At 44.1% G+C, this 72,089-nt stretch overlaps 2 protein-coding genes across 2 annotated transcripts; one reads left to right on the top strand and one right to left on the bottom strand.

Annotated features, from left to right (window-relative positions):
• Positions 1-19,732: 19,732 nt before the first annotated feature.
• marcksa (myristoylated alanine-rich protein kinase C substrate a) lies at positions 19,733-24,675 on the top strand. The gene is made up of 2 exons (XM_061747069.1): positions 19,733-20,129; positions 23,520-24,675. Exons 1-2 carry the CDS (start codon positions 20,034-20,036, stop codon positions 24,327-24,329), a joined length of 906 nt encoding a protein of 301 aa, XP_061603053.1. The 5' UTR covers positions 19,733-20,033; the 3' UTR covers positions 24,330-24,675.
• A 25,221-nt stretch (positions 24,676-49,896) lies between these two features.
• LOC133464863 (heparan sulfate glucosamine 3-O-sulfotransferase 5-like) lies at positions 49,897-71,074 on the bottom strand. Its single transcript, XM_061747052.1, is given in 4 exon segments — positions 49,897-51,239; positions 51,242-51,435; positions 68,402-68,543; positions 71,034-71,074. Coding segments are annotated over 3 exon segments (1,035 nt in total). The 5' UTR covers positions 68,509-68,543; positions 71,034-71,074; the 3' UTR covers positions 49,897-50,505.
• Positions 71,075-72,089: the final 1,015 nt, after the last annotated feature.

Raw genomic sequence — 72,089 nt, 5'->3', positions numbered from 1 at the left:
CATTTATTCACACATTTTTTGCTGTTCTAAATTACCTTAACCGTTGTGCTGTCTTCGGGTCAAGGAAGGAGGAAGGGAAGAACGGAGGAAAGAAGGAAGGAAGAATGAAAAGAAGGAAAGAAAGAAGGAAGGAAGGGAGAAAAGAAGGATGGAAGGATGGGAGAAAAGGAAGGGAGAAAAGAGGGAAGGGAGGAAAGAAGGAAGGAAGGAAGGAAGGAAGGAAGGAAGGAAGGAAGGAAGGAAGGAAGGAAGGAAGGAAGGAAGGAAGGAAGGAAGGAAGGAAGGAAGGAAGGAAGGAAGGAAGGAAGGAAGGAAGGAAGGAAGGAAGGAAGGAAGGAGAATTAGGTCATTTTGACCCAAAGACAGTACAAGGGTTACGGTATTTGTTAAAATGTTTTTAATTCTGTTAACAACTTGACAAAGGGCAAATAGGCTGCTTTATGACAATGTTTATTCAACCTTCCACAAAAAAAAGCTTTTGACCAGAATGTAACATTCCTTCATAAATACAAACACAATGTAGTCCCAACTTTACACTTGTAAAGACTAACTTAAAGGAGCTTGAGGCCGGATTGTGGCAAGATTTATGAAAAAAATCTGTATACATTTTAAGTTTTCTAGTAATAATGTCAGATGAAGCGTTCCAAACCCAAAACAATGAGCCCTCTAGTGTATCTCTCCTTTGCCTTGAACAGGCTGTGTGCTGCAAAATGTGCTGCAATTCGGTCCCGAATTTCCCGCGCTGGGCTGCGGATGTGACGTCACAATAACGCTGCATGTGCGTTCTCCCCGTTCTCCCGTGCCGGCTTCACTGTTGGCTGCAGTACCCCCAACGGCCGTCGTGGTGAAGGGTGGCGCTAGAGAGTCTCCTTTCTTAAAAGGAGCCTCAAGCTCCTTTAAGATTCCTTGTTTTTTTAAGCAGCTCACATGCCACATGCATCATAAACATTGTACAAGAAGTGCATTGGTCAGTTACATTTTACATGTGATTATGTCTAACCTCATATGGAGGAAAATAAAAGGCTCAAAAAATATCCCCTTCCCCTAAGTGGGATCAAAACTTGTCCAGGCGCCTTTTTTGCAAGCTGCTATCCAGCTTTGTCTGATTTTGACGCTCGCTGCATCAGCCGTGTGTTTGGCCAACACAGTCTCACTCCGGAGGCGTCGGATTCCGACGAATGGTCAAGAGCCATTGGCGCCATCTACTGACGCAAAAGGTACCCTTCTGCGTCTCTTTCAGACGCAAGTAGGCTCCAATTGACTCCAATGTAATCCCGTCTGCGGCTATATCTGACGCTCAGAGCAGCTGATGACCGCGTCCTCATTCCTCTTTTAAAATGCAAATACTTCAATTTAAAAATGTTTATCCCACAATCTCTGTTCAGTGAGTATCATGCATGGTTTATCAGTTATTAAGAAGCATTTTTCCACTTTGACCAGAGTGAAATGCGGATGGAATTGGGCACCAACAAACGACAGCAGCCTTTTTGAAAAATATATTTTTAGTTTAATGCATTGCATGCATGCGTTTATAATTCCCATATATTCTGTGGCTGTAGCCTACTAGTTGTCTGACATTTTTGGGAGATGTATATATATTTTAAAAACTTAAATAGGGGACTAGTAGCCGTCGTCTCGCTTTATATCCTCCCCCCACCTTTCCGCTACCCCCAATGCTTACGCTGCGGCACTACTTGACGCCCAGGGCAAGTAATCACCAAATCACCATGACGACCAAACACTACACTCCCGACTCCTCTCACATAAAAACGTACCCTGCCTACTTGTTCCAAAGTACAAAAACGTACGAAAGACTCGTTCCGTCTTGGAAGCCTGAATTATGGTCCCCATGGAATGAGGCATTATTTAGTCCCATAGGTAGGCTAGTGGGGGGCTATTAACCTGCTAGAAGTTACCGGCCATTTGTTTCACTTATGGATAACTGAAACAAATGGTTTGAGTAGCCCAGTAATGATTTGTACGCTTGGTAAGTCTCAGCCAATCACGGGGATGGTTGTTAGTAGGTAGGGACCCCGGATCATGCCAGCCAATCAGAATCCTGGAAAAACATCAACAAATGACACGTGTAACTTCAGGTTAAGGCTGAATTATGGTCCCCCGTTACACCAACGCAGAGCCTACGGCGTAGGGTACGCGGAGACGCACACCGTACGGCGCGCATCGCCGCGTACCCTACGCCGTAGGCTCTGCGTCGATTTAACGCGGGACCATAAATCAGGCTTCCAAGACGGAACGAGTCTTTCGTTTGGAGTGACAGAAAAGTGGAGTTACTTTTAAGTGTGACTTTAGAATATTAAATGTATTATTATTATTATTAATATAGGGAATTAGAGGGAATTCCCAGAGGGGGTTCCCGAATCTTGAAAGTCCGTGACTTGGTCGCAAAAGGAATAGTCAGAAAAATGTATTTATACAATTCAAGGGCTATTATTGTAATCCCTCTACGTTTTTGTACTTTGGAACAAGTAGGCAGGGTACGTTTTTATGTGAGAGGAGTCGGGAGTGTAGTGTTTGGTCGTCATGGTGATTTGGTGATTACTTGCCCTGGGCGTCAAGTAGTGCCGCAGCGTAAGCGTCCTTGTGGGACGCATCGGGGGTTGCGGAAAGGTGGGGGGAGGATATAAAGCGAGACGACGGCTACTAGTCCCCTATTTAAGTTTTTAAAATATATATACATCTCTGTTACGGCCCCCAGCCGTTACTGCTTTTTATTTAGTGTGTAACTGTACTTATGTTTTGTTTCTGTATGTTTTGGGTGAGTGAGCACTCCTGTTTTAATCCATCTTGTTCTCCCCACTGATCAGTTCAGTTCAGATTGACAGGTCCCGCCTCCTGCCGCAGCCATTGGTCCTCCGCAGCTGTGGCAGATCAGACTGATGAGAAGACACCAAGCTGCTGGTCCTCAAAAGCAGCACACCTCAGTCAGCAATTCGAGGGCTGCTACTGTTCAGTGTGGCAATCCTCCTCGCTGTGTTCTGTGCTCTCTGTGATCTGTGATCTGTGATCTGTGATCTGTGAGATCTGTGTTAGTCTGCTGTCTGCTGTCTGCTGTCTGCTTGTGAGCAGTTCTTGTTTAAGTTAGCTGTATTAGCTTTGTGGTTTTGTTACTGGCTGTAGCCTGTATTTTATGTTATACCGAAGCAGTAAGGGTAAACCGCCATTTAATTTGATCCCCTTTTTCTCCTGTTTTTGTTAAGTTAGGAAGTTAGGCTCAGATACTGTAATTTTGTTTGATCTTTTGTTTCCTCCCAGGGCTTAGGTAGTCTGGTCGAGAAGATAGTTTCTTTTGTTTGTTATTTTGGCCTAGGTTTACCCCGAAGAGAAGCTTCATTTTCATTTTTGTCATTTTGTTTCTTGTTGAATGTTGAACCTTGAGCTGTGCAAAAAAATAAATACAGCCTTTTTGTTTTGAACCATCTCTTGCTGCCTCCTTCTTATGTTGCGCCTCTGTTCCCCTAGCCTGGGACGTAACAATCTCCCAAAAATGTCAGACAACTAGTAGGCTACAGCCACAGAATATATGGGAATTATAAACGCATGCATGCAATGCATTAAACTAAAAATATATTTTTCAAAAAGGCTGCTGTCGTTTGTTGGTGCCCAATTCCATCCGCATTTCACTCTGGTCAAAGTGGAAAAATGCTTCTTAATAACTGATAAACCATGCATGATACTCACTGAACAGAGATTGTGGGATAAACATTTTTAAATTGAAGTATTTGCATTTTAAAAGAGGAATGAGGACGCGGTGATCAGCTGCTCTGAGCGTCAGATATAGCCGCAGACGGGATTACATTGGAGTCAATTGGAGCCTACTTGCGTCTGAAAGAGACGCAGAAGGGTACCTTTTGCGTCAGTAGATGGCGCCAATGGCTCTTGACCGTTCGTCGGAATCCGACGCCTCCGGAGTGAGACTGTTGGTTTGGCTGCTGGTGGTACTAGAGACTCCACGTACTTCCATGGTAATTAATTTCAAATCAACAGTACATGCAAATAACTTTAGTCTTGTCCAGCGAACCATGTGCATCTCTTTGAAAGTGAACCTGCTGTTCAAAAGTCCCTTTTCATTCCCCATCTTTCCTCTTCCTCTTTCCACTTTTCAAAAAAGTTCACGCAGTATACCACCATATGCGCTATTAACGCGTTATTAACGTGCTATTAACGCGTTATTAACGCGTTAACTTTGACAGCCCTAGTTAAAATACATATCCTATGCAGATAAAAAGGAGAGAGAATGAAGTCACCACTGAGGGCAGGGCCGGAGAGGGGCTGGACATGCAGGGTGCCTGAGGAGCCATCTGTGCGGGGACACGGGAAACGCCCAGAACAGAATGAGATGTCCCCGAAACACTCCCAGCCAAGGCGGGGGACAGGGACGGAGGCCAGGTCCTCAGCGGAAGAAGGAGACCTGCAATTACACGAGCCAGTGGAAGCAGAAACCTCTCCCCTCTTCCACGAAACTCATCCTCATGAAAAGAGCATCAGATTTCAGCAGCTTTTGTGCAGCCCCACTGCCGGGTACTATAGCTTTTGTTCAGGAGGCATGTGGACAAATCTCCAGACTTAGCAGCCAGTTGGAGTGGGATATTCCCACAGGGCACAATAGACCGAGCAAGTGGCGTTCCCGTAATGGCAGCAGAAAAGCTGTGGACAAACACTTGTGTTTGGATGGATGGAGTTTGAAGGAGCCTCTTTTCTCCCCCCGCCCTCGTCCCATCCAGGCAGCTCGGCGGACTCCCCCCGCCAACCCCCCCCCCCGCTCCGCAGAGCTGGGTAAAGTATCCTAAAATTGTACTCAAGTAAAAGTACTGTTACTTCAGAATAATACGACTCAAGTAGAAGTAAAAAATAGTCATCCAAATAATTACTCCATTAATAATTACTTACTTTCTTTTTTTCTTTTTTTTTTTTTTTACCTTGTCTGCACACATATTAATGATTGATACCATGACGGTAGAAACCAAAGGTATATATATGTGCATAATTACTATATTTAATATATAAACATATATATACGCATACATATGCATACACATACATAAATATACACATACAAACCCAGTGATTTTTTTTTTTTTTTTTTGGGGGGGGGGGTGGGGGGGGGTGACGACATCCACTGCCAATCCAGGAAGCAGGAACACACGGAGACACACGTCAAAGCACTGGAAATCTGCGACAAAAAACCACAAACAAAACACGAAACCGGCACGGAGCCGACCAAAACACGAACAACAATCGACCCAAATCTTGAGATCTGATCGCAGTCTGAGCTAAGCTACCGCTACCTAACCCCAAAAAATACAGAGCCAGCATGCAGGTGAACAAGCCAGTGTGTATGTCTATGTGTGTGTATGCGTGTATGTATATGATCATGCGTGTGTGTGTGTGTGTGTGTGTGTGTGTGTGTGTGCGGGGCCCCCACGGCGCGGGAAGAAGCAGCCAGGGATCCCACGGCGGCGGACCGCGACCCAGGCAATCCCCGGCCACCAGGTCCGGGCCGGACACGTGGCCAGGAGGCCCTCACCCTCCAGGCCAACGACCCCCACCCGGCAGGGGGCCAGCCTGCCCGGAGAGACAGAGCCACCCCGGCCGCCGACGCGGGCAGGTGCACCCGCCCCCACGAAGGTGGCCCTCCAAGACCAGAGGGGCGCCCCGCCGCGGAGGCAGCGGGGGGGACCGGAGACGGGCCTGGAGAGAGGGAACCCCCCAACAGGGCGACACCCGCGCAGGCCCGACAACGGAGGGCCCCAGACCCAGGCATCCCATTCATTCATCCATTCACCTATCCGATACCTATACTAATAATAAGATATACTATACATAATAATAATACCAATAATAATACTACTACTACTACTACTACTAATAATCATAATAATAATAATAATCATAATAATAATAATAATAATCATAATAATAATAATAACCATCTTTGTATAATATAATATTGATAAATTATTAAGTTTTGTTGTCCTGCCAATGGAGGCTCAAATCCTCCATGGCAGGACCCTTCCACACCGCATTCTCACCGACACAGACACACAATCACGCACCGTTTCCCCCTCCCCGGGGGGGTCCAGCACCGGCAGAAGGCACCCCAGGCTGCACGGCGAGCCCCGCCAGGCCCGGGTATCCCGACCCACCTATCCCAGGACGGCGAGGGAACGCGGGTGATGTGGGACCCCCTCCCGCCCCTGGTGTTGAGTGCATGTGATTAATGCCATAAAAACCGGGAGGGGGAGGGCCAAGTATTGATTTGACACCGACCCCCCGGCCCCCCCCCCCCCCCCCCCCCTCCCGAACTACGTGTCCTTGTCAAATGTATTTATTAAGTGTTGAATGTGCAGTGTCTACTTTGCTGTTAAAACCGTGAGGCGGGGAGTGCCGGGCCACGCGGGACAATGCCCCCCCACGACCCGGACCCCCCGCCCCTTCGCCTATGTGCGTATGAATCGTGTAGGGGGGGCAAGAGGGGGAGCGGAGGCCGAAGCCAGGAGGCAGGACCAGCAAAGCCGGCCCTGGTAAGACACCCGCGTTCCCCCACCGGCCATCCAGTAGACAGGGGCCGGCCCTCCGAGCCGGGCCAGGGCCCCACCGTACCTCCACGGGCGCCCCCGGCGCCGCCAGAGCCCCCAGACGGAGGGAGAAACGGTCCAACATCCCCCCATTCATACTGACAACATAAGACATAGACACCTGGGAATGGTGCCACCCCGCCGCCGCGCCCGCCCGTGCACCCCCGGTCAGGGGAGGCCCGATCCCCAGACCCGGCCCCACCCCCCTCGGGGCCATCCCGGCGGACACCCCAAGGGTCACGGAGTCCCCACATCCGCAGGGGCACTCGGCCCCCGCCCAGTGACGGAGGACCAAGGCAGCAATGCCCCTCCAGCGCAGACAGCCACCCCCCACCCAGGCAGGGCCGGGCCCTCCGAGCGGGACCCCCACGCCCACGGCCCAGCCCCTCCCGGGAAAACCGGAGATGCCCTAGCCACAGCCCCCCGCCCAAGCCCCCCCCAGCCAACCCCCCCACCGCCATGAGGCAACCCCCCCCATAGGCCCCCAAGGCCCCCACCGGTCCCCCCACCGCCCCCCAGGGGCTACCAGAGGCCCGCGCCCCAGACCCCCCAAGCCGACCCCCAACCCCAAGGGCTACGAGATCACCACCCCCCCGCCCCCACTAGGTAACAAAGCCAATAATCGGGGACCAGCGAGAGTGCAATTCAGCCGAATGTTGTTCAGTGGAGGCAGACATTATCTCACTACTAATATGATCTGATAAAAGATTCCTAAAATGGTTGATACATAAACTGGATTTTTGTTTCCAATTTACTAGAATGGTTTTTTTTTTGCGATACATAAGGCAGTGAGAACCCGGTGTGTCCAATTAGGTTCTATTTGAATGTCTCCCAGGTGACCTAATATACATACCGTGGGGCACACTGGGATTCTGTAGTTGATCCATGTGGATAAATCCTCACAAATCTCCTTCCAGAACCTCTGTACCGGTGTACAGAACCATAAAGTATGCATATAATTATCTGGGGTGCAAATAAATACTTGAGTAAAAGTAAAAAAGTACTTGGTGAAAAAACTACTCATGTACTGAGTAACTGTTGAGTAATGTCTGATTTATTTTTTTAACACAACCATTCAAACAGACAAAAGTACAAAATAATCATCTTCAGGCAAATTAAATCAATAATTAAATAAATTAAATAATAACAGAATAAAAAAATTAATTAAGCACAAGTAGCACAACATTTCAAGCCTTTGTACTAGAACTAGAACAAGCCCATGAACTCATAGAAACCCTGTGTGTGTTTGAGTCTGTGTAAATGTGACAAAACATGCAAAAACAAACATTTTTCCCAAAGAATCACTCAGTGATGTCATGAGATTGACGCGTACGCGGATAAAAGGGATAAAAGAAAAGTAACAGCTCAACGTAGCCTAATGTAGCGGAGTAAGAGTAACAGTTTCTCCTTCACAAATCTACTCAAGTAAAAGTAAAAAGTATAGTGATTCAAAACTACTCCTAAAAGTACAACATTTCCCAAAACTTACTCAGTAAATGTAACGGAGTAAATTAAACCCGTTACTACCCAACTCTGGTGCTCCGTCACTCCAACCCACCAAGCTCCGTCTCCAGTCCCTCTGAGCCTGACTCTGAGCTGGAACCCCGACATTCCCCCGCTCCCAAACGTGTTTCAGAAGTCTCCGTACGTCAAACTCCAGCGTAGAACAGGACAAAGGGAACGATTGTCAAAGAAGAGAAAAAGTTACATTGATCTCAAAGTTTCTGAGTTTACAGTGAATATTACTGATTTCATAAACTCAGAAAGTGTAATCTTAAAATCAGAAACTGTGACTTTTAAAAGTTTGGAACTTCTGACTTTTATTAATATTTGAGTTTAATAACTCAGAAATTCTGACTTTACGGAAAAACAACGATTTGAATGATGCGGACGGATGGATGGATGGATGGATGGATGGATGGATGGATGGATGGATGGTGGATGATGGATGGATGGGTGGATGATGGATGGATGGGTAGATGGATGGATGGATGGGTGGATGGATGGATGGATGGATGGATGGATGGATGGATGGATGGATGGATGGATGGATGGATGGATGGATGGATGGATGGAGGATTGATGGATGGATGATGGATGGATGGGTGGATGGATGGATGGGTGGATGGATGGATGGATGGATGGATGGATGGATGATGGATGGATGGATCGATGATGCCCGAGCACTTACAGAGCGAAGGCCCTATTGCATGGGTGTCCAAAGTGGGTTCTCGAGGGCCGGTGTCCTGCATGTTTTAGATGTGTCCCTGTTTTTATCAAACCGTGATACAAGGAGCTTGGTCACCAACAGAACTATCCAGACTTTGATGACAAGGTGGTGACGACCGTTAATTGGAATCAGTTGTGTTGATGAAGGGAGACATCTAAAACATGCAGGATTGCGGCGCTCGAGGAACGACTTTGGACACCCCTGCCCTATTGTATCTGTAGGAATTCTTCTTTCTTTCTTCTGACGAAATGAGAGCCTTTTTCCCCCCTAAACGTGCCCCAAAAGTCACCAAATTTTGCACGCAAGCCAGGCCTGGCGAAAAATGTGATATTTCATGGTTTGCATTAATGGGCGTGGCAAAATGGCTCAACAGCGCCCTCTTGAAAACTTTGTGCCTTAAGCCCCACGATACGGTTTGACGTACATGCACGAAAATCAGTACACACCTGTACCACTCAGCGACACATCTGTTGCTTCTCAAGGACCAACGCCTGCCAACAAAACTGTAGGATTGCATTATGTAATTAGCGACTCTAAAACTGTAGGATTACATGATATTGGCGACTCTGGCCAGGTGCCTAGCAAAATAGAAGTGGTTGCAGTTCCCCGCCCTCCAAAAGTTCACCAGGTGCAGCGTTATAGAGGCGTTAACCAAGATAACCTTGTAAAAATTAAAACCAATGTACATTTGGTACCAATTACAGACCGAAAAATTAGATGCGGACTACTAAATATACGATCATTAAGCTCTAAGTCTCTGTTAGTAAATGATATAATTACAGAGAGCAGGAGTGATATTTTCTGCTTAACAGAAACATGGTTACAGGAGGAAGAGTATGTTAGTTTGAATGAATCAACTCCGCCCGGCTACTTTAATCATCACATTCCTAGAAGCACGGGCCGAGGCGGAGGAGTCGCAGCAATTTATAACTCCGGTCTCCAAACAAAAATTGAACCTAAGTGCAACTATAATACATTTGAAAGCCTCATGCTTGGTCTGAAATTTCCGAGCCGGAAATCAGAGAAGCCAGTTGTGTTAGTGGTAGTGTACCGGCCCCCTGCTGGTGCGTATCTGGAGTTTTTGTCTGAATTTTCAGATTTCCTTTCTGGATTATTGATCAGCACAGATAAATTCATCATAGTGGGTGATTTTAACATTCATATGGATGTTGAAAGCGATAATCTTAAATTAGCCTTCGATTCTCTTCTAGAATCAATGGGTATCTCACAAAAAGTGGATAAACCGACGCACTGTTTTAATCATACTCTCGATCTCGTTCTCACCTACGGTGTTGAAACTGATGGTCTGTTGGTGTCACCTGTAAACTCCCTTTTATCCGACCATTACTTAATAACGTTTGAATTTAATTTTGTTGATGTTGAAGTGCAAAATAGGAGGTATTATTTTAGCAGATGTTTGTCTGATGAAGTTATTGTTAAATTTAGGGAGGCCATTGCTTATCTTACGACAGTGCGAAATAGTGATGTAGTCGAGGCCAGTGACCTGGGTTCTACCTCTGCAGATGTTGATTTCCTTGCTAGTAACACTGCTGATTTGTTGCATTCAGCTTTAGATGAAGTTGCTCCTTTGAAAAGGAGGGTTTCTAGCCACAGGAGCTTAACTCCCTGGTATAATTCAGATATCCGCATGTTGAAACAAAACGTGCGTAAAATGGAAAGGAAGTGGTACTCTTGTAGGTCTGTAGACTCTCATCGTGAATGGAAAGATATTCTAATAGTATATAAAAAAGCCATTCGCAAAGCCAGAACAGCTTATTATTCAACGTTGATAGAGGATAACAAAAGTAACCCACGTTTTCTGTTCAGCACTGTAGCCAGGCTGACAAAGAGTCACAACTCTGTTGAGCCGTGTATTCCTGCAGCTCTCAGTAGTGAGGACTTTATGGGCTTCTTCAACAGTAAAATCGCGAGAATTAGAGAAGAAATCAACCAGCCGGTTGTAGGTGTTTCTTCAGCTTTAGCGACTTCCCTAGGCTCTGACTTGTCTCTAGACTGTTTTGATCCTATAGACCTCCCTGAGCTGACTTCACTCGTTAATAGAGCTAAGTCAACCACATGTATGTTAGACCCCATCCCGACTCGACTATTCAAACATATTTTTTCTCTTATTGGTACGACAATACTGGACCAAATTAACTTATCCCTTAGGATAAGGATATGTACCACAGGTTTTCAAAGTCGCAGTAATTAAACCTTTACTTAAAAAACCTTCTCTTGACCCAGACACCTTAGCTAATTATAGACCAATTTCCAACCTTCCATTTGTGTCTAAAATTCTGGAAAAGGCAGTTTCAAGCCAGTTATGTGACTATTTGTATAGAAATGATCTGTTTGAAGTCTTTCAGTCAGGGTTCAGAATGCATCATAGCACAGAGACAGCACTTGTTCGAGTCACGAATGACCTCCTTATGGCCTCAGATAAGGGATTAGTGTCCATACTGGTTCTACTGGACCTCAGTGCTGCTTTTGACACTATAGATCATGGCATTTTACTGCACAGGTTAGAGCATGTTGTTGGGATTAAAGGGACAGCTCTATGTTGGTTTAAATCATACCTATCTGACAGGTTCCAGTTTGTTCATGTACATGAGGTTTCTTCAGAACAGTCAAGGGTCTGTTATGGTGTTCCGCAGGGTTCAGTGCTAGGGCCAATCTTGTTCAGTTTATACATGCAGCCGTTGGGAAGTATAATCCAGAATCACGGCATACACTTTCATTGTTATGCTGATGATACGCAGCTCTATTTGTCTATGAAGCCTGATGAAACAGAACCGTTAGTTAAACTTCAGGCATGTCTTAGGGACATCAAGGACTGGATGTCCAGAAATTTCCTGCTTCTAAATTCAGATAAAACAGAGGTTATCATTCTTGGTCCAGAGCATCTTAGGAAGGGATTAGATGGTGTTGCGATGGCTTCCAGTGCAACTGTGAGAAATCTTGGTGTTATTTTCGATCAGGATTTGTCGTTTAAACCATATGTCAATCAGGTTTGTAAAATAGCCTTTTTCCATCTCCGTAATATTGCAAAGATTAGGAAAATCCTCTTACAGAGTGATGCAGAAAAACTAGTTCATGCGTTTGTATCTTCTAGACTGGATTACTGTAATGTGTTGTTAGCAGGATGTCCAAGTAATTTGCTGAATAGGCTCCAGCTGATCCAAAATGCAGCAGCACGAGTACTGACAGGAATTAGCAGGAGAGACCACGTCTCTCCAGTGTTAGCGTCGCTCCATTGGTTACCCGTAAAATTCAGAATCCAATTTAAAATTGTATTACTTGCGTATAAAGCCCAAAACGGCTTAGCTCCGCATTATTTGCAAGACCTGATAGTGCCTTATGTTCCTGTCAGAGCTCTCCGTTCTCAGAGTGCAGGTTTACTTGTAGTTCCTAGAGTATCTAAATGTAGATTTGGAGGGCGGGCGTTCTGCTATCAGGCGCCACTACTATGGAACCAACTTCCAATCTGGGTTAAGGGGGCTGACACCACCTCCACCTTTAAAACTAAACTTAAAACATTTCTGTTTAGTAAAGCCTATAGTTAGTGTTTAGTAAACCTCTAGCTGGTGTTGGTAAATCTCTAGGTAGTGTAAACTTTAGTGTGTCAGAGTCGCTCCTGTGGTTTCTTGTGCTGGCCCCCCCTTCTCCTCCCTTTTCTCTCTTTTGTCCATGTTGCAGCATCCTTTGCCGGACACCGGAACCTGCAGGTGGTCGTGGGTGGCTTGTAGCTTGCATTACGGAGCACAAGTCTTTCCCCGACCCTGCACCCCAACCTGGGACTTGCTGATTGGGCCGGAGCTTCGGGAGCTGCGTGCTGGCCTGCGGTCCCCACCCCTGGTCATCCCGTTGCTGGCCCCCCCTTCTCCTCCCTTTTCTCTCTTTTGTCCTGCAGGTGGCCGTGGGTGGCTTGTAGCTTGCATTACGGAGCACAAGTCTTTTCCTGACCCTGCACCCGAACCTGGGACTTGCTGATTGGGCCGAAGCTTCGGGAGCTGTGTGCTGGCCTGCGGTCCCCACCCCCGGTCATCCCGTTGCTGCTTCCACCTGCCTGCTGTGCTGTTGCCGTCCCTGACCCACCAGTCTGGCCCTCGGCAGGAGGGTCCCCCCTGATGAGCCTGGTCCTGCTCAAGGTTTCTTCCCTCCTAAAGGGGAGTTTTTCCTTGCCACTGTTTGGCTTAAGGTTTTTCTCCCACTAGGGGAGTTTTTACCTGCCATTGTTTATGTAATAACTGCTCGGGGGTCATGTTCTGGGTATGGGTCTCTGTAAAGCGTCTAGAGACAACTCTGTTGTATTAGACGCTATATAAATAAAATTGAATTGAATTGAATTGAATTGAATCATGGCGCACCTTAAAGAAAAGTCTCTTGGCGCCATGGCCGAAACCGAAGAGGAAGTCGGCCATTTTGAACATTTTGAATTAATCATTTCATTTTGGCGAAATTTATGCCATTCCTTTGACAGTTAATACGGCCCGAATCGTAACGTGCACCCAGGTGTGTTAGACATCAAAATGTGCGTCTCCATCCTGTGACAACACGCATTACTTTTCTCTTTCAAAAGTGTTACCGTGGCAACGCTAGACGCCAAAACGCGTGCCCCCCCTTCATCTGATTGGTCCATATTTGATAGTTCCCCAAAAGTCACCAAATTTTGCATGGAAGCCAGGCCTGGGGATAAATTTGATATTTCATGGTTTGCATGAATGGGCGTGGCCTAACGGCTCAACAGCGTCCCCTAGAATACTTTTCTCTGCCATAACTTTTGAATGGTTTGACATAGAGAGTCGTGGGTGGTGTCATCGGACTCGGTATTGAGTCCTTGACCATCATTGGTGAAAATTAGCCCCGCCCCTTCTTCTGATTGGTTGTCCCTATTTTCTGCTATAACTTTTGAATCATTTGACGTAAAGACCCGTGGGTGGTGTCATCGGACTCAGTATTGAGTCCTTGACCATAATTGGTGAAAATTAGCAGCGCCCCTTCTTCTGATTGGTTGTCCCTTTTTTCTGCTATAACTTTTGAATGGTTTGACATAGGAAGTCGTGGGTGGTGTCATTTCTGATATGCTTATGGGGGACGGTGGCCATGAGTGCGAGGGCCCGTTCATCGCTGCTTGCAGCTTTAAGTTTTATTTTTAGTCATATTCTGCATGCAATTTTTATGATGTATTATTTTTTATTTTATTTTATATTTTGTATCCTCATAACTCTATTGTTAAATGTTATTAGGTGGGGGCTCCTCATAAGCCTACTGGCTCGCACAGTTTCTTTTAACTGCACTTATTTGTGTGATGTTATTTCTATTGTATGTGCTAAATAAAAACTAAACTAAACTAAACTAATTGTAAGAATGAGATGTACCTGCTGGACTCTACCGCCCTTACTTTTTAACAACTTGTGCTTTTTATTATTTTACCTCTTTTCTTATCATTTTATTTGTTATTTACTGTTTAATTGTGTATTGCCGCTTTTAATGTTGATGTAAAGCACTTTGAATGACCTTGTGTTGAATTGTGCTGTACAAATAAACTTGCCTTGCCTTCTTTGGACTGACTAGTTTGCATCCCGGGTCAGAGCGGCCCTGCTGTGCTGCTTTGTATTTCACTTGATAAAATGTAAAAGCTTGAATATGAAACTCCTGGAGGAACCAGCCCACCCGCGCCGAGCAGAGAGTGAGCTGGGTTTCGGTGCAGATGAGGCAGCTGATTCTGCCTCTGCTGCATTTGCATTGCAAATGAGCAGTGAGGAACCTGTTTGAACGCCGACGCCCCCCCCCCCGGGGCAGTTCTCATGGTCGTCAGCGAGACTGCTCCCAACCCCCACCCGGGCAGACGCAGAGCTGCTGAAGAGCTTTCTGAAACCACCCAAACCAGATAATCGTGTTTGGTATCGGCTCTTCTGGTGTCAGGTCTTCATCCCTGCTTTAAACCTTATGGCGTTTTTCCACTAGTACCTACTAGTACCGACTCGCCTTGCCCTTGTTTCTTTTCAACACCCAGATGAGAAGTAAGAGGTTGGAGTGAAGCTGCTGTGATGTATTTGATTGTGTGATCTAAAGGAAGAAGACAACAACACTAAAGATGTAGAACCTGAAGGAGATGATAGATGTGCTGCTGGATCTGTGGCTTATGTTCCATATCAACTTAAAAAATGAGAGAGAGAGAAACTTCAAGCGGCGACGCTTTTTAATTTTTTGTTAGTTTGTCTCTGCACTGCTGAAAAGTCAGCTGGAGCCGTGAGCAGCTATGAAGAGACAGATCTCCTGGTAGATCTGGTCGTTCCTTATCTCCGTCTAGATCCCTTTTTAATTCTCTCCTCAGCACCAGGTTTATGAACATCTCATCAACAAACAGACTTCTGCACTCAAAAGAAAAAATGCAGGCACTCTGGTGGCTTGAAAATAGTTTTAAAACCTTTATTTAGACTGGGTTACATTTAAAAAACACCAACGCGTGTCGGCTTGTGCCTTCCTCAGGGTGTATGGAGACAAGAGACAAAAAACAAACATAATTGTAGGGGGTTGAGTTGAGCTGTGGCTCCTCAGGTCAGTGCAGTTCTCCTCCAGGCCTGAAGGGGGCGCCGGCAGGAGCACCCACATATTCTGCTTCCTGAACAATCAAACAAAATAAATTGACTTTTAATAAGTTACACAGTGTAGCAGTATAACGTAAATCATGAGTGCCAAAATGAAAACCATACAAAGAATAATAAAACTAAATATGTAAAGAAACTTTTGCGCTGTCATTGCTGGTTGAATAAAATGAACAAGAAGGTTCAGAGTCTCTTTCTCTGATTTCCTCCTCCTGACTCAGACGTCTGACTCCAACCCTCCGACCAATCGGTGGCCTGTAGTGTGATGACGTCAGATACAGCCGACTCAGCAGCTTAGAACCTCGGCAGAATAGATACAGAAAAATATCTACCGTACTCGGCACGTTAGACCCCTAGTGGGAAAGAACCAAACTGAGGTGAGTCGAGTCGGGCTGAGTAGGTGCTAGTGGAAAAGCCGCATTTGTCATCTCACTTCTCACTCAACTGATGCCACAAAAGAAAAGAGTTGGTGACAAAGTTGTTTTTCTGTTAGAGAGCTTTACTCAAAAGGTGCGTTTCCATTATAGTCCATGTTCCAGATATCAGCACCACTCAAGGTGACAAAACTTGCTTATAATTTTTGAAAATATCCATGTCTGTAGATGATATTTTGGTACGATAACCTTCCTGAGTTGCAGCTCAGAGTATCAGCTCATGAAGTTCAGAAAATTACATTTTAGATGCTGCTGCATATCCTGGTTTAGACTCATGTACTGTAATGTTTCACTATATTGTCTTTGGTATCATTTTAAGCATTCATTCAAGCTAAGATGTGAATCTTTCTGACCAACATAGAGTTCACTGCAGCTCTTTAAAGGAGCTGTATGTAAGAGCAATAATAAAACGAATCATAAAATGACCCTGATATGTCAACAGACATTTAAAAATCATGTTCATTTCAAATACTTATGTCACTGACAACAGCACTCAAGCCAAGATATTCCCGTTTAAAAAGAGGAGTTGCAGCCCTCAACTGATGTTGATGTTGTCATTTTTTGTTTTGGCCTGAAGCTCCACCCTCCACCTATCTCCCAATCACCAAGTCAGTATTGTTTCTGAAGCTCCACCCTCCACCTATCTCCCAATCACCAAGTCAGTATTGTTTCTGAAGCTCCACCCTCCACCTATCTCCCAATCACCAAGTCAGTATTGTTTCTGAAGCTCCACCCTCCACCTATCTCCCAATCACCAAGTCAGTATTGTTTCTGAAGCTCCACCCTCCACCTATCTCCCAATCACCAAGTCAGTATTGTTTCTGAAGCTCCACCCTCCACCTATCTCCCAATCACCAAGTCAGTATTGTTTCGGCATCTGGGTTGCCAGCTCGGCTCTAATTATCGCAGCCATGGCAGCCTACGTTCCTGCTGCATTCTGCAGCCTACCTGGCAACCTCTGGTCGGGGGGAGGAGGGGGAGAGTACACGCCGCTCAACAATATTTTGAAAGTGACTGCAGTACCAGTTTTGGCCATTTCTTACAGACGGCTCCTTTAAACTATAAACAACACATTTTTACACAATTTTCGCCTAAATGATTCAGGAAATGTATCACATCTTAGCTTGAATGAATGCTGAAAAGGTCCCCTTTAAAATGATACCAAAGACAATATAGTGAAACATTGACAGATTTCCTGAACATGAGTCTAAACCAGGATATGCAGCAGCATCTGAAATGTGACTTTCTGAACTTCATGAGCTGATAACTCTGATCCAGCTGCCACTCAGGAAGGTTATCATACCAGAATATCATCTATAGACGTGGATATTTTCAAAAATCATAAGTAAGTTTTGTCACCTTGAGTGGTACTGACAAGTGAAATGTTGGGCTCTGGCCCCTGGACTAACGGTGGCCCCTGGACTAACGGTGGCCCCTGGACTAACGGTGGCCCCTGGACTAACGGTGGCCCCTGGACTAACGGTGGTCCCTGGACTAACGGTGGCCCCTGGACTAACGGTGGCCCCTGGACTAACGGTGGTCCCTGGACTAACGGTGGCCCCTGGACTGATGGTGGCCCCTGGACTAACGGTGGTCCCTGGACTAACGATGGCCCCTGGACTATTAGCGGGGCTAGTTTTTCTGGGCCATCGACGTGATCCATTACCAGGAAGGGGCCCTGCAAAAGTGGCCTTCGGTTGTGTAAAGTTTTTGGGCTCTGACTGAACCACTTCCTGCTCCACACGTCCCCCCTGAGAGGATGTTCTGGTCTCGGGGGCCCGTGCCCTTTTTCAAACACATGAATATGCTGCGGCGTTCCTGCTCCTGCTCCTGCTGCTACTCCTGCTCCTGCTCCTGCTCCTGCTGCTGCTGCTGCTGCTGCTCCTGCCCCTGCTCCTGCTCCTGCTCCTGTTCCTGCTCCTGCTCCTGCTCCTGCTGCTGCTGCTGCTCCTGCTCCTGCTCCTGCCCCTGCTCCTGCTCCTCCTGCTCCTGCCCCTGCTGCTGCTCCTGCCCCTGCTCCTGCTGCTGCCCCTGCTCCTGCTGCTGCTGCTGCTCCTGCTGCTGCTCCTGCTCCTGCTCCTGCTGCTGCTGCTGCTGCTGCTGCTGCTGCTGCTGCTCCTGCCCCTGTTCCTGCTGTTGCTCCTGCTACTGCTCCTGCTCCTGCCCCTACTCCTGCTGCTGCTCCTGCTGCTGCTCCTGCTCCTGCACCTGCTCCTGCTCCTACTCCTGCTCCTGCCCGTGCTCCTGCTCCTGCTCCTGCTCCTGCCCCTGCTCCTGCTCCAACCCCTGCTCCTGCCCCTTGCTGCGGCTGCTCCTGCTGCTGCTCCTGCTCCTGCCCCTGCTCCTGCTGCTGCACCTGCTCCTGCTCCTGCTCCTGCCCCTGCTCTTGCTGCTGCTGCTCCTGCTGCTGCTCCTGCTCCTGCTCCTGTTGCTGCTGCTGCTGCTCCTGCTCCTGCTCCTGCTCCTGCTCCTGCCCCTGCTCCTGCCCCTGCTCTTGCTGCTGCTGCTCCTGCTGCTGCTCCTGCTCCTGCTGCTGCTGCTCCTGCTCCTGCTCCTGCTCCTGTTCCTGCTCCTCCCCCTGCTCCTGCTCCTGCTGCTGCTCCTGCTCCTGCTCCCGCGTGGCCCCCCGGGTCCTGCAGCCCGACCGCTGTTGAGCGGGTCACGACAGATCAGCACACGTTCCTCATGACAGCAAACTGAACATGTTTGACTGCATTTGAACAATCAAAGGAACCTTCATTTACCAGCCCAAACGCCTCCCTGTGTTGGACGTCACCTGTCCAAACCCCTGCTCTACGTAGCTTTCACTGAAGTTAAAGTCTTTCTCACTTTTCTTCCTCCCGCACTATTTAAAATGATACCACATTTGTGTTATAGACTCAAGGAGATTGCATTCATATATTATTGTAAACTTGACATTTGTTATTTTCAGCCTCATGATGAAATTAAGCCTCATTAGTGAAATATACAGGACTGTCTCAGAAAATTTGAATATTGTGATTTTCTGTAATGGAATTAAAAAAATAAAAATGTCATACATTCTGGATTCATTACAAATCAACTGAAATATTGCAAGCCTTTTATTATTTTAATATTGCTGATCATGGCTTACAGTTTAAAACCGTAAACCATAATCAGAAATATTAAAATAATAAAAAGCTTGCAATATTTCAGTTGATTTGTAATGAATTCAGAATGTATGACATTTTTGCATTACAGAAAATAAAGGACTTTATCACAATATTCTAATTTTCTGAGACAGTCCTGTATGGCTGGAAAAAGCTCAACAGTTGTGACCACAACAAAAAGTAATTTTACATCTCTGGTGCTGCATTAAAATGACACAAAAAATGTCGGAGATTCCAGCTTCTCGGCGGTCGCGCAAGCAAATCTCGTGTTTTCCTCCAGGTAGAGCAGAATTGTGGCTTTAAGTACAAAGGGGACGATTTTTACCAAAGAAATACGTTTCACTTACTGTATTTAAAAATGACGTACTCCACGCTAAATCTCATGCCTACACATGACACGTCTTTGCAGGGTTCATGTTAATATATTCCAACTCAAGTGACCGAAATAGTTTGATTTAAACTGAACTTTGGAGCCATTTCGATCGTGAAAGTGTGGAATACATAATAGTTTCCTGCACAACGCGGTTAAAAAACTATGTTTACATGTTCGAGAGCGTTCACTTCGAGGTCTTTCCTACGTCCCCTGAACGCACCGCTACAACCTATTGTTCACGCCTTTTTCCGCAGGCCCCGCCCACCGCCGTAGGCGAGCGCGCTGATTGGCTGGCTGCGGGCGCCGTGACGTCACCCCTCGCACAGCCCCATTCATCTCGGCACTTTGGGCGTTGGACCCGCATCTTATTAACGTCCAGACGCGCTTTCTGCTGCCGCTGCCGAGCCGAGCTGGGATTTATCACGTCTGTTCGCCGGGAAAACCTTTTACTCTGCAAGCCCCGTCCCGAGTCTGCAGGGAAAGGGATTTACCTGTGATTTATTTTTAATTTTTTAATTTTTCCCTGTGTGTGTGAGTGTGTGTGCAGAAACAAAGAGCCGCGGAGCGCCTCGCATTCACACACAAAGAGGCTTGTGGATCTTTTGTTTGCCTCCTTTTTCTTTTCTTTTTTTTTTCGGGGTTCTTTTGTTGGAGTGAAACCATCATGGGAGCGCAGTTGTCTAAGACCGCCGGGAAGGCGGAGACGGCGGTGGAGAAGCCTGGGGAGGCTGCGGCTTCCCCGGCCAAGAGCAACGGCCAGGTAACGCTCTTTACACTCACCCTCCATCCTCCATCCCTCCATCCTCCAGGGAGGACCCGGTGTCGTCCCAAAAAGTGATTGCCTGCCAGAATCTGATTTCTCCCCTGAAAATGGGTCTTTTTACCTGCCAAAAAATGATTTAAAAGGCCAAATACAGTTAATGAAAGGTTGTTTCTACCTAAATATGATTTGATCTCATTCTTGAGCTTCATAATGTAAACACTAGAGCTCACAGGATTGCTTTTAACTCTTTTAAAGGACCATTAAAACACAAAATAGGCATTTTCACCTGCCAAAAATTGATTGAAGGCCAAATGCAGCTACTGAAAAGTTGTTTCTGCCTAAATATGACTTGATCTCATTCTTGAGCTGCATAATCTGAAAATCTGACGTTTTAGCGCTATCGTTTTAGCTGCTGTGCGCGCTCCCGCGGGCAGGAATCAGAAGAAATCAGATTCTGGCAGGCAATCACTTTCCGGCACAACCCCCCCGGAAAGGGGGGGGGGGGGGGGGGGTTAGGGCCAGGGAAGAAATTAAAATAAATAAAATAAAAATAAAAATATTTTAGAGGAGGAAGATTTTTTTTTTCCATTATGCACTTCGAGAAAAAAGTCGAAATGTCGAGAATAATGTTGAAATACTATTTCAAGAATAACGTCGAAATTAAAAATCTAATCTGATTGTAATTTTTCTCCTGCCTGGCCCTAATTCCCTGATTCCCTAATTCCCTGATTCCCCTCTCTTCCCGAGCAACTGTTGATTCTGCTAGAGAGTGGACGCACCTGTCTGTCCGCGGCGCGGAGGGATCTGCTGCTGCCGAAGCGCGTTCCACACGACCCGCGTCCCCCTCCGCCGATAACTAGTCCCACTTGTTTTGGGAAATACTGTATAGTGGAAGCGCGCTCCTGAAGTCCAGTTTTAATTAGTTGATTTATTCTGAAATTCTGAGTGTGTAAAATGGAATATTTTTAGTTGTCTGGTTCTGGCTGGTTTCAACAATTTAAAGGGTTGAATTCCATTCCATCTCAGATCATTTTTGTTTAGATTTAGTTATGTTTTAATTGTAAGGATTGTATTTGGTTGTTTTTTATGTGTGCAATGTTGGATCCCGGGAAGAATAGTCTTCACTAAAAGGAGGACTAATGGGGATCCGTAATGAATAAATAAATAAATAAATGAATAGACAGTGAGGCTGCTGGAGGGGACCGCGGAGAGGAGGATGCTTTATGGCACAGTTAAAAAAATAAATCCGGGAGGGGGCAAGGGTCCTGAAACTTCTTTGTTATATGTGTGTGTGTGTGTGTGTGTGTGTGTGTGTGTGTGTGTGTGTGTACATAGTATATGCAGGCACAAAGTTCTTCTTGCGTGGGCTGTTTGGTGATTAGAGTTTAACTCCGGGAGGAAGATCTGCACACGAGGGTGCATTCTGCTCTGTTTGGTCCGGTGTAAGGCGTGCTATCATTTCCATGTACCAGTGGCGCCACCAGGGGGTGGCCAGGGGTAGCCATGCCCCCGCCCCTACAAATGTGCTGGCCACCCCACTGGCCTCAATAAAAAAAAAAAAAACTCCACTTGCTGGTCACACAGATTCTACGGTCAGTTCTGCGTTTCATCCCAAATCATTTGGGCCAAACGCACAGCCAGCCAGAGTCCTGATCTGCCTTCACTCACAGTAGTACTATTAGTCCATGCACATTAGACCATTAGTAACATTACATGTAACACAATAAACCTAAGTACAGCAGTAGGCGTTTCTTTAAGTATTTCTGAGCCTGTATACTACAACAGTATAATAAACTCCTGTAATGATGGCTTTTAGTTTTGGTTCCACCCCAAAAATTTAAGTGGCCCCATCTGGCCCCCCCTAGGAAACATGTCTGGAGGCCCTGCCATGTACAGCCCTGCCATGTACGGCCCTGCCATGTACAGCCCTGCCATGTACAGCCCTGCCATGTACAGCCCTGCCATGTACAGCCCTGCCATGTACGGCCCTGCCATGTACAGCCCTGCCATGTACAGCCCTGCCATGTACAGCCCTGCCATGTACAGCCCTGCCATGTACAGCCCTGCCATGTACGGCCCTGCCATGTACAGCCCTGCCATGTACGGCCCTGCCATGTACAGCCCTGCCATGTACAGCCCTGCCATGTACATGGGTCGTACATGGCCATGTACAGCCCTGCCATGTACGGCCCTGCCATGTACGGCCCTGCCATGTACAGCCCTGCCATGTACAGCCCTGCCATGTACAGCCCTGCCATGTACAGCCCTGCCATGTACGGCCCTGCCATGTACAGCCCTGCCATGTACGGCCCTGCCATGTACAGCCCTGCCATGTACGGCCCTGCCATGTACGGCCCTGCCATGTACGACCCCGCCATGTACGGCCCCGCCATGTACGACCCCGCCATGTTTGCTCGGAGAAGCTGAAAGTGAGGCCGTCCTGGGGGGACATGGAGGGGGGCTGTCCTGGGGGGACATGGAGGGGGGCTGTCCTGGGGGGACATGGAGGGGGGCTGTCCTGGGGGGACATGGAGGGGGGGCTGTCCTGGGGGGACATGGAGGGGGGGCTGTCCTGGGGGGACATGGAGGGTGGGGGCCACTTGTTGGTCTCTGCTGCCCCCTGGTGGTCTTTTTTTTATTTATTTATTTTTTAGATTTTATTTATTTGCACAGTTAAACATTACACAAATAAGTAACAACTTTACAAATTAAAGTGCAGGAAGAGGCGAAAACTCAAAGAGCTTATCAGGTGCCTCCACCTATAGTTAACATAAAATGTAATATCATACTTATAAAAACAAAATATACAAATGAGTAGTTAAAAATCTATAAATGATAGAAATAATTAAAATTACAAAGAATTTACACAAAGGAAAAATGATCAGATATATGAAAAACGATAAAGAGTACAATTTAATAATTAAGAAACAAACAAAAAATAAATAACAATAATAAATAACAAACCAAATGAACACAAACTTCAAGGAGATTACACAAGACGATAAAATGTGTCAGCACATCCATTACTGATGCCAGAGCAGTTCCATTCACAAAACAAAAAGTAAGTGGTGTTTCAGACATCCTTTAAAACCTTGTACAGAAGCATGTTTTTGCTAAATGGGAATATTATTCCATAGGTTGACCCCCCTGTACCGTATTGCATATTTACCCCTGGTTGTAACACATTTTGGATGCAGATCTAACGCTGGACGGGTTGCATCAGTCTGGACCTGAGAGTTTGTAGTGAAATAGTCTTTGAGATGAGCAGGAATGCTTTCCTCCTTTAACGTATAAATAAAAACATGTGTCTGTCACACTGCCCGCTGAGTTCAAAGGAAAAATAAATGAACATGAGCACTGATGGTCTGTGTTTTGTTTTTTTTCAAGGAAAACGGGCACGTCAAAGCGAACGGGGACGCCTCTCCTGCGGCCGAGAACGGAAAAGAGGAGGTGCAGGTCAACGGCAACGCCGCAGCCGAGGAGGCCCCCAAGGAGGAGGCCCCCAAGGAGGAGGCGGAGAAGGCCGAGGCCGCCCCGGCTGAGAAGGATGCCGGCGCCGCCGGCGAGGAAAACGTAGAGAACGCTGCTTCTCCAGCCCCTGCGGAGGGCGAGGGCAACGGCGCAGCCAAGGCCGAGGAGGAGGGCGCGACGCCGTCCGCCAGCAACGAGACCCCCAAGAAGAAGAAGAAGAAGTTCTCCTTCAAGAAGTCGTTCAAGCTCAGCGGCTTTTCCTTCAAGAAGACCAAAAAGGAGACGGGCGACGGGGCAGAGAGCGAGGAAGCGGCGGCCCCGGCTGCGGAGGCAGAGGCCCCCACAGAGGAGGCCCAGCCCGCCGAGGGCGCGGAGGAGCCCGCTGCCGCCGCCAGCGAGGAGCCCAAGCCTGCAGAGGAGGAAGCGGCGCCGCCTGCCGCTGAGCCAGCCAAGGAGGAGGTGGAGGCCAAGCCAGAGGAGGCAGCGCCGGCGGAGGAGAAGCCTGCCGAGGAGGCTGCCGCTCCCGCCGCCGCAGAGGAGCCGGCGGAGCCAGCGGGGCCCGTCGCCGCAGAGGAACCCAAAGCCGAGGAGCCCAAAGCAGAGGAGCCCAAAGCAGAGGAGCCCAAAGCCCAGGAGCCCAAAGCCCAGGAGCCCAAAGCCCAGGAGCCCTCACAGGAAGCAGGATCAGGTGAAACCTCCGCCGCCGCCGCCGCGTCCGAGGAGTGAGGCCCCCCCACCCAGGAGGGAAGTTACACCAGATAATCAAAGAACATTTCCCTGTTTCTACGGTAGCGGTTTGGAGAACTTTCTGCAAACGGAGATATTTTAAAGCTTTTTTTTGTTTTTTTTTGCCCCCTCCCCCTTCTTTATACAAAACCCATCTCAGTCCAGTGATACTAGCATTCCAACGGGCGGGACGCGGGTGGCTTCGAAATGTAAAACCGCTCTAATACATTCACACCCTGCCATATATTTTTACATCAGTATTATTATTTTTTATTTTATTTTTTTTTTTCCTCTTATTTTTCTACAAGACGTAGTACGGACGGCCCGTGGAGCGGAGGAGGAGGAGGGGGGGCGGGCTGGGGAGCATGGGAAACACGCCACTGACTATTCCCAAGAGGTTTCCAACACTACGGGGTCTTTAGGATCATCTCTTAGGAGCCTTCACCTCTCATTAGCTGCTCCAGTCATCGCTAGGAATACAGATTGTATAAGTTTTATTGTTTATTGTCGCTTTCATGACCTTAATAAAAAAATGTAAGTATGTATAGGCGGGGCGTTTTTAACTGTGATTATTGTACAAAAGGAAAATCTTGATCTCAAGAAGCACATAAAGGTTGCAGCTGTTTTTTTTTTGTTTTTTTTTCACCCGCTCATTTTTGTAAATGACCGAAACACAAAAATACAAAAACAACAATGACACAGGTGAGCCAGAGACCTGCACAAGTCCTGAACTGAAACCAAGCTGTGATAAATGGAATGGTTACCTGTCTCTATACTGTGGTATGTTTTGATTTCTTTCCTCTTTTCACTCCAGCTGCCAGTTCTCTTTCTAGTGGTCTTTTGACCATTTTAACAAAAATCTATCCGATGTTTGTGTAGCATCTCGTATCTCTGCTCTCTCTGTCTTTTTGTAAATACCGGAGAAGCTTGGATCAATTTGACGTTTAGAGATGGAATGTAACTTTGCTTACGAAACAATTGCTATTAAACTTCTCTGCTTAAGGTGTTCGAATTTTCTGTGAGCACACTAAAAGCAAAAAAATAAATGTGAAGAAAAACTGCGGCCGCATCTGTTTTGTCATTTGTGTGGATGTCCGCTGGTCTCCATGGAGACGCGGCTCGGGGGCACGGACAGATAACCAGTACTGGAGTTGAGGGGGGATGAGGGGGGATGGCATCCCCCCTGAAATAAAAACGGTCCAAATCATCCCCCCCTGAAATAAAAACGGTCCAAATCATCCCCCCCTGAAATAAAAACGGTCCAAATCATCCCCCCCTGAAATAAAAACGGTCCAAATCATCCCCCCCTGAAATAAAAACGGTCCAAATCATCCCCCCCTGAAATAAAAACGGTCCAAATCATCCCCCCCTGAAATAAAAACGGTCCAAATCATCCCCCCTGAAATAAAAACGGTCCAAATCATCCCCCCCTGAAATAAAAACGGTCCAAATCATCCCCCCTGTAAAACTGCCATCCCTCCTTTCCATCTCTTATGTCATTTCATCAATGAATGTGGTTTTACTGCTATTTCAACATTTAGAGTCATCACCAGAAAAATAACACCAGACAAATAACTTATTTGACAATTTTCATTTGAAATAAGTAGGAAAATCTGCCAGTGGAACAAGATTTATCTTCTTACAGGCAAAAAAATCTTGTTCCACTGGCAGATTTTTCTACTTATGTCAAGTGAAAATCTACTTGAAACATTTGAAAATTGTTGTTTTTTCCAGTGATGAGTCTTGTTTTAAGTGTAATGAGATTTTTTTACTAAAATGAGACATTTTAACTAGAAATAAGACAAATATTCTTGTTAAGATTGTGAGTTTTTGCAGTGATCCATGTTACTTATCCTGTGAAGGACAGAGTCATATTGATAAGTTCAGAAAAGTGTTTTTTATTGTTGTGTTTTGATGTATTTGATGTAAGCCCAGTGGATATTTAAAGCTTACAGAAGGCTGCATTTAACTGCTGCTATGTCATTCCTGCAGTATTTCTGCAGCTGTTTTGGTCACTGCTATTATTTGTAATATATTATATTATTTGTAATCAGCACAAATTATCTGTCCCCATATGATACAATCCACCATCCCCCCTGATTCTTTTTTACAACTCCAGTACTGTGGATAAGGGAAGCGTCTCAGCTCCTACACCTGGACAGCTCACCCGTCCCATCAATGACCCGCGGGCGCAGTTTCTATCTACTAACGCGTCCTTCCACCTCCACCTTTGTTTTTGTTTTTTTAACCTTTATTTAACCAGGTAAGTCACTTGAGAAAAGTTTCTCATTCCCAATGACGATCTGGGCAAGAGGCAGCACAGAGTCAATACAGTCACAGTGAAACAAACAATCAAACACGATGTATAAAAAACACCCAACACATAAAAACATGACCACCTACCCTGTTATATCTGAACGACAGACAGGTGGGCAAATGAGTTATCCAACAATCTCTTAACTTTAATAATTAACTTTCAGGAAGAAACTATTTGTTCTTTTTTTTTCTGCATATATACGTATATTAATGGTTAATACCATGTTGGTAAAAACCCAAGGCATATATATATATATATATATATATATATATATATATATATATATATATATATATATATATATATATATATATAGAGGACTGTCTCAGAAAATTAGAATATTGTGATAAAGTTCTTTATTTTCTGTAATGCAGTTTAAGATTAAGATTCCCAGAATATTCAATTTTTTGAGATAGGATATTTGAGTTTTCTTAAACTGTAAGCCATGATCAGCAATATTAAAATAATAAAAGGCTTGCAATATTTCAGTTGATTTGTAATGAATCCAGAATGGATGACATTTTTGCATTAAAAATAAAGAACTTTATCACAATATTCTAATTTTCTGAGACAGTCCTGTATACACAACACACACATTAACACTTACTGTAATACATAACAGACATACATTATACATGACAAACAAAACAATAATAGACACAACTCCCTGAGTCACAAACAACACAGAGGATAAAACTAAATCACCATCATTCTCAGACATACAGTAAATACCTGTACATATAAATGAAATCAAATAAAACACCTTTATAACCAATACCTGCCTGAAATGACCTTATCTTAGAATTCTTGACCACTTTTCACCTTTATTGTGATAGGGTTTACACTACCTGTAATTCTATTCAAACTTCATTCTGTTTCTTCCAAATGTCAAATCATAATTCATTACATTTTAAAATACATTGTTTCAACTGAATCTTAAACCAATCTTTGCTTCTTGCATGAGAAATATGAACTGGTATAGAGTTCCAGCCAAGCATGGCTCTGTAAAAGTAAGTTCTGTGTATCAAACCTGTTCTCACCCTTGTAGTATGAACCTCCTTTCTGATGTGATTCTATTGTAACCATGGTGAGCAGAATGATAGTATAATCTAGTTCTACTGTAACAATGGTGATAAAATAATAGTATGATAGTATAGTATAATGTGATAGTATACTAATACAGTTGTTTTGGAGATCGTGTCACCAGTATATTCCTCAGAAAATGAAACAAAGTATAAGTAGATCTTTGTCTTATAGATAACTAGCCTTCTTATGCATGCTGGACACATTAGATCTATAAGGACACATTAGAGCACAACATGCAGCTTTATTTTATGCCACTTGGAATTTCTTCACATTCTTAAAGGAGCTGTATGTAAGAGCAATAATAAAACGAATCATAAAATGACCCCGATATGTCAACAGACCTTTAAAAATCATGTTCATTTCAAATACTTATGTCACTGACAACAGCACTCAAGCCAGGATATTCCAGTTTAAAAAGAGGAGTTGCAGCCCTCAACTGATGTTTATGTTGTCATTTTTTGTTTTGGCCTGAAGCTCCACCCTCCACCTATCTCCCAATCACCAAGTCAGTATTGTTTCTGAAGCTCCACCCTCCACCTATCTCCCAATCACCAAGTCAGTATTGTTTCTGAAGCTCCACCCTCCACCTATCTCCCAATCACCAAGTCAGTATTGTTTCTGAAGCTCCACCCTCCACCTATCTCCCAATCACCAAGTCAGTATTGTTTCTGAAGCTCCACCCTCCACCTATCTCCCAATCACCAAGTCAGTATTGTTTCTGAAGCTCCACCCTCCACCTATCTCCCAATCACCAAGTCAGTATTGTTTCGGCATCCGGGTTGCCAGCTCGGCTCTAATTATGGCAGCCATGGCAGCCTACGTTCCTGCTGCATTCTGCAGCCTACCTGGCAACCTCTGGTCGGGGGGAGGAGGGGGAGGGTACACGCCGCTCAACAATATTTTGAAAGTGACTGCAGTACCAGTTTTGGACATTTCTTACAGACGGCTCCTTTAAAGCAGCACAATGTAACTTTCAGCTTTTGTTGAGTTTGGCGGCTCCTTTGGACAAAAGCGGTAGTGCTTTGCCAGAAAGAACACTACATTTCCCATGAGCACCAGCGTGTACTGCCGGAAAGATCCTGTCCCCGTCGCTGCATTTGATTTGATAGAGAATGAAATAAGACGGGACGGACTTTCAAAACTACTTTTCTGTTTTCAGCCGTCGTTGGTAACCCTTTCTTTTACAGTACAGTAATAAACAGGTAATACCATGGTAATTACACTGTAATTACCTAGTAGTACCTTGTATTTACAAGGTAATTACATGGTAACTACCGGGTAATTTACCCAGTAAGTACTAGGTAATTATTACGTATTTTCTTGTACCATGTAATTATGTGTATTTACCATGTAGTAACATGGTAAATACCTGGTTGTTTAAACTAAACATTACTAGGTAATTACAAAGACATTAGTTTGGAACTATGAGGGAAATTACAGGTATTTACAACATTTTATTACAACAAAGTAATTGTAGATTATAATTATAAAGATTTGAACAATTGGCAAAACGTCTGATAATTACCTCCCCTTTACCCCACAATTAGAAAGTTGGACCACACCCCCTCACACACCACCACCACCTTGTAACAAACACACCAAAACAGGTGATATCATAACAATTCTGTCTCTCTTGTGGGACATCCCTCCTCGTCTTTCAGCTCACGCCAGCGAGCGAACGCCGGGACAATGTTTATTCTTGTCCGGGCATTTAGCTTGTTACTCTCCCGCTTTCTTTTCTTCACCTCCTCCGATAAAACTTTTATTTTCTTGGGTTTTTCCGCTGCTTCGGGCATGACACCAGCTTCTGCTGAGCTCTGCGCTCCCCGCCCAGATTTGGTCTGGACTACGAATGGGGAAGGAGGGGGAAGTGACGTATGCCGTAAAGCAGTCAAAGCCGTAAAAATGTGTAGTTTTTTAGTGTGGAAGGGTTCCTACCATGCTCCTCAAAGTTACATAGTGCCAGTGAAGGCGATACAGACCCCTCAGACCATGACAGAGGTTCATTAAACCTGCTGGAAGTTGATGTTCCATCACAATGATGATGATGAAATATGATATTAAGGTGGAAAAGTTACATAGTGCTGCTTTAAATGAAGTATTTGACCAAACTACAAAGCCTGTAACGGCCCTAGGGATGAGTGTGTGTGAGAGCGTTTCCATGTGGTCTTGGGATGGGCCGGAGACCCGTTCAGGAGGGACCTGCCTCTCCAATCAGCAGGCGTAGGGGACGGATGCTGGGGGTTCAACGAGCCAGAGGGGAGGGTTTGTGAGGAAAAGCTCACTATGTTGTCTACCAGAAGAACACTTATGAATCACATCTTCAACCCCTCAATGTCATTTACAACAGTCTCTGTAGATTTGTCTTAAGGTGCCCATACCGAACTCACCACTGCTCTAATCATTCCAATTAAGATTCAAATGTATCCACTTTAATTATCTATCTTACTTAAAACAATATTTGATTCCACATACATTACATCCTCATATTCTCTCATAAAACACTCAGCAACCCTTGCTTTTCGTTCCTTTGAAATTTAAAGACATTGTCAGACGTGCTTTTAAGTTCAAAGCCCCATCAGACTGGAACAACCTACCCATCAATATAAGAGAACTTAATTCATTACATCTCTTTAAAAACTCACTATTTTCCAATCTCAATAAACAGGGGTGCACACAAGCCTGTACTCCAGGGCCAGTCTACTGCACGTTGTAGATGTTTCCTCAACACAACCCTGATAGACAAGGCTGTGTCACCAACAGTGTTGTGTAAACCTTGATGACATGTTGATGACGACCAGTGATTAGAATCAGGTGTGTTGAAGACGGAAACACATCTAAAACCTTGAGTAGACTAGCCCTGGAGTCCCGGCTCGTGTGCACCCCTGTCAATAAACCATGTAGTTACCTCTAGTGGTATTGCCTTCTCATTTTTGTTAAATACATAATGTATCTATTTTTTCTTATGTTGTATAATAATGATGATGACAATGACTATTATTAATATTGTTGTTCTTGTTATTACTGTGTTATATGCAGTGTTTACTTGTGCTCTTCAGGTGTGGCAGGTCTTGGGGACTGGTGTGTGTTTGTGTGTGAGAGCTTTATGTATTACGTATGTTGTTACTGTTTTGTACTGTGTTTTATGTTGGACCCCCTCGAAAACGATGATTCATCTCAAGGGGCTATCCGTTAATACAATTGACATTTAAAGTAACAGTGTTACCAGGGGTCCGTTTCACAAAGCAGGTTTAGTGAAAACTCTGAGTCTGTTAACCCTGAAATGAGGGAAACTCTGAGTTTTCCGTTTCACAAAGGGAGGTAACTCAAACCAGAGAAAGAGAGGTAACTCTAGCCTGTTTCACAAAGAGAGGTAACTTAAGCTCTCGGTCAGTTACCGTAGTAACAGACTCTCTGAATCTAACCTGGTCAGTTACCGTAGTAACAGACTCTCTGAACCTAACCTGGTCGGTTACCGTAGTAACAGACTCTCTGAACCTAACCTGGTCAGTTACCGTAGTAACAGACTCTCTGAACCTAACCTGGTCGGTTACCGTAGTAACAGACTCTCTGAACCTAACCTGGTCAGTTACCGTAGTAACAGACTGTCTGAACCTAACCTGGTCGGTTACCGTAGTAACAGACTCTCTGAACCTAACCTGGTCAGTTACCGTAGTAACAGACTCTCTGAACCTAACCTGGTCAGTTACCGTAGTAACAGACTCTCTGAACCTAACCTGGTCAGTTACCGTAGTAACAGACTCTCTGAACCTAACCTGGTCAGTTACCGTAGTAACAGACTCTCTGAACCTAACCTGGTCAGTTACCGTAGTAACAGACTCTCTGAACCTAACCTGGTCAGTTACTGACCAGGCTTCTGCGTCGTTTTAACGCGGGACCCTAATTTAGGCTTAAACACCCGCACCTAAAGGTTTCACGCGCGCGTAAAACTCATCAAATATATAAAAAAATCTGTGTCCCTTTAGGCAAGAAATGAGGGGCTCCGTGGAGCCCCTAAACGCTCTACGAAGCCCCTCATTTGTTCTGTCCTAAAGCGGTGGAGGAGGTTCCCGGCGTGTCACTGCGGATCCAGCAGCAGAGTCCTGACTGACGCTGAGCTTCACACACAGAGGGACACGATCAGCGCTATTTTATTATAAGTCTGATATATGTTGTGATATGTGATGACATTATTAAAAGTATGACATGAATCTGGCTTCATTTCACCACCTCACAGCCTGCCTCACCAGTTCCCCGTGTCTTAAGTAAATTCTTACGGGAGGGTCCCGGTTGCCGTAAAGATACGCAGATTTTTCGGTTCGTTTTTTCTTTTTAGATCCGAGGCAACTTTCAGGCGCTTTTTCTGCGCAAGCAAGCTTTATAGATGAGGCCCCTTGTCAGTTACCGTAGTAACAGACTCTCTGAACCTAACCTGGTCAGTTACCGTAGTAACAGACTCTCTGAACCTAACCTGGTCAGTTACCGTAGTAACAGACTCTCTGAACCTAACCTGGTCAGTTACCGTAGTAACAGACTCTCTGAACCTAACCTGGTCAGTTACCGTAGTAACAGACTCTCTGAACCTAACCTGGTCAGTTACCGTAGTAACAGACTCTCTGAACCTAACCTGGTCAGTTACCGTAGTAACAGACTCTCTGAATCTAACCTGGTCAGTTACCGTAGTAACAGACTCTGAACCTAACCTGGTCAGTTACCGTAGTAACAGACTCTCTGAACCTAACCTGGTCAGTTACCGTAGTAACAGACTCTCTGAACCTAACCTGGTCAGTTACCGTAGTAACAGACTCTCTGAACCTAACCTGGTCGGGACCAGGTTTATCTCAATGAACCTGGAGTTTCTCTGCGTCTCCGCCTCTTTCAGAGCCGCACACACATTTGATTTCCTCATTCATTCAGTCAGCAGGCAAGTTTTGGCGAAGTTCTGCCGTCTGTCATTAAAAACAGAGTCAGTATGAATATTAGAAGTCCATTGTCACGAACATGGCATGTCCTTTTGATGAAGACCCAATTGATGAAGGTGCAGCAGAGAATTAAATATTCGTCGGGAGATGGTTATCAGACCGCGTAATATTACATAGTCTCATTAAAGGCAAAGCAATATATGTTAATCCTTTATTTGTCATAATTTTGATGATTGAATTGTTTATTAAATTCATAATATATTCTAATTTTTTGAGATTTTTTATTTGGGGTTTTCATAAACTGTGAGCCATAATCACCAAAATTATAACAAATAAAGGCTTGAAATATCTTACTTTGTATGTAGTGGGAAATAATATTTGTTTCACCTTAAGTTGAATTTACTTAGCCAGTAGTGTGTGTGAGAGGATTTTCAGTAGTGTGTATGAGAGGATTTCACTAGTGTGTGTGAGAGGGAAAAAGTTTCAACTGTATATATGAGCAGATTTCACTAGTTTGTGTAAGAGCGTTTCAGTAGTATCTGTGAGCACATTTCAGTTGTATATGTGAGTGGATACATTTCCAGTTGTATTTATAAGAGCATTTCACCTGTGTGTATGAGAGATTTCACAAGTGAGTGTGAGAGGTTTTCAGTATAGTGTGTAAAAGAGTTGGATTTCATATGTGTTTATGAACGCTAATTCAGAATTATGTCCCTCACGGCACCTCATACAAATTCGCCGTATGCGCGCATTCAAATCTCTAATTCCGTTCGGGTGAAAAAAGCAGACCTCCTCTTTCCTGTTGCCATGGTGACTCGTTGTATCAAGGCTCAATTGATGCTGGCTTTTTATAGTTGTGGTGCACGCGCTTAACTCCAGGTGAAACTACTTAGAGTTGAGTAAATTAACTCAAACCCTGGTGGAGCCACCAGAGTTGTGGCTCCATCCCTGCTGCAAGGTCGCCCCCGTGTGGCTGAACATTTTATTACACAAATACAGTCCTCGAAAGGCACACCATCGACACGGTGTAAAATTTGATTGAAAAATACGACACATTTTAGATATTTATTAATCTGTTTTATCATACTAGTTGTGTATCTATCTATCTATCTATCTATCTATCTATCTATCTATCTATCTATCTATCTATCTATCTATCTATCTATCTATCTATCTATCTATCTATCTATCTATCTATCTATATCAAAATCCAGCCATCCATATTTCAGTGTCGTGTATGATATTCCCGGGTCCAACACAAAGAGCTTATGTTTCCTTCAGAAGATCAAGCACATTAGAGACAAACGTGGTTCACACGCTTCACAAAGGGCTTACAAGACAAAATGACGGAGAGTCATAATAAATAGAAAGGTTCTGACAGCATTTTGGAGAGGGGTTGGATCCTCGAGGGTGGACAGCCGGGTCTAGGGTTGCCACCTTTCATAAATAGAAATAAGGGACGCCCCGATTTCAGGAGCACAGGCGCCAAAAAAAGGGAACATCCCAAAACTTCTCAAATGCATAGAAATCTATTTATTTTACATGAAAAAACAAAATGCTTTGATTTAAAGTTTAAAGTGCTTTAATAGCATTGAACTTGCATGACTGTACAGACAGACAACCATATAGGAACTGAAATATCCTCCTATGCTATGGATGTCCACATCAGCCCAGATTTACTGTATGCAGGTAAATACAGGTGAAGGTCGGAAAATTAGAATATGGTGTAAAAGTTAATTTATTTCAATAATTCAACTTAAAAGGTGAAACTAATATATTACATAGTCCCATTACATGCAAAGAAAGGTATTTTAAGCCTTTATTTTTTATAATTTTGATGATTGAATTGTTTATTGATTTAATAAAATATTCAAATTTTTTGAGATTTTTCATCTCACTTTTTATCTCACTTTTCATGTAGTGGGAAATAATATATGTTTCACCTTTAGTTGAAATTACTGAAACAAATTAAGTTTTGCAATATATTCTAATTTGCCAACATTCACCTGTATATTATGTCAATAAATAACAGAGAGCGAACCAACATGTTACTGTCTTTAAAGGAGCATGAGGCAAGATTTATGAAAAAATTCGTATACGTTTTAAGTTTTCTAGTAATAATGTCAGATGAAGCGTTCCAAACCAAAAAGAATGAGCCCTCTAGTGTATCTCTCCGTTGCCTTGAACAGGCTGTGTGCTGCAAAATGTGCTGCAATTCGGAGTCCGAATTTCCCGCGCTGTCCTGCGGATGTGACGTCACATGACGCTGCATGCACGTTTTCCCCGTTCTCCCGTGCCGGCTTCGCTGTTGGCTGCAGTACCCCCGACGGCCGTTGTGGCGAAGGGTGGCGCTATAGAGTCTCATTTCTTAAAAGGAGCCTCATGCTCCTTTAATGTATCCTTTCCTTTATTTTGTTCATTATTGTTAGTTTGTTGTTCATGTGTGTGTGTGTGTGTGTGTGTGACAGACGTGCATAGGACAATTGTGAAATACGGAATAAACTGCGTTCCGTATTGAACCTATACCGAACGCAACTTTTAATTCCCAATTACGTAACAATAGTGTATTAGTGGCGACCCTGGTCCACTCTCCCATGGAGTTCTCTGTGAGCTATGGAGAACGCCACAGCTCCTATTTTAGCATGAAGAGCTACTAGCTACGGGCCGGCCTTCTCCATTATCATGCCTGAAAAAGTTTCTGGTTGCCTTGATATAGCAGCTATAGTCTGCAGCGCTGCAACGAGTGACCCGCGAATGTTCCAAGCCCCAGATGAGCCGAACGAGGGACCCTTGCTGCCTCGACGTGAACGCCTTCGGACCGACCTGGAGCTGACGGAGGCCCAGCTGCTGGGCCCATGCTGCACCCCCCAAGAATCAGTACTTCACTGTATATAATGTATCATCCACTGTATTGAACCCTGCAATACCCTGTACATGTGATGTGGTAATGTGATATATTGTAGAGTGCTGTAAATACCATCTGAGTAGAAGGTAGAGAGGGGAAAACATACCTGTTTTCCAGTCTGAATGTTCTTACAGTATTATAGATGCCACTGTGTGAGGTGCGGGTGGACTCTCTGCCCAGCTTCCCTCATTGTCAGGCCATGATCTATAACATGATCCACCAAAGTTGCCCTTATATCGTCAGATATGGAGGTCCGTGCATTGCCTCTTCGACCTTGTCCTTGCCCTCCTTGTCGTCCTCTTCCTCGTCCTCTAGCTCTCCCTCTGCCTCTTGCTCTCCATGCTTGCAAAGTTCTTGAAATGGCTAAACTGAGGCCTTTTTGTAGCTGGCTGATTGGTGTTACGTTTAGCAAGCAAGTGCCTTCAGGTGTGTATTTGAATGGTTGCAATTAACCGATGTGTTTTGTATTTTGGAAACATGTGTTTTCCAAATGGCACCCTGAGATTTCATTTGTGAACGAAGTGTCTTATGTATGAAATAGAGTCTAGTATGCAGGACCAAGTGTGTTGCATAAAGGACTAAGTGTGTTGCAGAATTGCAACTAGAGTGCAAAGCAGCGCTTTGGTTTTATGGTATGGGTACATGTGTTTGAGGTATGGTAACAAAAGTTTCAAGTTGTGTTACTTTAGTTTAAGCATAGGTCTATAGTGTTCAAGCAATGGGCAAAAACTGTAAAACAAAAAATGTACAAAATGTTGGTTTTAAAGTGAGTGAGTAATGAGTCTTCAGAGGAGACGAGGAGAGCAGGAACGAGGGAGCCGCTCTTTACCAGGATCACCTGCGGAGTGTAACCACCCAGCTGTTCACCATGGAACGCTGACCGGCCAGACCAAACCACCCTTTATTTTTCTAAGATCCACGGTAGAGGCTGTTTTGTGTCTGGGCAGAGAAACATAGTTAACACATTCAACTAGCTTAGTTTTACCGTTGGTCCCGTCACAACTGTGTTTATTAGTTTAAGTGTGTTTGTTTATTTTATTGTTTGTCTACTGTTGCATCTACGTTGCTGGATCCTGATGACATGTTCTTCCACAACAGATAACAAATTAGCCCCGCCCTTTCTTCTGATTGGTCGATATCTGATAGTTCCTACTTTCTGCCATAACTTTTGAATGGTTTGATATAGAGAGTCGTGGGTAGTGTCATCCGCTAAATGTCCAGGGGCCTCATTTAAAATGGACTGCGTAGGAGTCATACTAAAAGTGCACGTACGCTCAAAAGCCGAAAATGCCGGGCGCAAAAAAAAATCTGGATCAATAAAACCATGTGCACGCAGATTTGCACGCAACGTTCCTTTATGAATCACAGACCTGCGCAGCTGAATCCGCCTCTAATCCCGCCCTCTACACGCCCATAAATGCATATGGATGAGCCTACTGAGCATGCGCAGTGGCTTCCTGCAGCCTGTTTGGCGTCAGAATGAATGAGAGGGTGCCACCGTGACACTGACTTTCACGGAGACCTAGATGTTGTAGATCCGTGATTCCCAACCCCCGGTCCCCGGACCGGTACCGGTCCGTAGAGCCGTTACTACCGGGCCGTGGAATGGCTTGTGTTCCGATCATAATTAGGGCTGCAACGACGTTGTCGACAAAAAGCGATAATCAAAATCGTCGGCAATTGTCACCAGACGGTTTTTTCCCAATGGAGTGAGGCATCTCACTTCACTTCACCTCATACAATCTCTGCCCAGAGCCGCGTGTCAGCGCAGCTTTTTTTTTTTTTTTTTTTCTTTTTTGCGTCTCCCCGCACCAGACGACTGCGCTCACTGATCAATACTGCAGATGCTGATCAATGATGAGCAGGGGTCCGTTTCACAAAGCAGGTTTAGTGAAAACTCTGAGTCTGTTAACCCTGAAATGAGGGAAACTCTGAGTTTTCCGTTTCACAAAGGGAGGTAACTCAAACCAGAGAAAGAGAGGTAACTCTAGCCTGTTTCACAAAGAGAGGTAACTTAAGCTCTCGGTCAGTTACTGCAGTAACAGACTCTCTGAACCTAACCTGGTCGGGACCAGGTTTATATCAATGAACCTCGAGTTTCTCTGCGTCTCCGCCTCTTTCAGAGCCGCACGCACATTTGATTTCCTCATTCATTCAGTCAGCAGGCGAGTTTTGGCGAAGTTCTGCCGTCTGTCATTAAAAACAGAGTCAGTATTTTAGAAGTCCATTGTCACGAACACGGCATGTCCTTTTGATGAAGACACAATTGATGAAGGTGCAGAATTTATGCGCAGAGAATTAAATATTCGTCGGGATATGGTTATCAGACCACGTAATACATGTACATTACAGTACATAGTCTCATTACAGGCAAAGCAATATGTGTTAATCCTTTATTTGTTATAATTTTGATGATTGAATTGTTTAATGATTTCATAATATATTCAAATTTTTTGAGATTTTTTATTTGGGGTTTCATAAACTGTGGGCCATAATCACCAAAATTATAACAAAGGCTTGAAATATCTCACTTTGCATGTAGTGGGAAATAATATTTGTTTCACCTTAAGTTGAATTTACTACGAATGAAGTTTTGCAATATATTCAAATTTTCCGACCTCCACCTGTATATTATTACATGAATAAATAAGAGCATAATACAGGGGTCTCCAACTCCGGTCCTGGAAAGACCTATCCAGCATGTTTTAGGTGTCTCCCTGCATGAATGACAGCAGCAAAGTTGAATAAAATATCTATTTTTCATTGAAGAACCCATCTTTCTCGTGTTTATTATCATTTGCCACATAATTAAAGCAACCTCATACTAAATTTAAGAAAACAATTTTTGCATTTTTTTGTCATATAATTTCATCCAAAACTTGTCGAAATGTGTTTCTTTGAGTGGCAGCCCTGTCATGGCTTGGCGGACAATAAGTTCTGGTACCTGACCGGACTGAACAGCGCCATGCACAGGTGCTGTACACAGGTTAAGTACAGTCAGCTGCAGAGATGAGCGGACCTCAGCAAACCTCCATGAGCCGTTTCTTTACTAGTTGTTCGAGTAAAAGAAATAGTGATGAACAAGTGGAAAATCCTACCAAAAAGAAAAGCAAAAGCTTTAATCGCAAGTACGACATTATGTATATAAAATACGGATTTGTTGCAACGGGCGATTTGGAGGCGCCAAACACACTTTGTATTTTATGTGGAGAAACGCTCGCCAACGAAGCAAAAGAAGCCATCCAAGCTTCAAAGACACTTAAATACAAAACATCCTTCTCTCAAAGACAAACCAGTGGAAGGAAAAAACGTGACTTAGATTTGCAGAAGCAAGTTTTAAAGGCCACAACATCAGCTAACGTCGCTGATGATAGCCTGCATTTTAATGCATTGTTTTTTTCTAAAATGTTTATTAAAATTGACATAAATTGTCAACCGGTCCCTGAGCTTTTTGTTTATACTTCTGCTGGTCCTTGGCACAAAAAAGGTTGGGAACCCCTGTTGTAGATGATGTGGAGGACAGGAAAACCACATTATTTGGTGGTCACAGTAAAAGTTAGAATAACTATATAAATAGTATACAATAAAATAAAGCGAGTGAGTGGCAGCACGCCGTTTCTGCGCAAAACGCCGTGAGTTCCCCGGCGCAACAGGGGGACACACGTCCCCCCGTCTTTTCAAAATCATGTTTTTTTTCCCCTTACTTTTTAGAGTTTAAAAACTAACGGTAGGCTCAGCCTTAAATTGCAAATTATCAAGACAGCGATACGAGAACGGCCCCGCAGCCCCGCTTCACCCCCCGCTCCCCCTCCTCCTCCCCCGTCTCCCCTCAGAGCTGCTCAGGGCGGGTTTATGGTTCTGCGTCACACCAAGGCAGAGCCTACGGCGTAGGTGCGCGTCGCCGCGTACCCTACGCCGTAGGCTCTGCGTCGTTTTAACGCGGGACCCTAATTTAGGCACCATACACCTGCACGTAAAGGTTTCACGTGCGCGTAAAACTCATATATATGAAAAAAAATCCCTACGGAGTCCCTTTAGGGGCTCCGTGGGGCTCCCTAAACGCAGCCCCTCATTTGTTCTGTCCTAAAGCGGTGTGTGAAGAGGAGGTTGCAGCAGCAGCAGCAGCAGAGTCCTGACTGACTGAGCTTCACACACAGAGGGACATGATCAGCGCTATTTTATTTTATTTTATTATTTTATTATTTTAAGTCTGATATATGTTGTGATATGTGATGACATTATTATATGACATGAATCTGGCTTCATTTCACCACCTCACAGCCAGTTCCAGTTCCCCGTGTCTTAAGTAAATTCTTGGAGGGTCCGAGTTGCCGTAAAGATAAGCAGATTTTTCGGTTAGTTTTTTCTTTTTAGATCCGAGGATTTGCGTAGAAGGTGGCTTCCGCAACTTTCAGGCGCTTTTTCTGCGCAAGCAAGCTTTATAGATGAGGCCCCAGGCCTGAAGAATCTACATGCAAGTCATACAAGCTTCCACTGCAGCCTGAACGTGCACAAGGGTGCGAGGGCCCGTTCATCGCTAAACGTGGCCCAAAAGTCACCAAATTTTTCACGCAAGCCAGGCCTGGTGATAAATTTAATATTTCATGGTTTGTATTAATGTTCGTGGCCTAACGGCTCAACAGCGCCCCCTAGAAAACTTTTATCTGCTATAACTTTTGAACGGGTTGTATTTAAGACATGTGGATGGTGTCATCGGACTCGGTATTGAGTACTTGACCTTCATTGGCCTGAATTAGCCCCGACCCTTCTTCTGATTGGTTGTCCCTATTTTCTGCCATAACTTTTAAATGGTATGACATAGAGAGTCGTGGGTGGTGTCATCAAACTCGGTTTTGAGTACTTGACCTTCATTGGTGCAACTTAGCCCTGCCCCTTCTTCTGATTGGTCGATATTTCATAGTTCCTATTTTCGGCCATAACCTTTGAATGGTTTGACATAAAGAGTCATGGTGGTGTCATCGGACTTAGTTTTGAGTCCTTGACCTTAATTGGTGCAAATTGCACGCGCGCTGCTTTTACAATTTAGCTGCTTTAGTTAAATTTTTCATTTAATTCAAGGTCGACCTTCCCCTTAAAGGAGCTTGAGGCTGGATTTATGAAAAAAAATTGTATACGTTTTAATATTTCTAGTAATAATGTCAGATGAAGCGTTCCAAACCAAAAAGAGTGAGCCCTCTAGTATATCTGTCCGTTGCCTTGAACAGGCTGTGTGCTGCAAAATGTGCTGCAATTGTGGGGCCGCTTTTCCCGCGCTGCCCTGCGGATGTGACGTCACATGACTCTGCATGCGCGTTCCCCCCGTTCTCCCGTGCCGGCTTCGCTATTGGCTGCAGTACTCTCGACGGCCGTCGTGGCGAAGGGTGGCGCTAGAGAGTCCAATTTCTTAAAAGGAGCCTCAAGCTCCTTTAAGCTAAATAACGTGTACACCGAGGAGTAGGTGTGGCATGTCCGGGACAGCCCCCCATTGGAAATGTAAATAATGAAAAAAGAAAAACTAGTTATTTCACAATCTTACATATAATTTAGTTTGTCTTTCTTTATGATTTAAACAACTTTTATGTGACAAAAACACAAAATTAAATTCCTGCTTTTCAACATGTGATACAATCATTCATCTGGCAAATTACACGTTCTTTTAATTTAATAATTTTTTTAACAACACACTTATGATACAGAATTCATATTTTTCACAGAAACAGACAATTTAGCTCACATCATTGCTTAGATCGATCAGACAGAAACCGGAGGACAACTTTATTTAGTCTATTATGGCTTTTTGCAGCTTTACTCGGATGAACCGGATGAAACGGCTGGAGAGGAAAGAGATTCACACTCACATTTAACACAAGCGTGTGGTTGTCAGCAGTACTCGAGTTGAGGGGGGACGGCATCCCCCCTGAAATAAAAACGGTCCAAATCATCCCCCCTGAAATAAAAAACGGTCCAAATCACCCCCCCTGAAATAAAAACGGTCCAAATCATCCCCCCCTGAAATAAAAACGGTCCAAATCATCCCCCCCTGAAATAAAAACGGTCCAAATCATCCCCCCTGAAATAAAAACGGTCCAAATCATCCCCCCTGAAATAAAAACGGTCCAAATCATCCCCCCTGAAATAAAAACGGTCCAAATCATCCCCCCTGAAATAAAAACGGTCCAAATCATCCCCCCTGAAATAAAAACGGTCCAAATCATCCCCCCCTGAAATAAAAACGGTCCAAATCATCCCCCCTGTAAAACTGACATCCCTCCTTTCCATCCCTTATGTCATTTCATCAATGAATGTGGTTTTACCAACACAGTCTCACTCCGGAGGCGTCGGAATCCGACGAACGGCCAAGAGCCATCGGCGCCATCTACTGACGCACAAGGTACCCTTCTGCGTCTCTTTCAGACGCAAATAGGCTCCTATTGGCTGCAATGTAATCCCGTCTGCGGCTATATCTGACGCTCGGAGCAGGTGATCACCGCGAGCGGTTTCCTCATTCCTCTTTTTTTTTTAAATGCATATACTTCAATTTAAAAGATGGTTTGATGACATTTCTAGCGAGAAATTTTCAGACACAAATAGAATACACCAAATTGTATGACATCTCCAATGTATTCCCGTCTATATGTGACGATCAGAGCAGTACTTCAATTTAAAAGTGTGGTTTGATGACATTTCTATATGCATTTCCCCCCACAATCTCTTCAGTGAGTGTATATTTTATATTAAAAACATTACTGTTTACTCAAGCGTACTCCTAAATTAAATACTTACCTGCTGTATTCTACTGCCCTTATTTTTAACAGCTTGTGCTCTTACAACGCCATATTAAAACAAATTATAAACCACATTAACACTTCATAGAAACAAAATAGATCGAGGGATGAGGTCTGAAAGATCTGTTTTGAAACGTGGCTTAATACGTTACGGCATTGAACCAACCCTTTCTGTCGCCGAGATAGGCAGCAGGACAAAACGTTAAAATAGCAGTAATAAATGCATATATTGATCTTTTCCATCACATACATCTACTCACAATATAAATATACATTTTATGGTCACACTTTGTCTGTTGAAAAATGAGCGGATATATGATTTCTGAACCCTAATGTCAACATCTTAACCCTAAACTGGAAGGAGGTTACAGAACTACAATTTGTGCCAAGTTACAATACACAGCATTGTGCTACGTCATAGCTTTTGTAGTTCCAATGAATTAGCGCTTATATAAAACTGTGATCACGAACTTTGCAAGCTTATCATATGTTTTTAAGGGTGGGAAGCATGCCTGTTCGGTCTGATTTTGACTTTTGTATTCGTAAGAGGGTTAAATCATGTTTTTTATAGGTTTTGACCCTATTCAGTGGCGCCCCTATTGGACTACTGTCGGGCATGATAGTAGAGGTGCAGAGCTTTCCAAAACTGTTGACCCCATGTCTCTAGCATATTTTATTGTTGAACTATAGGCCTTCAAAAGTGTCACAGGTACAAGGTTCAAAGGGCACACCTGGGGAGCAGGAATTGTCCACAAATCTGATATTGACATATGTTGCTCCTGAGGTCAAGACCTTTCCAACGATGTCTTCACTGTTGTCCTACGACAAAGTTTGATTTTCTTGTTGGTACACATCATGGATGTTTGACTTGTATATTCAGAGACCTCTTTAAGGGCCAAGCTGGAAACAATCAGTCAAAATCTTTTAACAAGTATTTTGTGGCCAGATTTCTTTAAGATATCGATGATAGTATTATACACAGTCATACTATTCAATTTGGAACAGTTCTTAGTTTATTTTCCCCTTAAAGAGCATATTGCAGGTTGGAGACCCCTGTGAATCAATGTGTAGGAAAATAATGTAGGAACTGAATTTTCATTGAAATATGCATAAATATATACTACAGTGACCTCCGGAGTTGTTTTTGTGAGAGTATTTTACTTCCACATCTGAAAAAGCTGAACCGGAAGAGACGTGGCATTGGGGAGCGCAGTGAATTCAACAATAGGAAAAATAGTGGATCTTAATGTTAGTTGTGACACTGAAGAGGTTGTGAATGTGTATTCACACCAATATGACGGGCCACAGCCTCATAATTACGAAACCCGTTAGGGCCCCCACGTTCTTTTGATTGACAGCTGAAACTCGCTTTTTAAAAGGCTGATTTATGGGTCAGCGTTACGCCAATGCAGACTCTACGGCGTAGGTTACGCGGCGACGTACAGAACGCGGAATGCGGGCGCCGCGTAACCTACACCGTAGGCTACGCCGTCGATTTTACGCGGAACCATAAATCTGTCTTTATTCACTACAGCACCCGCCCGTGCTCCTGAAAGAAACTCCGAAAATAACTCCTTAAAAACGGGTGAGTACTTGTAATCTGTCTACGTTTGTACTTTCTAAACAGAAAACAGGCTTATCATCTTCTCTTTTTTCTGATTAAAAGCATCCGAAATAGCCGGGTATTTTTAAAACCGAATACTTCCCCCCCTTCGTTTATCCACATTACATGTTGTTAAAAAAAAAAAAAACCTTCCACACAGAACCGAAGATATGCGTTTTCGACCACTTTCATAAGCATTCCAAACCCGTAGATCATCTGTTCTTCCAGCCTCCGGGCCGCCTCTGCGGCGCAGCTTCCCCGGGATCCGCGCCTCCTCCTCGGGTAACGAGCTGGAGTTTCCCCGTGTCCGCCGCGGAGCTGCCGTGTTATCGACGCAGCCCTGCTGCAGCCCTGCTGCAGCCCTGCTGCGCGTCGCTGCGTACCCTACGGCGTAGGCTCCGCGTCGGTGTAACGGTGTCAAGAGCAGAGACCATTTATTTAATAAATAGCTTGGAGGACAGATGGTGGATCATCTTTAGTTCTGGGTCGCACGTTAGACGTCAGACTCAGAGCAGATTTGTTGTTGTTTTGGAGCATAATGTGACGTTCGAAAACGCAAAACTCCGGTTGTCTCTGTCTACACGCATCTACATAAACGGAGTTTTCAAAAATCTTCCCTTTGCCTGGAGTTTTTTTAAACATTCGTTTATTTGCGTTTTCATGTGGATGACAGGTCCAAACGTAGGAAAATATCTTGGGTTTAGCAGATACCCGGCTACGTGTGTACGGGTCTGGGCAGTCAGATGGGGCAGAGCTGTGGAGACGTCTCCCTGGTGCTACGTCATATGACGCGGTGTTCGAAAAAAAAAGCGTTTGTACGAGCTTGGCTAAAATCAGCCACTTTTTCCTCTGAATAAGTGCCCTTATGTCTTATAAAACATATTAAATCCTACATTAACTTCTCACATAGTCATTTTCACATAAGGTCAGGTATCATTTTTGAAAAAATTCTAACCTGCAATATGCTCTTTAAACTACTGATTGTTTCACCTTTTGAAATTTTCCCATTAACTTAACATGGCTATTTATAGACCCTTTAACCCCTTCCCCAGTCTGACAGGATGATCTTGGATGATCAAATTCATAATATATCATAGTGCTAATACATTTCTGTGTGTTTAAGTTATGCAAACACATCTTAAAAAATGTTTTTAAAAAAAGTTCAAAAGTTCTGGTAACCTCCTTCCGGTTTAGGGTTAAGATGTTGTTTGTGTTCAATAAATGGAGAGGAGACATGGAGCGTTTCTATCACTTCAGCAGTACTTTAATCAAAGATACGCTATACAGTTTATTGAACGTCTCTGCTTTAATTAACGTTCAACGGTTAACGTTCGAGACATCAGCTGTACAGCACTTCCTGTTTAACAGTCGGGGCAAAACGTTACCATGACAACACCGGAGGGGGCGGGGCCTCCCACTATAACAGAATCTCATAACAGATGTTGACATTAGGGTTCAGAAATCATATATCCGCTCATTTTTCAATAGACAAAGTGTGACCATAAAATGTATATTTATATTGTGAGTAGATGTATGTGATGGAAAAGATCAATATATGCATTTATTAGTGCTATTTTAACGTTTTGTCCTGCTGCCTATCTCGGCGACAGAAAGGGTTGGTTCAATGCCGTAACGTATTAAGCAACGTTTCAAAACAGATCTTTCAGACCTCATCTCTTGATCTATTTTGTTTCTATGAAGTGCTAATGTGGTTTATAATTTGTTTTAATATGGCGTTGTAAGAGCACAAGCTGTTAAAAATAAGGGCAGTAGAATACAGCAGGTAAGTATTTAATTTAGGAGTACGCTTGAGTAAACAGTAATGTTTTTAATATAAAATATACACTCACTGAAGAGATTGTGGGGGGAAATGCATATAGAAATGTCATCAAACCACACTTTTAAATTGAAGTACTGCTGTGATCGTCACATATAGACGGGAATACATTGGAGATGTCATAAAATTTGGTGTATTCTATTTGTGTCTGAAAATTTCTCGCTAGAAATGTCATCAAACCATCTTTTAAATTGAAGTATATGCATTTAAAAAAAAAAGAGGAATGAGGAAACCGCTCGCGGTGATCACCTGCTCCGAGCGTCAGATATAGCCGCAGACGGGATTACATTGCAGCCAATAGGAGCCTATTTGCGTCTGAAAGAGACGCAGAAGGGTACCTTGTGCGTCAGTAGATGGCGCCGATGGCTCTTGGCCGTTCGTCGGATTCTGAAGCCTCCGGAGTGAGACTGTGTTGGTTTTACTGCTATTTCAACATTTAGAGTCACCAGAAAAATAACTTATTTGACAATTTTCACCTGTTTCAAGTAAATTTTCACTTGAAATAAGTAGAAAAATCTGCCAGTGGAACAAGATTTATCTTCTCATTACAAACAAAAAAATCTTGTTCCACTGGCAGATTTTTCTACTTATTTCAAGTGAAAATCTACTTGAAACAGGTGAAAATTGTTGTTTTTTCCAGTGATGAGTCTTGTTTTAAGTGTAATGAGATTTTTTTACTAAAATGAGACATTTTAACTAGAAATAAGACAAATATTCTTGTTAAGATTGTGAGTTTTTGCAGTGATCCATTTTACTTATCCTGTGAAGGACAGAGTCATATTGATAAGTTCAGAAAAGTGTTTTTTATTGTTGTGTTTTGATGTATTTGATGTAAGCCCAGTGGATATTTAAAGCTTACAGAAGGCTGCATTTAACTGCTGCTATGTCATTCCTGCAGTATTTCTGCAGGTGTTTTGGTCACTGCTATTATTTGTAATATATTATATTATTTGTAATCAGCACAAATGATCTGTCCCAATATGATCAAATCCACCATCCCCCTGATTTTTTTTACAACTCGAGTACTGGTTGTCAGACTTCAGTCAGCTCCAACCAGATTAATATCAAGAGGTTGAGAAAAGAAACAGCAGACTATGAGCAAACATAAGACGGCGAACGCAACAGTCGACTCTGGTTTCGTGACATCTGGATTTACATGCAGCTTGGAAACGATGAAAATAAGTAAAGACCTGACGGTTAAGAGAGTTTCTGCAGATATGCTGAATCAAAGCATCACACTTAAAGCTTAGAACATCACAAATGTCTGTTTGATCATCTTAGAAATAACCTCTTTGGGTAATCAGACCATCCTCTCCTTCACACAGAAACACGGACGGACATGTGACGTCATCCCTTCAACTTTCAGCTCCATCGCTCAGTCACGTCATCAAACTCCTTCCGTATTTTCACTCGTGCAAAAACAAACTTGCTCTTTATTCTTGGTTTTATTTGGTCACCATATTGTTCTTTTATTAAGTTAAAACAAAGTGCTATCAACATCTTGTGAGATATTTTTGTATTTCTTTTTTTTCTAAGAAAACATGTTACTATACAACAAAGTTTTAGGGCCACCTCGACTTTAAGAAATAGAAGACTGACCAACATTAAGGGCACAAAGTTGGGATTTATGAGAAAAAAAAGTCCTAATATGAAATCAAGCTGTAGTTTTACACAAAAAGTTGAAAAATGCAAGAAACTACGTTTTACTAAACAATATTTGTCTTGTGTCGCAATTCTTTTAAAATAATTTGTATTCTCGATTTTATCCTGTAATATTATTACTTTATTCTTCTGTATACTTTATTAGCAAAATATGACTTTTTCATCCATAAATTGCAACTTTATCCCTCAAAATCACAGCTTTTTTTTCTTTTGTAAATGTAAGACCTTATTCAGGCAATATAACCTCTTTATTTAAATAGATTTATGCTTTTTTACTTTCAACTTCATTCTTATCAATTCATGACTCTCTTTTTGTCCTTGTGCTGTCTTCGGGTCAAAATGACCTAATCCTTCCTTCCTTCCTTCCTTCCTTCCTTCCTTCCTTCCTTCCTTCCTTCCTTCCTTCCTTCCTTCCTTCCTTCCTTCCTTCCTTCCTTCCTTCCTTCCTTCTTCCTTCTTTTCTCCCTTCCTTCCTTCTTCCTTGTTTTCTCCCTTCCTTTTCTTTTCCTCCCTTCCTTGCTTCCTTCCTCCTTCCTTCCTCCTGCTCTTCCCTTCCTCTTTTCTCCCTTCCTTCCTTCCTTCCTTCCTTCCTTCCTTCCTTCCTTCCTTCCTTCCTTCCTTCCTTCCTTCCTTCCTTCCTTCCTTCCTTCCTTCCTTCCTTCCTTCCTTCTTTTTTCCCTTCCTTCCTTCTTTCCTTGTTTTCTCCCTTCCTTCTCCTTCCCTCCCTTCCTTGCTTCCTTCCTCATGCTCTTCCCTTCCTCTTTTCTCCATTCCTTCCTTCCTTCCTTCCTTCCTTCCTTCCTTCCTTCTTCCTTCTTTCCTTCCTTCTTCCTTCCTTCCTTCCTTCCTTCCTTCCTTCCTTCCTTCCTTCCTTCCTTCCTTCCTTCCTTCCTTCCTTCCTTCCTTCCTTCCTTCCGTCCGTCCTTCCTTCCTTCCTTCCTTCCTTCCTTCCTTCCTTCCTTCCTTCCTTCCTTCCTTCCTTCCTTCCTTCCTTCGTCCGTCCGTCCTTCCTTCCTTCCTTCCTTCCTTCCTTCCTTCCTTCCTTCCTTCCTTCCTTCCTTCCTTTTCTCCCATCCTCCCTTCCTTCTCTTCCTCCTTCCTTGACCCTAAGACAGCACAAGGGTTAAGATTAATTAATTTTTTTTCCGTCTTGGTGGCCCCAATACTTCATCATACAATCAAGTTGGGATGGGATGGCATCGTCAGTTTCTCAATATTACAAGAACATCATGGTCTCAGTCCCGGCACGGCCTCTAAGGGAGGAAACGGCTGAACCTTTCTTCACCACAGCTTTTCAGAGAAGAAAGATACGGTCCCGGTCCTATACACCCCCATCATCCTTTACCGCTCAGAACAGAAAGAACGGACAATGCATCTAGCATCTAAATGTGTTGAAGCATTTTGGTGTCCCCATACTTGAGATGAAAACGGATAAAAGGGCAGAGGAAAGATAAAATCTATGGGGCGACACGAGCAGTGGCCCATGGCGAGGATAACAACCCAGCTGCCCAGGAAATGTTTAAAACCTCCGTCATACAGTCACCTATCGAACTTCGTACCCGTTCTTTACTATTAGGCAAATACAACCACAGATGCACAACATGCTATTTTATCTTATTTTATTTGATTAGTGTAGCATTATTTATTTTTTACGGAAGAGTATTAAGGCCATGCGGGAGAAAAAATATTTGAGAGGGGAAGATTTTTTTTTATTGTGCACTTGATAAAAAAGTCGAAATTTCGAGAAAAAAGTTGAAATGTCGAGAATAATGTTGAAATACAATTTTGTGAATAAAGTCGGAATTTCGAGAATAAGTTGAAAAACATTTCGACTTTTTTCTTGAAATTGTACTTCCTCATTAATGTCAACATTTCAACTTTTTTCTGACATTTCGACTTTTTTATCAAAGTGCATAATGAAAAAAAAATCTTCCTCCTCTAAAATATTATTTTTATGTTTCTCCTGCCTGGCACTAATACTCTTCCGTAATTTTTCAATAATGACGCCAAAGAAAAAAAAAAAATCTAAGAGATACTAAGTACCCCGTTGCTGCTGCCACAGAATTTAGAGGTAAAACAGCAGCTCATCATCAGTCCGTGATGATCTGATCGTCAGCAGCTGAACACAACTGTATAAAACAAGACATCTGGGACGTTTGCTGCCCTGGAAACATTTAGGTGCATGTGAACAAAATGCCAAGAGGGGAAAACATCATCAATGACTACAGAGAAGCAATTATTTGTCAAATCAGTCACAAATCAGTCATGAAAGGGTGATAAAACCACTTACAACGGGTTTGGAGTTCAACGTGTTTCAACGATTGTCCCGGAAGTGGAAAAACATCCTAGACAGTTGTCCGTCTTTGTCGGAGTGGACATCCCGTCTCAGACCCTCCGGGCATCATGTTAAACCTTCGTCCATGACGGCAACAGTAGAAGAAGACTGAACAAGAAGATGGCCAGGAGAAGGTCTCTTCCTCCTAAAAACTCAACTGAGGTTCATAAACCTGCATTTGAACAAACCAAGACCCTTGGAACTATGTCTTATGGACAGATGGAGGTTTCTAGGTGTTCACCTCAATGAATATCCCCAAAACCCCAGTTAACTGAGACAATATTGGAAACAACGGGCCGAAATATCTCCCATGAGAAATGACCACCTCCGGTTATTGTTGCTAAACGTGGTATACCAGTTAATCTATCATGGGGGTACTTGGTGCTGCCCATATCATTTGTAATTTTTGGATTATGACTGTTTAAAAGATCATGGCGTGAAAAAGAAAAGAAAGTATGACATCATTGTTTGTGGTTGTATTTGCTGCATACTAAATCCCCAAAAAGGAGATGATTTTATTTTTTAATACAAATAATGAGGATCAAAAGAGGATTACCAGCACATGACAGTAGAGTGTAGATTACTGAACGTAACTTTGACGTTAAAATGACCACCTATTGTAGGAATCACATTCTTATCCGGGACTTGCTACTGAGGCGTTATCATAATGTGAGTTTTCAATAACGTTACATTCCTGGGTATCAAGGTATCTCATTCGAGGACTTCATGGCCAGTTAAATGTTCTGCCAGTGATCTGGTAAAACTTCTGATTGAAGGGGTGAAAGAACTTCTGTAGTTTTGCCACCACCGACGGGTCCACCTCGGGATGGATGCGGCCCTTGCTGCCGGCCAGGCACTTGTTGAAAACAATATTGAAGCGCAGACAGTAAAATCCTCTGGTGGCATTGAAGTACAGGTTATAGCGGCTGATCCTGGACGGGAGGTTCAGGAAGCGCTCAACAAGTTGCAGCTCTGGCAGTGGGTCCGTGATGAGGCGATCCCCATCTACGATGTGGAACTGCTCGACCGGAAAGTACTTGAGCCAGCGTTCCAGGTGTTTGGTGTAGATGCTGGTCCGGACGGCTTTATACTTCGTGTTTACTTCGCAAGTGTTGGCGTCGATGGCCAGATCCTCAAACTTGTGGTAGGTTTTGTTTTTGCGCTCCTTGCCCTCCAGCACTTGGGTGTAATCGGACACAGCTCTGGTGGTGGGCTCTCTGACGATGATCAGCAGCTTGATGGAAGAGTTCATCTTGAAGATGCGTTCAGGAACCTCCTCGGTGATGAAGTAGGCCGGGCTCTTCTCAATGGTGATCTGATGGGGGAAAGAGAAGGGCATTTTCCCCCTGTACCAGTCGATTCCCCGAGCATAGTTTTTGTCGTTATCAAAGAAGTGGATCTCCTGCGAGGCCTTGACCACTGCCGGATGCAAGTTGAGCATTTCCAGCAGGGCGCGAGTCCCCCTTTGCGGACCCCAATGATGATGGCCCGAGGCAACTGCTGGACGAGGTTGTGCATGCGGATTTGTTCTTTGGTGGCATTGCCCTTACGGAGTTCGTGAAGCAGGCCACGCTTAAATTGCAGGGTGCGGAGAGGGATTTGCTCTGGCTCAGGGGCAGGAAGTCTGCTCTCAATGGGGCAAATGGGCTGCAACCTGAAAGAAAGTACAAGAAAATAGACATCCTCAGTCTCTAAAAGTTCAACAGACTTCTGAGTGTAACAATCATTTCTGCAGCTCTGTGACTAAATGTGCGGAACAGTACCAAAAACATTTCCAGTTAAGGTCAAAACATATGGGCTCAAATTAAAGCCATAAATATTTTGTATCTGTAAATAAACTTTGTACTTGTAGAAATATTTTGTGCATGTGCAAAAAATATTTGTACTTTGTACTACAAAGCTACAAACTCTTTTTTACAAAAGCTACAAACTTTTTTTACAACTACGAATTTTGGCACTGTTTTGACGTGCCAATAATAAGAGCCAATCAGCGATCTTTGGCACGGGTTTCAAAGCGTTCCTGGAGAGCCAATCAGCACATTTCATCGCCTACTGACTAGCCAATCGGCGCTGCACTGCGCACCGACACCGACTAGCAAATGGCAGAAGTGAGTATATTTGGAATTTTTACCAAGGCTATTGTACAACGCACAATATCACAATCAGTGGGTTTTACCCTACAGTTCTTTCTATCAGTTTCTCAGATCATTCTCGTTATGTGGAGGATATGGTCCGATTGGCTAGTCAGTAGGCGATGAAATGTGCTGATTGGCTCTCCAGAAACGCTTTGAAACCCGTGCCAAAGATCGCTGATTGGCTCTTATTATTGGCACGTCAAAACAGTGCCATAATTCGTAGTTGTAAAAACAGTTTCTAGCTTTTGTAAAAAAGGTTCGTAGCTTTGTATATCCAATGTTGCACACAGACAAATTAATTCCACAGCAAAAAAATGTTCTACACATGCACAAAATATTTCTACAAGTACAAATATTTTTTGCACATGCACAAAATATTTCTTCAAGTACAAAGTTTATTTACATTACAAAATATTTATGGCTTTTGAGCCCATAAAAACATCACCACCCAAAGAATTATGAAGCATTTCCCCCAAAATCTGACCAAGTCATAAAACTTTATGAGGTAAAATATTCATCAGTGTTAAGTGTACACAAGCGTAGTGAAAACTGAGGTGGAAAAAGCAATTGGTTCCAAAGGGATCTGAGCCCTCAGACCTGATGGTTGAGAAAAACTGATACGGGTCCGTTTTGTGCACGGGGAACCTTGTTCGGATGCACGGGATCATAATAAAGGGGATTAGGCTTATATTGTTATTCTGAGGAACAAAGTAAAGACATATGCTACCAGTCCAGCTTTAAAACACCGTCCAACAAGACAATGACCCAAAACATAAAATCAGTTTGTTCAAAACTTTAAAAAAAAAAAAAGAATAATCTAAATCAAAATCCTGGTGTGGAATCTGTGGGGAGAGCAACGATTTATGGCAATTCCTTGGAAAACATGAATTGGGATGTGGATGAATTGGAACAATTTGCCACGGAGGAATTAGAGGAGATTATATAGGTTTGTTCATAAAGGGGGTTCATACGTTTGGTCTTAACCCTTGTGCTGAAGGAAGGAAGGAAGGAAGGAAGGAAGGAAGGAAGGAAGGAAGGAAGGAAGGAAGGAAGGAAGGAAGGAAGGAAGGAAGGAAGGAAGATGGAAGGAAGGGTGAAGAGAAGGAAGGGAGGATGGGAGAAAAGAAGAAAGGGAGGAAGGAAGGAAGGAGGGAAGGAAGGAAGGAAGGAAGGAAGGAAGGAAGGAAGGAAGGAAGGAAGGAAGGAAGGAAGGAAGAAAGGAAGGAAGGAAGGAAGGAAGGGAGAAAAGAGGAAGGGAAGAAGGGAGTAAGGAAGGAAGGAAGGGAGAGAGGGAGCAGGAAGGAAGGAAGGAAGGAAGGGAGGAAGGAAGGAAGGGAGAAAACAAGGAAAGAAGGGAAAAAAGAGGAAGGGAAGAAGTGAGTAAGGAAGGAAGGGAGGGAGGGAGCAGGAAGGAATGAAGGAAGGAAGGGAGGGAGCAGGAAGGAAGGAAGAAAGGGAGGGAGCAGGCAGGAAGAAAGGGAGGAAAGGAGCAGGGAGGAAAAGAGGCAGGGAGAAGGAAGGAGAGAGCAGGAGGAAAGAAGGAAGGGAGGGAGAAAAGAAGGAAGAAAGGAAGGGAGAAAAGAAGGAAGGGAGGAAGGAAGGAAGGAAGGAAGGAAGGAAGGAAGGAAGGAAGGAAGGAAGGAAGGAAGGAAGGAAGGAAGGAAGGAAGGGAGGGAGGAAGGGATGGAGGGAGGGAGGGATGGAGTGAGGGAGGGAGGGAGGGAGGGAGGGAAGGAGGGAGCAGGAAGGAAGGAAGGAAGGAAGGAAGGGAGGGAGGAAGGGACGGAGGGAGGGAGGGATGGAGTGAGGGAGGGAGGGAGGGAGGGAGGGAAGGAGGGAGCAGGAAGGAAGGAAGGAAGGAAGGAAGGAAGGAAGGAAGGAAGGAAGGAAGGAAGGAAGGGAGGGAGGAAGGGACGGAGGGAGGAAGGGACGGAGGGAGGGAGGGATGGAGTGAGGGAGGGAGGGAGGGAGGGAGGGAAGGAGGGAGCAGGAAGGAAGGAAGGAACAGGAGAATTAGGTCATTTTGACCCAAAGACAGTACAAGGGTTGAACGTTGGCAGTGGATCGTCCACTCAGTTTTTGGTTTCAGCCAATAATGCAGTCTAGTTGCATTGTTTGTTTTATACTGTATATAAATTGTACACAGGAGACCCAAACACACCAAGACCCTGCCCAGAATGCTGCAGACCCTTCACATGGTGCTGAAATGGTTAGGACTTGTTGGCATGTTGGCAGAGATCTCTCCAGCCCTGTAGCTGCAGGTTGGCGAGCCAGCTGATCTTGTGTCAAGCCCTTTTTTCTGGTTCTTGGCCGGTCCCTCATCAGGCCACTGTTACGGGTTCTTGGCCGGTCCCTCATCAGGCCACTAGTACAGGTTCCTGGCCGGTCCCTCATCAGGACACTAGTACAGTTTCCTGGCTGGTCCCTCATCAGGGGTGTTACAGGTTCTCAGTGGGGTTGCCCCGAAGTGGTGGTCAAAGTTGGGAGGATTTGTTTTTCTTAATTGTTTCTGTGCCTTTGTTTTAATTCTGTAAAAGAAAGGCTGATATTCAACATTATTTCACTTGGATTACTAACAGAATATCATGCAAACATGAACCTTTTCATAAGTGTCCTGTGAAATTGAGGACTTTCTCATGTTACTGTCTGTGCAAAGTTAATCCAGGTCTTGTCCTTGTGAGAGGCTTCTAGCTGAGAAACATAACTTATTAACCCTTGTGCTGTCTCCGCGTCAAGGAAGGAGGAAGGGAAGAAGGGAGGAAAGAAGGAGGGAAGGATGAAAGAAAATAAGGAAGGAAGGAATAAAGAAAAGAAGGAAGGAAGGGAGAAAAAGAAGGGAGAAAAGAAGGAAGGAAAGGAGGGAGAAAAGAAGGAAGGAGGGAGGGAGGAAAGAAGGAAGGAAGGAAGGAAGGAAGGAAGGAAGGAAGGAAGGGAGAAAAGAAGGAGGAAGGAATGGAGAAAAGAAGGAAGAAAGGAAAGAAGGGAGAAAAGAAAGAAGGAAGGAAAGAAGGAAGGAAGGAAGGGAAAAAGAAGGAAGGAAGGGAGAAAAGAAGGAAGGAAGGAAAGAAGGAAGGGAGGAAAGAATGAGGAAGGGAGAACAGAAGGAAGGAAGGAAGGAAGGAAGGGAGAAAAGAAGGAAGGAATGGAGAAAAGAAAGAAGGAAGGAAAGAAGAGAGAAAAGAAGGAAGGAATGGAGAAAAGAAAGAAGGAAGGAAGGAAGAAAGAAAATAAGGAAGGAAGGGAGAAAAAGAAGGAATGAAATAAGAAAGGAAGAAAGAAAAGAAGGGAGGAAAGAAGGAAGGAAGGGAGAAAAGAAGGGAGGAAGGAATGAAGAAAAGAAGGAAGGAAGAAAGAAAAGAAGGAAGGAAGGAATGGAGAAAAGAAAGAAGGAATGGAGAAAAGAAGGAAGGAAGAAAGAAAAGAAAGAAGGGAGGAAAGAAGGAAGGAAGGGAGAAAAGAAGGAAGGAAAGAAGGAAGGAAGGAAGGAAGGAAGGAAGGAAGGAAGGAAGGAAGGAAGGAAGGAAGGAAGGAAGGAAGGAAGGAAGGAAGGAATGGAGAAAAGAAGGAAGGAATGGATAAAAGAAGGAAGGAAGGAAAGGAGAAAAGAAGGAAGGGATGGAGAAAAGAAGGAAGGAAGGAAGGAAGAAAGAAAAGAAGGAAGGAAGGGAGGAAAGAACGAAGGAAGGAAATAAGGAAGGAAGGGAGGAAGAAAGAAAAGAAGGGAGGAAAGAAGGAAGGAAGGGAGAACAGAAGGAAGGAAGGGAGAAAAGAAGGAAGGAAGGGAGAACAGAAGGAAGGGAGGAAAGAACAAAGGAAGGGAGAACAGAAGGAAGGAAGGAAGGAAGAAAAGAAGGAATGAAGGGAGAAAAGAAGGAAGGAAGGGAGAAAAGAAGGAAGGAAGGAAGGAAGGAAGAAAGAAAAGAAGGAAGGAAGGTAGGAAAGAATGAAGGAAGGGAGAAAAAGAAGGAAGGAAATAAGAAAGGAAGGGAGAAAAGAAGGAAGGAAGGAAGAAGGAAAAGAAGGGAGGAAAGAAGGAAGAAAGGGAGAAAAGAAGGAAGAAAGGAAAGAAGGAAGGGAGGAACGAAGGAAGGGAGAAAAGAAGGAAGGAATTGAGAAAAGAAGGAAGGAAGAAAGAAAAGAAGGAAGGGAGGAAAGAAGGAAGGGAGGAAAGAACGAAGGAAGGGAGAACAGTAGGAAGGAAGGAAGGAATGGAGAAAAGAAGGAAGAAAGGAAAGAAGGGAGGAAAGAAGGAAGGAAGGAAATAAGGGAGGAAAGAAGGAAGGAAGGGAAAAAAGAAGGAAGGAAGGAAGAAAAGAAGGAAGGAAGGAAAGAAGGAAGGGAGGAAAGAACGAAGGAAGGGAGAACAGAAGGAAGGAAGGAAGGAAGGAAGGAAGGAATGGAGAAAAGAAGGAAGGAATGGATAAAAGAAGGAAGGAAGGAAAGAAGGGAGAAAAGAAGGAAGGGATGGAGAAAAGAAGGAAGGAAGGAAGGAAGAAAGAAAGAAGGAAGGAAGGAAGGAAGGGAGGAAAGAACGAAGGAAGGAAATAAGGAAGGAAGGGAGGAAGAAAGAAAAGAAGGGAGGAAAGAAGGAAGGAAGGGAGAAAAGAAGGAAGGAAGGGAGAACAGAAGGAAGGGAGGAAAGAACAAAGGAAGGGAGAACAGAAGGAAGGAAGGAAGGAAGAAAAGAAGGAATGAAGGGAGAAAAGAAGGAAGGAAGGAAGGAAGGAAGGAAGGAAGGAAGGAAGGAAGGAAGGAAGGAAGGAAGGAAGGAAGGAAGGAAGGAAGGAAGGAAGGAAGGAAGGAAGAAAGAAAGAAGGAAGGAAGGTAGGAAAGAATGAAGGAAGGGAGAAAAAGAAGGAAGGAAATAAGAAAGGAAGGGAGAAAAAGAAGGAAGGAAGAAAGAAAAGAAGGGAGGAAAGAAGGAAGAAAGGGAGAAAAGAAGGAAGAAAGGAAAGAAGGAAGGGAGGAACGAAGGAAGGGAGAAAAGAAGGAAGGAAGGAAGAAAGAAAAGAAGGGAGGACAGAAGGAAGGAAGGAATAAAGCGAGTAAAGAAGGAAGAAAGGAAAGAAGGAAGGGAGGAACGAAGGAAGGGAGAAAAGAAGGAAGGAATTGAGAAAAGAAGGAAGGAAGAAAGAAAAGAAGGAAGGGAGGAAAGAAGGAAGGGAGGAAAGAACGAAGGAAGGGAGAACAGTAGGAAGGAAGGAAGGAATGGAGAAAAGAAGGAAGGAATGGAGAAAAGAAGGAAGAAAGGAAAGAAGGGAGGAAAGAAGGAAGGAAGGGAAAAAAGAAGGGAGGAAGGAAGGAAGGAAAGAAGGGAGGAAAGAAGGAAGGAAGGGAGAAAAGAAGGAAGGAAAGAAGGAAGGAAGGAAGAAAGAAAAGAAGGGGGGAATGAAGGAAGGAAGGAAAAAAGGGCGTAAAGAAGGAAGGAAGGGAGAAAAGAGGAAGGGAGAAGGAAGGAGAGAGCAGGAGGAAAGAAGGGACAGGAGAAATACCGTATTTTCACGACCATTCGGCGCACCGTGTGAAAAGGCGCACCCTCAGTTTTGTGTGTAATTTTTGGATTTAAAACACATATAAGGCGCACCGACCCAAAAGGCGCAGTCTACACAGACGGAGCTGCACACGCGCGCGCCGTAAAACACACACGCGTGCGCCGCAAAACACACACGCGCGGCAGAACACACACACAAGTGTGCTTATTTAAAAATAGAGCGGGAGCTAAACTTAGTTTGATATTTTATTTCACTTTTCACATCAATCAAACCCTTCAAAGTCTTCATCTTCTGTTTCCGCATTAAAGAATTTTAAAAAACCACTGGGTCGCCGCACATAGACCTGCCTCAGCCACTCGATCATCTCTTCATCCATCCAGCCCTTTTCATTTGCCTTTATAATGACTCCGGCTGGAAAAGTCTCTTTGGGCAATGTTTTTCTTTTAAAAATCACCATCGGCGGCAGTTTCTGTCCATCAGCGTGGCAGGCAAGCACAACAGTAACAGTTGGCACCGTTTCATGAAGCGAAAGCACCAGGACGGACCTCCATGAAAATGTTCAATTTTCATTTCTTCCGCCAGCGCTACTGCTTTCATTCACGTCCGCAACTCACGGGTGCTTCACACGCCCCCTTCTCCCTTTACCGTTCTCATGGTGGCTCCGCCTCACATTACCGTAATACAGGTAATAGAAACGGCGCACCGTTTCATAGGGCGCGCAGCACATTTAAAAAAAAAAAAAAAGAATTTTATGTGCGCCTTATGGTCGCGAAAATACGGTACGTCATTTTGACCCAAAGGGTTAACTGGAACAAACTTCAGTTTCAGGTTGTTGCAGATGTTTTTATACACTGGCAGCTCGCTGAGGCTCCATACATCTATGTTGGGTCTTTGTTGCGCCTGCGAGGGAACGCTTTCTCTTTTTCTGTACAGCCCTTTTTTTCCTCACACCTTAACTGGTTAAGTTTGTGTCAGAAGTGCAGAGTGCAGTCTGTCCCTGGTCCTGAGACCTACATATAACACAAGCGTCTCCCCACTCTCCCACTCCTCCAGTAGCCTGTCAATATCTCAGTTTAATCACAGAACAGACTGGCAGAGTGCTGGCAGCCTGAGGGGGCCGAGGCTGAAGGTCTTCTGTTTTTAAAAGCTTCTCCAGTGCCTGCAGGTAGCGCGACTGTGCCCGGCCAATCACAGAGCCCCACCTGCCCCACCTGCCCCCACCTCCCACATATACTCAGTACACTCACTTCCCCTCTCACAAGGAAGGAGAGGAGGAAAAAGAGAAAAACAAAAAACAACACCAATGACCTGGAGTCCCTGTACAAGTGAAACATTTCCCCCTGAAGAAACGCTTGTGTATCCAGTACTGGAGTTGAGGGGGATGAGGGGGTTGGCATCCCCCCTGAAATAAAAACGGTCCAAATCATCCCCCCCTGAAATAAAAACGGTCCAAATCATCCCCCCTGTAAAACTGCCACCCCTCCTTTCCATCCCTTATGTCATTTCATCAATGAATGTGGTTTTACTGCTATTTCAACATTTAGAGTCATCACCAGAAAAATAACACCAGACAAATAACTTATTTGACAATTTTCACCTGTTTCAAGTAAATTTTCACTTGAAATAAGTAGAAAAATCTGCCAGTGGGACAAGATTTATCTTCTTATTACAAGCAAAAAAATCTTGTTCCACTGGCAGATTTTTCTACTTATTTCAAGTGAAAATCTACTTGAAACAGGTGAAAATTGTTGTTTTTCCAGTGATGAGTCTTGTTTTAAGTGTAATGAGATTTTTTTTTTACTAAAATGAGACATTTTAACTAGAAATAAGACAAATATTCTTGTTAAGATTGTGAGTTTTTAATTTATCAATATTATATTATACAAAGATGGTTATTATTATTATTATTATTAGTATTATTATTAGTATTATTATTATTATGTATAGTATATTATATTATTATTAGTATAGGTATCGGATAGGTGAATGGATGAATGAATGGGATGCCTGGGTCTGGCGCCCTCCGTTGTCGGGCCTGCGCGGGTGTCGCCTTGTTGGGGGGTTCCCTCTCTCCGGGCCCGTCTCCGGTCCCCCCCGCTGCCTCTACGGCGGGGCGCCCCTCTGGTCTTGGAGGGCCACTTTCGTGGGGGACGGGTGCGCCTGCCCGCGTCGGCGGCCGGGGCGGCTCTGTCTCTCCGGGCAGGCTGGCCCCCCTCCGGGTGGGGGTCGTTGGCCTGAAGGGTGAGGGCCTCCTGGCCGCGTGTCCGGCCCGGACCGGGTGGCCGGGGATTGCCTGGGTCGCGGTCCGCCGCCGCGGGGTCCCTGGCTGCTTCTTTCCGCGCCGTGGGGGCCCCGCCCGCGGGCCCCCTCGGCCGCCGCCGGGTGGGGGGGGGGGCCTCGCAGGCGGTGGGTTGCCTCCCTCCTACTTCTCCCCTCTGTGGGGTTGCCGGTGGCCTGGGTTCCGGGCTCTTCCTTGTCGGCCTCTGGTCTCACGGGTGGCGGGGTTGCTCCCCCCCCTCCCCCACTATAGATACACTTCAGGTGGAGCTTTGTTTGGTTTATTACACACACACACACACACACACACACACACACACACACACACACACACACACACACACACACACACACACACACACACACATATAGTCATTTAGTCACATGCATACACACACACACACACACACACACACACACACACACACACACACACACACACACACACACACACACATGCATGATCATATACATACACACACACACACATAGACATACACACTGGCTTGTTCACCTGCATGCTGGCTCTCTAGTTTTTGGGTTTAGGTAGCGGTAGCGATAGCTTAGCTCAGACTGCGATCAGATCTCAAGATTTAGGTCGATTGCTGTTCGTGTTTTGGATGGCTCCGTGCCGGTTTCGTGCTTTGTTTGTGGTTTTTTTGTTGCAGATTTCCAGTGCTTGACGTGTGTCTCCGTGTGTTCCTGCTTCCTGGATTGGCAGTGGATGTCGTCACCACCCCCCCCCACCCCCTCCCCCCCCCCAAAAAAAAAAAAAAAAAAAAAAAAAAAAAAAAAAAAAAAAAAAAACACTGGGTTTGTATGTGTATATTTATGTATGTGTACGCATATGTGTGCGTATATATATGTATATATCACATATAGTAATAATGCACATATATACACTTTTGGTTTCTACCGTCATGGTATCAATCAATAATATGTGTGCAGACAAGGTAAAAAAAAAAAAAAAAAAAAGATTGTGAGTTTTTGCAGTGATCCATGTTACTTATCCTGTGAAGGACAGAGTCATATTGATAAGTTCAGAAAAGTGTTTTTTATTGTTGTGTTTTGATGTATTTGATGTAAGCCCAGTGGATATTTAAAGCTTACAGAAGGCTGCATTTAAAGGAGCTGTATGTAAGAGCAATAATAAAACGAATCCTAAAATGACCCCGATATGTCAACAGACAACAGGCTGCTTCGGCCATGAGGCTGCTTCGGCCATGAAGGACAGGGACTTGAAGGACTACTTGCTGATTGGGTAACGTATTGCGTCACGCATCGCGTCACTTCCTGGTGTTGCGGTCTGTGCTGCTGCCGTCTCACGGCGTTTGCAGGCTCAGATCTCTCCCGACTTTTTATCTAAAACTTAGACTGTTTTCTGGTAAAATAGCACTATATCTGGTACATTACTGTCTTTATTTCAACACTCGCTCATTTTCTCTTCCGTAACTTTCACTGTCACCAATCACCGATACATTTTCTGTCCGTTAGCCTCCGTTAGCATCTTAGCATGGCCGCTCCGGCTCCCACCGCTTCACCTCTTTCCTGCTCAGTGTGTGAAATGTTTAGTTATTCCTCTGCCTCCTTTAGTGAAGACGGTAAGTGCTTAAAGTGTAGCTTATTTGCAGGGCTGGAGGCGAGGCTCAGTCAGTTAGAGGTCCGGTTTGGCCAACTAAACCATAGTCCGAGAGCCTCCTCAGCTAACCAGGCTAAGCTAGCGGCGGACCGGCCCGTAGCAGCTGAGCGTAACCGCTCCCCTGCAGCTCCCGAGCAGCCGGCCAGGCAGGGCAGCTGGGTGACGGTTCGGAGGAAGGGTAGTCTTAAAGGGCTCACGGAACACCACCCGCTTCATGTGTCTAACCGTTTTTCCCCACTCAGCGACACATCTGTTGAGAAACAGACCCTGGTGATTGGAGACTCTATTGTGAGACATGTGAAGCCGACTCCAGAGACCTTAGTTAGGTGTATCCCGGGGGCCAGAGCGGGCGACATAGAAGCAAATTTGAAGCTACTGGCAAAGGGTAATCGTAAATATGGTAAAGTTATCATCAATGTCGGAGCTAATGACTCCCGTCTTCGCCAGTCGGAAGTAACCAGAATGAATATTGTCTCGGTGTGTAACTTCGCCAAGACCATGTCGGACTCTGTAGGTTTTTCTGGCCCCCTCCCCAATCTGACCAGCGATGACATGTTTAGTCGCATGCTCTCGCTCCGCCGCTGGTTGTCTCAGTGGTGTTCAGAAAACGACGTGGACTTTATTGACAACTGGGAGACATTCTGGGGAAAGCCCGGTCTGATTAGAAGGGACGGCATTCATCCCACCCGGGATGGTGCAGCTCTTATGTCTAGAAATCTGGCCAATGTTATTAGACACTCCCCCTGACAATGCAGGGTCCAGGCCAGGATGCAGAGCTGTAGTTTAACAGGGCTGGAGGCGAGGCTTAGTCAGTTAGAGGTGCCTAGCAAAATAGAAGTGGTTGCAGTTCCCCGCCCTCCAAAAGTTCACCAGGTGCAGCGTTATAGAGGCGTTAACCAAGATAACCTTGTAAAAATTAAAACCAATGTACATTTGGTACCAATTACAGACCTAAAAATTAGATGCGGACTACTAAATATACGATCATTAAGCTCTAAGTCTCTGTTAGTAAATGATATAATTACAGAGAGCAGGAGTGATATTTTCTGCTTAACAGAAACATGGTTACAGGAGGAAGAGTATGTTAGTTTGAATGAATCAACTCCGCCCGGCTACTTTAATCATCACATTCCTAGAAGCACGGGCCGAGGCGGAGGAGTCGCAGCAATTTATAACTCCGGTCTCGAAACAAAAATTGAACCTAAGTGCAACTATAATACATTTGAAAGCCTCATGCTTGGTCTGAGTTGTGTTAGTGGTAGTGTACCGGCCCCCTGCTGGTGCGTATCTGGAGTTTTTGTCTGAATTTTCAGATTTCCTTTCTGGATTATTGATCAGCACAGATAAATTCATCATAGTGGGTGATTTTAACATTCATATGGATGTTGAAAGCGATAATCTTAAATTAGCCTTCGATTCTCTTCTAGAATCAATGGGTATCTCACAAAAAGTGGATAAACCGACGCACTGTTTTAATCATACTCTCGATCTCGTTCTCACCTACGGTGTTGAAACTGATGGTCTGTTGGTGTCACCTGTAAACTCCCTTTTATCCGACCATTACTTAATAACGTTTGAATTTAATTTTGTTGATGTTGAAGTGCAAAATAGGAGGTATTATTTTAGCAGATGTTTGTCTGATGAAGTTATTGTTAAATTTAGGGAGGCCATTGCTTATCTTACGACAGTGCGAAATAGTGATGTAGTCGAGGCCAGTGACCTGGGTTCTACCTCTGCAGATGTTGATTTCCTTGCTAGTAACACTGCTGATTTGTTGCATTCAGCTTTAGATGAAGTTGCTCCTTTGAAAAGGAGGGTTTCTAGCCACAGGAGCTTAACTCCCTGGTATAATTCAGATATCCGCATGTTGAAACAAAACGTGCGTAAAATGGAAAGGAAGTGGTACTCTTGTAGGTCTGTAGACTCTCATCGTGAATGGAAAGATATTCTAATAGTATATAAAAAAGCCATTCGCAAAGCCAGAACAGCTTATTATTCAACGTTGATAGAGGATAACAAAAGTAACCCACGTTTTCTGTTCAGCACTGTAGCCAGGCTGACAAAGAGTCACAACTCTGTTGAGCCGTGCATTCCTGCAGCTCTCAGTAGTGAGGACTTTATGGGCTTCTTCAACAGTAAAATCGCGAGAATTAGAGAAGAAATCAACCAGCCGGTTGTAGGTGTTTCTTCAGCTTTAGCGACTTCCCTAGGCTCTGACTTGTCTCTAGACTGTTTTGATCCTATAGACCTCCCTGAGCTGACTTCACTCGTCAATAGAGCTAAGTCAACCACATGTATGTTAGACCCCATCCCGACTCGACTATTCAAACATATTTTTTCTCTTATTGGTACGACAATACTGGACCAAATTAACTTATCCCTAAGTTTAGGATATGTACCACAGGTTTTCAAAGTCGCAGTAATTAAACCTTTACTTAAAAAACCTTCTCTTGACCCAGACACCTTAGCTAATTATAGACCAATTTCCAACCTTCCATTTGTGTCTAAAATTCTGGAAAAGGCAGTTTCAAGCCAGTTATGTGACTATTTGTATAGAAATGATCTGTTTGAAGTCTTTCAGTCAGGGTTCAGAATGCATCATAGCACAGAGACAGCACTTGTTCGAGTCACGAATGACCTCCTTATGGCCTCAGATAAGGGATTAGTGTCCATACTGGTTCTACTGGACCTCAGTGCTGCTTTTGACACTATAGATCATGGCATTTTACTGCACAGGTTAGAGCATGTTGTTGGGATTAAAGGGACAGCTCTATGTTGGTTTAAATCATACCTATCTGACAGGTTCCAGTTTGTTCATGTACATGAGGTTTCTTCAGAACAGTCAAGGGTCTGTTATGGTGTTCCGCAGGGTTCAGTGCTAGGGCCAATCTTGTTCAGTTTATACATGCAGCCGTTGGGAAGTATAATCCAGAATCACGGCATACAATTTCATTGTTATGCTGATGATACGCAGCTCTATTTGTCTATGAAGCCGGATGAAACAGAACCGTTAGTTAAACTTCAGGCATGTCTTAGGGACATCAAGGACTGGATGTCCAGAAATTTCCTGCTTCTAAATTCAGATAAAACAGAGGTTATCATTCTTGGTCCAGAGCATCTTAGGAAGGGATTAGATGGTGTTGCGATGGCTTCCAGTGCAACTGTGAGAAATCTTGGTGTTATTTTCGATCAGGATTTGTCGTTTAAACCATATGTCAATCAGGTTTGTAAAATAGCCTTTTTCCATCTCCGTAATATTGCAAAGATTAGGAAAATCCTCTCACAGAGTGATGCAGAAAAACTAGTTCATGCGTTTGTATCTTCTAGACTAGATTACTGTAATGTGTTGTTAGCAGGATGTCCAAGTAATTTGCTGAATAGGCTCCAGCTGATCCAAAATGCAGCAGCACGAGTACTGACAGGAATTAGCAGGAGAGACCACGTCTCTCCAGTGTTAGCGTCGCTCCATTGGTTACCCGTAAAATTCAGAATCCAATTTAAAATTTTATTACTTGCGTATAAAGCCCAAAACGGCTTAGCTCCGCATTATTTGCAAGACCTGATAGTGCCTTATGTTCCTGTCAGAGCTCTCCGTTCTCAGAGTGCAGGTTTACTCGTAGTTCCTAGAGTATCTAAATGTAGATTTGGAGGGCGGGCGTTCTGCTATCAGGCGCCACTACTATGGAACCAACTTCCAATCTGGGTTAAGGGGGCTGACACCACCTCCACCTTTAAAACTAAACTTAAAACATTTCTGTTTAGTAAAGCCTATAGTTAGTGTTTAGTAAACCTCTAGCTGGTGTTGGTAAATCTCTAGGTAGTGTAAACTTTTAGTGTGTCAGAGTCGCTCCTGTGGTTTCTTGTGCTGGCCCCCCCTTCTCCTCCCTTTTCTCTCTTTTGTCCATGTTGCAGCATCCTTTGCCGGACACCGGAACCTGCAGTGTGGGAGTGAGGGGGGCAGGGTAACGGCCCCTTTTGGGCGGGGGAGAATGTTCGTCCCTCAAGACTCCTCTCCCTGGCCCTGCCCCTTCTCAACCTTTCCCCGACCCTGCACCCCAACCTGGGACTTGATGATTGGGCCGGAGCTTCGGGAGCTGCGTGCTGGCCTGCGGTCCCCACCCCTGGTCATCCCGTTGCTGGCCCCCCCTTCTCCTCCCTTTTCTCTCTTTTGTCCTGCAGGTGGCCGTGGGTGGCTTGTAGCTTGCATTACGGAGCACAAGTCTTTTCCTGACCCTGCACCCCAACCTGGGACTTGCTGATTGGGCCGGAGCTTCGGGAGCTGTGTGCTGGCCTGCGGTCCCCACCCCCGGTCATCCCGTTGCTGCTTCCACCTGCCTGCTGTGCTGTTGCCGTCCCTGACCCACCAGTCTGGCCCTCGGCAGGAGGGTCCCCCCTGATGAGCCTGGTCCTGCTCAAGGTTTCTTCCCTCCTAAAGGGGAGTTTTTCCTTGCCACTGTTTGGCTTAAGGTTTTTCTCCCACTAGGGGAGTTTTTACCTGCCATTGTTTATGTAATAACTGCTCGGGGGTCATGTTCTGGGTATGGGTCTCTGTAAAGCGTCTAGAGACAACTCTGTTGTATTAGACGCTATATAAATAAAATTGAATTGAATTGAATTGAGACATTTAGAAATCATGTTCATTTCAAATACTTATGTCACTGACAACAGCACTCGCCGCTCAACAATATTTTGAAAGTGACTGTAGTACCAGTTTTGGACATTTCTTACAGAAGGCTGCATTTAACTGCTGCTATGTCATTCCTGCAGTATTTCTGCAGGTGTTTTGGTCACTGCTATTATTTGTAATTTATTATATTATTTGTAATCAGCACAAATTATCTGTCCCCATATGATCAAATCCACCATCCCCCCTGATTGTTTTTTACAACTCGAGTACTGGTGTAACATCCCGGTAAATACTGCCATCTGGTGTTTCCTGCACCTCATCTCCCTCTCACCAACGCCCACAGGGGCTGCGTCTAATGGAGCTTTTACACTAGTACCGACTCCTTTTGCTCTTGTTTCTTTTCACCACCCAGATGAGAAGTAGGAGGTTGGAGAGAAGCTGCTGTGATGTATTTGATTGTTTATCTAAACGGAGAAGACACCAACACTAAAGATGTAGAACCTGGAGGAGATGATAGATGTGCTGCTGGGTCTGTGACTTCTGTTTGATATCAAGTTAAAAAATGAGAGTGAGAGAAGCTTCAAGCAGCAACGCTTTAAAAAAAAACTAATTTCTCTCTGCGCTGCTGAAAAGTCAGCTGGAGCCGTGAGCAGCTATGAAGAGACAGAGCTCCTGGTGGATCTGGTCGTTCCTTATCTCCGTCTAGATCCCTTTTTAATTCTCTCCTCAGCACCAGGTTTATGAACATCTGACCCTCAGAGTTGGATCACCAAACAGACTTCTGCTGGTTGAATAAAATGAACCAGAATCCGTCAGAGTCTCTTTCTCTGATTTCCTCCTCCTGACTCAGACGTCTGACTCCAACCCCCCGACCAATCGGTGGTCTGTAGTGTGATGATGTCAGATACAGCCGACTCAGCAGCTTAGAACCTCGGCAGAATAGTTACAGAAAGGTATCTACTCGGTACGTTAGACCCTGGTGGAAAAGAACCAAACCAAGACGAGTCGAGTCGGACTGAGTAGGTGCTAGTGGAAAAGCTCCATAATGGGCGGCTGATATAGTTCAACCACTCTGTGCCAGCGAGCTCCCCCGAGTGTTTCCTGCTGGTAGGAAGTTTGCCTGACCAGTCACCCCCCCTCCCCCTCGTAGCCATGTAGTAATAAGCATAGACATATATACACAGACGCCGCATCCAGTGGTTTTGCTGTTGCTGTGATACGTCAACGTTGCCGCCATATTGGATGTTCAAGACTGCGCTGTAAACTAATACAAGTAAATGGACTTATTTTCATAAAGCGTCTTTCTACAAAGAAATGTACGTTTTACGTCTCATTTATTCATTCACACACGCACTAATATACTTGGGAAACAGTTAGGCACCAAATATAATATATTTAATTTTCTCAGATGGCAAAAATAAGAACTTTATTGATCCCACATAGGAGTAATTCATGTTATTCACTGACGGCTCTAGGACGGCTCTGGAACGTGTGCTGGACATGCTTTAACCCTGGTACTGTCTTTGGGTCAAAATGACCTCATTCTCCTTCCTCTTTTCTCCCTCCTTCCTCTTTTCTCCCTCCTTCCTTCCTTCCTTCCTTCCTTCCTTCCTTCCTTCCTTCCTTCCTTCCTTCCTTCCTTCCTTCCTTCCTTCCTTCCTTCCTTCCTTCCTTCCTTCCTTCCTTCCTTCCTTCCTTCCTTCCTTCCTTCCTTCCATCCTTCCTTCCTTCCTTCCTTCCTTCCTTCCTTCCTTCCTTCCTTCCTTCCTTCCTTCCTTCCTTCCTTCCTTCCTTCTTTTCTCCCTTCCTTCCTTCTTTTCTCCCTTCTTTCTTCCTTCTTTTCTTCCTTCTTTTCTTCCTTCCTTCCTTCTTTCTCCCTTCTTTCTTCCTTCTTTTCTCCCTTCCTTCCTCCCTTCTTTCCTTCCTTCTTTCCTCCCTTCCTTCCTTCTTTTTTCCCCTTCCTTCCTTCTTTTTTCCCCTTCCTTCCTTCCTCCCTTTTTTCCTTCCTTCTTTTCTCCCTTCCTTCCTTCTTTCCTCCCTTCCTTCCTTCTTTCCTCCCTTTTTTCCTTCCTTCTTTTCTCCCTCCCTTCCTTCTTTCCTCCCTTCCTTCCTTCTTTCCTCCCTTTTTTCCTTCCTTCTTTCCTCCCTTCCTTCCTTCTTTCCTCCCTTCCTTCCTTCTTTCCTCCCTTCCTTCCTTCTTTCCTCCCTTCTTCCCTTCCTCCTTCCTTGACCTGAAGACAGCCTAAGGGTTAAAAACGTACAATGTGAAGGAGAATGTGTTTCCGGTCATGATTCAGGAGAGGAGGAAATGTTTGGATGCCAGTTTTATACCAGGTGTGATAACTTGAAATGTCTTCACAGTGTTGACTTATTCTTCTCAGAAAAAAACGTTTCCCCTTGTAAGTTGCCTTTCCAAAGTGTTGTCTCAGAACTCTGCGTTGACGACCTACCTATCCAAAGTCCCAACCCTGGCCACCAGATAGAGGACGCTGCCGATGGCGAGGCTGCCCAGGACCAAGAGCTTCTGTCTCAGCAGTGCCTGCTGTTGGAAGAGCATGGCCCTCCATCAATCTTCAGGACTGCGTCTTCAGCCTGTAGAGACCGGGACATAAAGCACTCGTCACTCGTCGAAGACGGTCACACCATGTTCATTAAAACCCTCTCAATCAAACAGTGATTGGCTGTGCTCACACGTGGCTGCAAATGTAGCAGTGTCATTAGAGGAAACGCTCACTTCCAAACCGCCACATTCTTACAGAGAGCCGGCCCAAGGCATGAGCCAACTAAGCAGCTGCTTAGGGCCCCGTCACTATTATCAAGATAGTATTGCAAATTACCATTGAATGACAGATTATTCATTTTGTTTAAAGAAGAATAATTCCTAATATTTGAAGATTTCAACAGTACGGACGGGGGCTGGAAGAGGAAGAGGTGGGTGTTCTGGATGCTAGGAGTGGACCGGAGAGGGAGAGGACACGCCTGTTCTTCGCTTGGTCCAGAGAAGAAGAACTGGTGCCGCTTATAGTTCACCATGTTAGACTGGGATCCACAATAATAAGCGATGAGTGGCAGGCAGAGGTGGTAGTAACGAGTTACATTTACTCCCTTACATTTACTTCAGTAAGTTTTGGGACATTTTGTACTTTTAGGAGTAGTTTTGAATCACTATACTTTTTACTTTTACTTGAGTAGATTTGTGAAGAAGAAACTGTTCCTCTTCCTCCGCTACATTAGGCTACGTTGAGCTGTTACTTTTCTTTTATCCCTTTTATCAACGTACGCGTCAATCTCATGACATCACTGGGTGATTCTTTGGGAAAAATGTTTGTTTTTGCATGTTTTGTCACATTTACACAGACTCAAACACACACAGAGTTTCTATGAGTTCATGTTTGTTCTAGTTCTGCCTGGTTAAAAAAGAAAAGTACAAAGGCTGGAAATTTTGTGCTACTTGTGCTTAATTTATTTTTGTATTCAGTTATTTTTATTATTTTTTAAAGTACTTGAATTTACTTTAAGGTTATTTTAATTTAAGCTATTTTTTATTAATTTTAATTTATTTTATTAATTTGTATACTGTTGTATACTGTTGTTCTGCTCAGTATGTGTCAATAAATGAAACAATGTTCAACATTTCATCCGTGGTGTTTCTTTGGTAAAAACACAGAAAAGCCTGTGGGAGAAACAAGGTTGAGGTATAAAAATGTGATACTTTAAATATCACATAAATTACGGTTCCATCCACTTGCTGTTCTACAAAGTTTCACTGGTATTAGTTTGGTATTAGTTTGGTATTAGTAGATGGTTCAAAAACTATTAACTGATCTGTAAAGTGTGAGTTCATATATGAGTTAAGTATTAGTTATTATGTTATGTGTGTTACTGGGACGTTATTCTAAAGTTGCAACTATTCCTCATTTACTGACAATTAATAAATGAGGAATAGTTGCAACTTTGGAATAACGTCCCAATAACGTATATAAACTATTCACTGATTCTTAACAAGTCTTTAACTGATACCTTACAAGTCATTAGTAAGTGATTTACTCATGATCTATTACTAATTTATAAGATATAGGTATAAATCATTAACATACAGTTAACAAGTCATTCATAACTGGTTAACTAACAGCTTGTAAGTTATCTATTGACTATCTATAAGGCACAGTTATAAATCATTAACAAACTGTTAACTGTTATTTAGTCATTTATAACTCATTAACTATCAGTTTACTAATGACATATTAACTATCTATAAGCATCATTATGAATCCTTAACAGACTGTTTTTATTGTAATTAATTAACTGTGTAATTAACTGTTTACTTATGATCTATTAAGTAGTTATAACAGATAGTTATTATAAAGTGCTGCGTCGCAGGTATTTTGAAGTGTCTAACAAATAACAAAAGTGCTGTGAATGTTTGTACTGCTTTGTGAAGCATCTAAACTAATCTAGACTAATCTAGACTAATCTAGACTAATCTAAACTAATCTAAACGACGACGACTAGACGACCCCCCCCCCCCACCTCTGGTCATCCCGCTGCTGCTTCCACCTGCCTGCTGTGTGCTGTCGACGTCCCTGACTCCCCCAGTCTGGCCTTCGGCAGGAGGGTCCCCCCTTATGAGCCTGGTCCTGCTCAAGGTTTCTTCCCTCCTAAAGGGGAGTTTTTCCTTGCCACTGTTTGGCTTAAGGCTTTTCTCCCACTAAGGGAGTTTTTACCTGCCATTGTTTATATAATAATTGCTCGGGGGTTTATGTTTATGTTTATGTTTATGTTCATGTTCTGGATCTCTGGAAAGCGTCTAGAGACAACATCTGTTGTATTAGACGCTATATAAATAAAATTGAATTGAATTGAATTAAACTAATCTAAACTAGTCTAAACTAATCTAGACTAGTCTAAACACCCGGGTGTTGAACGGGAGACTCATTTAGAGGTGATTTATGGAAAGTGTGGGTTTGCTGAGTGTTGGTGCGTTTATGCCACAGGCTTTGAGAAAATGTGAGAAGGTTCAAACATGGGGAAACAACTGTCATGGAAGCAAGTTGTTCTTTTTTAAATTCAGAACAGACATACCAGTTGTTGTTTGGACTTCCCTTCACAAGGACGTGCTGGTCCTGATACAGGACGGTCTCAGAAAATTAGAATATTGTGATTTTCTGTAATGCAATTACAAAAACATAAATGTCATACATTCTGGATTCATTACAAATCAACTGAAATATTGCAAGCCTTTTATTATTTTAATATTGATGATTATGGCTTACAGTTTAAGATTAAGATTCCCAGAATATTCACATTTACAGATAGGATATTTGAGTTTTCTTAAGCTGCATTACAGAAAATAAAGGACTTTATCACAATATTCTAATTTTCTGAGACAGTCCTGTAGAAGGTCATGTTGTGGAGGATGTTTTCCACTCTTTCAGTCTTCACAGGAAATAGTCATTTGTCTCTTCGCCCACGAGAGGGCGCCACATCCTTTCACACCGCTGGACGCCAGAGACGTTTCCCTCTCTGATTTAAGGAGACAAGTCTGGAATCTGAACCCTCTGTAAATCTGGAAGTCCAATGTGTCAGCAGCACACAACAGTCATGTGGAAGCAGCAGCGGGATGACCAGAGGTGTGGAGCTTTTTTTGTGGAAAGTTGAATAAACATTGGCATAAAGCAGCCTATTTGTCCTTTCTCAGGTTGTTAACATTATTAAAAACATTAAAAAAATACCTTGTGGTAATTTAAAACAGCACAAAATGTGTGAACAGAAATCATGGATTAATTAAGATTAAAAATTTTAATCGTTGGCCAGCACTTATATATATGTTCCGGGTTCTTCCGTGTCTGCCTCTGGTCTCGCGGGTGGCGAGGTTGCTCCCCCCCCTCCCCCACTATAGATACACTTCAGGTGGAGCTTTGTTTGGTTTATTACACACACACACACACACACACACACACGCACACACACACACAAACACACACACACACACACACACACACACACACACACACACACACACACACACACACACACACACACACACACACACACACACACACACGCACACACACACACACATAGTGTGATCATATAACAACACGCATAGACATACACCGGCTTGTTCACCTGCATGCT

Source organism: Cololabis saira, chromosome 18 (genome assembly GCF_033807715.1).
Source record: "Cololabis saira isolate AMF1-May2022 chromosome 18, fColSai1.1, whole genome shotgun sequence".
Taxonomy (NCBI): domain Eukaryota; kingdom Metazoa; phylum Chordata; class Actinopteri; order Beloniformes; family Belonidae; genus Cololabis; species Cololabis saira.
The sequence above is the reverse complement of the archived record's forward strand: the minus strand, read 5'-3'. Positions and strand labels throughout refer to the sequence as shown.

Coding starts and splice junctions, on each gene's coding strand:
- marcksa (XM_061747069.1), top strand. CDS start 20,034: ATGGGAGCGCAGTTGTCTAAGACCGCCGGGAAGGCGGAGACGGCGGTG. Junction 20,130..23,519: donor CGGCCAAGAGCAACGGCCAG/GTAACGCTCTTT, acceptor TTTTTTTTCAAG/GAAAACGGGCACGTCAAAGC.